The following is a 72,089-nucleotide window of genomic DNA, read 5'->3' on the forward strand; positions in this document are numbered from 1 at the left end:
AGCTAAAGCGTCCTCTTATTCAATCATTCCGGTTCTACCGGAAACCCACGAAACACAAAGCTGACTATATGGAAGCCCACGGCTGCAGTGGTGTACAAATAGGAAAATACAACGAAAGAAACCAAAGGGAAGCTTTGCGGGAGCCATTATCTCGGCCAGACATCTCACACGGAATGCCAACGAGCTGTCTGGCAAGGTGTCTAACAAAATCGTCGATTCATTGCCAGACGGGCAAGTAGCAGATAAGGCCGATACTTGAGCGCGCTCGTTTTCAAGTACCGAGGTAAAGCAACAGTCTCAGGGTGCGCTTCTTTTTATTATGTTTTCTTTTGTTGTGCGTCATGGCATACGTCACGGCGCGAATTTCAAATCATTAAGGTGGATACGCCACGTGGTGGCGAAAAAGGAAACCAAACGCTTGTCCAGAATTCCTGGGTACGTCCATCATCCGTTCAAAGGTCGCCGGGGCATTGCACAAGCCAAAAGGCATTACGCGGAACTGATATAGGCCGTCTGGTGTGACGAATGCGGTCTTTTCACGGTCCATTTCATCCACGGCAATTTGCCAATATCCAGATCGAAGGTCTATAGATGAAAAATAAGTGGCACCGTGGAGACAATCCAGAGCGTCGTCAATGCGGGGAAGTGGATATACATCTTTCTTGGTGATCGTGTTTAGATGACGATAGTCAACGCAGAATCGCCAGCTGTTATCCTTCTTTTTGACGAGGACGCCCACGGGCTGGAAGAGTGTTCAATAATCCCTTTGGCAAGCATCTTGTCAACCTCGCTCTGGATAACGTGTCGCTCAGAAGGCGACACCCGGTATGGGCGTCGGCGAACAGGTGCTGCATCGCCGGTATCTATACGATGCTTCACGACCGTTGTTTGACAGAAAGGGCGATCGTTCAGGTCAAAAATGTCGGAGTAGGACTCGAGGAGGCAACAGAGCTCTGCGGCTTGTTGGGTCGAAAGGTCCGGTGCAATCATCTTTGTAAAGTCGTCGCTCGGGGCTGATGTAGACGGCGGAAAATTAGCATTGGTCGAAGACGGCGCAACAGATAGAGCCCAAATGTGGCACTCGTGCGTCGGTGACAACGTGGCAAGAGCCATGCCTCGAGGAACTACTTGTGGGCACTGTCCGAAATTTTGGATGGGAATACATGTCTGATTGTTCGCAACAGAAACGATCGTGTGTGGGAAGGAGACATTGTGAGAAAGCAGGACTGAAGTCCCGGGAGTAAGGACGTAGTCTCCGTCAGGTACAGGTGGGCAGGCTAAGAGAGGGATGCAGGTTGCTGCAAGAGATGGCAGGCGTATAAAATCCGCGGAACACAGCTGAGTTGGAGCTTTAGCAGGAAGGTCAACGGGAACAGGTAGGGGTAGGTCAAGTTGGACAACGCCGGCGGAACAGTCAATCAGAGCAGAATGAGTGGCCAGAAAGTCGAGTCCGAGGATCACATTGCGAGGGCAACGTTCGAGCACACTAAACCAAACGGACGTGTGGCGACCGGTGACACTGACACGAGCAGCACACATTCCAAGCACAACCGGAGTTCCACCGTCGGCGACCTGGAGCAGTCGAGTCGGAGCAGGAGTCAGTACTTTCTTCAAGCGCGTTCGAAGCTCCGCACTCATAATGGAAATTTGGGCTCCAGTGTCGATGAGTGCTGTAACGGGCAAACCATCCCCACGTCCAGAAGGTTGCGATTAGTAGGCAGGGTCAGCAGAGGAATTTCAGGCCGGTGTTCTAGAGCAGCGTCACCTCCAGGAGCTGCCCCTGTTAGTTTCCCGTCGGAGAGCGGCGACGGTAAGCTGGGGATGGAGAGCGACGCAGCTGGGGCGAACGGGAGCGGCGAGTATGTGGTGATGGCGAGCGGCTAGTCGCGTGACTCGAGCGTTGTCAGATGCGTCTGCAACCTCGGTGGAGAGTGATGGCGGACGAGGATTCAGTGGGGAGCGGCGGTAGGCTGGAAAGCTTAGTCGAGAGTGGGCTGGCCAGGAACTTCGACAGTGGCGAGAGATGTGGCCCACACGTGCACAGTAAAATCAGATGGGTCTATCATCATGGGTGCGCCATTCGGCCGGGTTGCGATAGCCCGAATATGGACCGTATTGGCTACGGTGAACAGGGGCAGAGGCAGCAGACGAAGCAAAGTCAGAACGGCTGGCGGAGCAGATGGACGGAAGACCTACATTGGCAAGTTCTTGGCGAATGACCAACTGAATGAGTGACAAAAGCGGCCTGGAATCGTCAAAGCACTGCGTCACAGGCGTGGTAGGAGACGCTGCTTCGATTTCTCGCTGAACGATACGTACGACGCTCCCGGAGGAGGTGGGCTCACGCGGTGGACAAATGTCTTCGCACGTCGATGAAGCTGCGGTATTGGGTAGCCGCGTAAACTGTTTAACTATGCGGCGGCTCTTCGCGTCTTCAAAGCGGCGACATTCGTTAATGATCTCATTGACAGTTGTTACGTTCTTATAAACAAGCAGGTCAAACATGTAGTCCGCGATGCCTTTAAGACGTGGCTGACCCTGTCTGCCTCTGCCATATTGTTATCTACTTTGCGGCAAAGAGCGAGGACGTCCTGGATATACGCCACGTAAGATTCAGTGGACGTCTGTGCACGGGTCCCAAGGTCCTTCTCTGCAGCACGTTGGCGGCCGACGGGCTTGCCGAACAAATCTCTAATCTTCTGCTTGCACTGGTCCCAACTCGTAATCTCTTCTTCATGTGTTTCGAACCAGACCCGTGCCGTTTTCTTGAGGTAGAATATTATATTGGCCAGCATAAGCGTGTTGTCCCACCTGTTGCGTGCGCTGACCCGTTCGTAATTCTGCAACCAGTCATCGACGTCAACGTTGTCGATTCCGGAAAACATGCCAGGGTCGCGAGGCTGGGCCAGGATGACCGTCGGTGGCGACTACGGGGCCGTGGTTGAACTCTCTCCTTCTGATGACATGGTGGCCAGGTTACGTCCGCTGCGGAGCTCCGTCTTGCGCAAGTGATTACCCCGCACGTCCACCAATGATGTTACGGAAAGGAAAAGTGTGGGTCTATTTACAGATGGCTTTTAATGGCTGGGCCAACAAGCGTAGAGCAGCGATAAAAAGCTACCCTCTTCTTCGTCGTCTCTCAGGACACCATCATAGTCCTTCACACATTACCGACTGTGACAATATAGTGCTAGGCTTTCGTCTTTATGTAGGTGCGTCTGTTCGCGATTTCAATTGCTCGGAATCGTCACCCATCTGCCGTATTCCAAAAAGAGACCTCCGGCATGAAGAGCGTACGGCAAACCTTCATCGCTTCTGTGACAGCTTTGCCGATCGGCAGCTTAATAATCAATTTCTTCCTCATGGACGCAGCCGGTGCGAATGAGTGATGACTCGCATCACCTACCGCAGAACTTTTGCATTGCGGCACACAGCAAATACGGTTACTTCTATGTTTGCTCATGCTGAGCACGTTAAGTGCCCTTCAGGATCCTACGGGAGCTTTGAACGCGTTAAAACATCAACCAAATGTGTATCATCAACCCTTGAAATTTTTGGCTTTGATGGGGCTCTTTGCGTTATATGACTCCCGGTGCATGGGCGTTGCCGCGAAATGCAGCTCGAGTGCACAATGTTCGCGCTGAAATGTCTTTTCGAGCTCGAAAAAAGACGTTCTAGAAGAAATCCGGAATGATTTCCGGCGCCGAGGGTTCTTTTGGTCGGCGGTGCATGACAGCACAAAAAATTTCAGGGGGGGCTGAAGCCCCCTAGGCTCCCCCCCCCCTGGCTACGCCCCTGTTCAGGGGTGCTAGTTGGAATCGGTTGGCGCAGGACAGGGGTAATTGGAGATCGCAGGGAGAGACCTTCGTCCTGCAGTAGACATAAAATAGGTTTATGATGACGATGATGATGATGAGATGTTATGACATCAATGACGGATTTCCCCTATGTTGTCTTTGGCATCTGTTTGTTGGCTTCTAATGATACGATTGAATAACGTGTCGTGTGTCATGAATGGCAAGACACACATGCATCACATGCTTGTTGTGGCATGTATGTCATGACATAAATTATACAAATGGCATGATACCGTCGTGGCCTTTCTTTAACTGGACAGATATATCTGGATATAGATGACACGACGTGCGTACATGACCTGACATAAATGTCATCGCATGACTGACATAAGTGTCATAAGATCAGCGTCATGAATTGAATGACATGGCTTGTACGTCATGACATGGCAATACTGAGAAAACATCCATAACCATGTCATTTCATTCTTGTTGTGTCATGCACGCATGTTTCGTCACACATATCCTGATTAATATCCAGCTGAAGAAACGACCGCCACGCCATCACATAATGTCATTCATGACAATGATGTCATGGCATGCATGTCATGTCATTCATGTTTTGCAAGTAATTTCATTCATGTCATGTATATCCTGATACATAACTCGTTAAACAATGGATATCACACGAAGGACACTCATGTCATGACATGCATGAAGTTAATGTCACGACATGAATGTCATAAATATTAAAGCCGAAACATAACCTGATAGGATTGAATGCATATCATGACATGTCTCTATGCCAATCCACCACATGATTTCCCTGAATGTTATGACATGTATGATATGAATGACAAATTCATGACATGCATGCATGCATGCACATATTACTTTGACAAGAACGTATGCTGACCCAGTGAACTAGAGCGTACTAGAACACGGTCGAGTGGGACGAGGAGCGCGTGCTTTGCAGTGAGGCGCCCCACGGCGAAAAATACTGTGGCGGCGCTGCGATAGAAGTGAATTGGGACGCATCAAGTTCGCGCCGCAGGAAATTGCTGGTGATTCTGCTCGGCGGGGTCGTTCGTACTGCTTCGCGCACTGCTGCTTACGATGAGACCGTTGAAATTGTGTTCCTACTTAGACATGACGTGTATTTATGTGGTGAGAATAAATTCCTTTCTGTGGTTTTATGCCGCTCGGTGACTGCGCGTGCATCAGTGTAGGTTTTCATTCGGCTACGCTGTCGCTGGAGGGCCATCACTTCTTCTGCAAGCAGCATGTGTCTGTCGTGTGTCTTCTTGCGCATATAGTTTCCCATCATTATCTTTTCTGAAACGCAGATGAGAAAAATCGTCAGCCATTCCATTCTGTGAAGGTGGATAACCAGCGAAGCTGTTGATGTGCAACTCTATCTCTATGCTGATGACACTGAATTTTTATCCTCATCGCGGGATATCAATACGTTATACCAAATTTTGCCATCATATTTGTCTGGACTAGAGTCCTCGCTGGACGGACTGTCCTTTTCGCTTAACGTCAAGAAATGCTCGTTACTTGTGGTTCTATTGTCAAACCCCGTTTTTATTTCTCTTCATTACCGAAAGAAACCGATACCGCAAGTTCCAGCCTTGAAGTACGTAGGGATGAGTTATGATGGCAAGCTAAACTGGCAGCAACAAATCGAATCAAATGCTAGAAAAGGGGAACGTGCAATGGCATTGTTGCACCGGTTCAGCAATAAAAACACAGGGATACATAGACCTACGTCGCTTATAAATTATAAACTTTATGTCCGCCCTGTACTCAAATTTCGTTGTGTTCTTTTTCAGGATGTGCAGCATACAAAGTACGACCTTTAATATTACTAGAAAGGCAAGCGCCACGCCTCTGCCTCAGGCTGCCAAGTTTCGTGGATAGAAATGTACTTTATTTGGAGCCTGGAATCATTCCGCTTGAATCCACATTTAAGCAACTTACTGCCCTGATCATCCTGACGCACTATGATGCACCCCTCTTCCATTTGCAATCCGTTTTCATAAATTCTGGCGAATTATTTTTCATGACAGTTTGGCGGCGTTACCAACAACCACAAATTTTTTTTTTTTTGTTCAGGGGCTATTATCAAAACTTCCGCTTTGTCTGCCGAATTTGATTTCTCCGAAATCTAATTCGTTCAAGGTAAAACTGATCTTGGATAATGTTTTTTTCCAAAAGACACAAAACTTCTTCCAGCGTGCATACTTGAAGATCTCCTTCAAGATCATCTTAATCAATTTCCGTGTCACTTAATAATTTCAACGGACGCATCACAAAATTTAGATAAGGCCGGTGTTGGAATCTCTTTAATTCAGCCTAACTGGTCTTTTGCTCTCCATCTCGGCGATTACACTAAAATATTCCTTGTTGAATTCCTGGCGATAATTCTCGCCATCCGAAAATTGGGTCCACAGATATCTAAGGTAATAACGGTTACAGACGCGCTTTCGGCCTGTACACATTTAACTTCCACTAATTGGTCACACCTGTTCAGTATATGTTCGACACTTGTCCCAGACACTTTGTCTGAGGTCCGCTTTATCTGGGTCGCCGGACGTAGTGGAATCGTTATGAATCAGCTGACTCGCTCGCATCGATATCGCTAAATGGTCCGGTCTTAACTGTTCTTCCTGATTATTCTTTTATTAGAGGAGCCAGATCCAAACGCCTTTTATTGGTGGCTTGTAATGAATATTCCATACTTTGTGCACATGATTTTCAGCATCTAAAACTTCAGTGGAACACGAGCAAATGCCTCTGACGCCAATACGAGGTGACGTTAGCCAGTTTCCGCAGAAAATTTAGGTGGGCAGTCGAGCTGCCCACCTAAATTTTTATCTTCATAGATCTTGTCTATCCATAACTAACCTCTGGTCGTTTTGTAATGAACCAGAAACTATTGACCATTTCTACCTTTCCACCGCTTCTCCTTCTTTCGCAACCTGTTCCTCGTTTTTCAAACATGAAAACTATTTTAGCACTTACAACGCCAAACATTTTGGCTTTTGGTGCCTGTCAATTAGGCTTAAGCCATGGTTCGATGATTAGTGCTCTGCACATGTTCATTGAAGCTTCCAGAAGGTTAAGCTGCTAGGGTATCGGCCGTGGGACATTTCAATTTATTGTTATTTTTCTTTAGCTTCCCAGTAGAACTGTTTTTTAATTGGTTGATGTATAGGTACTCGCAAAATTGGTGTTATCTGCTAATAGCCAAATGATTCGTTCTAAATGTTCGTCGTTAACCCTTTTGGTTCGTCTCATTATATGCAGCATGGCCGATCCCCCTCGTGGGTACGAGCCATGCTTTAAGGCAACCACAACAACGAATAAATTAGTGTATTTTCACTCGTACTTTATATTTGCCGCAGCCGCCTATGTGGCTTGAAGTAATGTTGGTAAGAAAAACAGATGGATAGGTTACCGTAAAGACCTACAAGCTTGAGAGCGAAGACCCAGTGCTTATTCAGGAATCGGCGACCTCATCGGAAATGCTTCGCATCATCACTGAGAAGAGTAAACTAAACGAAGCGGCCCTGGTCGAGAAAGGTGCGGTACCTATACCTGAATTTTAGATTATGTTTCCGGTACATTCAGGGATAAATTCCAAGAACGAGACTGAGCACACGCATAACGCCTTTTCGCAAGCGCTGTTGCAGCAGCAGACTACGCTTTGTGAGCAGCACCGACTATTCTCGAAGCAGTTTGCGACTCAGTAAAAGCACAGAAACCACATCGAAATATAAGAGAGTTTTAGTATAGCGTAAAACGCTTGCGTTAGCGTTAGCGTGCGACGCAACGCTAACGCAAAGAAAGGCTGCACTGTGCGGCACAAAGTAGTGTTTTAGAATAGCGGAACGAAGAAAAGCGCTAACGTTAACGCAAGCAAATACAGCGCCATCTAGATGTAAAAGCACAAAGTACTGGAAAGCCAAATCCACACGAAATGTCGAGCTTATCCAATGCCGAATCCGCAAGTGTGTCCCTAAGTCAAGCTTATCGAAAGCTACAGTCGCTGCGTTAATTACGCATGTAGGTGTTTGGTTGGAGTGTTGTTTTGTCGAGAGTCGCGAAACACACCGATTATTCTTGGCATGCCGCGATCGAGTGTTCTGTGGGACCCATATTACGTGTCCTTTTTAAGTTGGGATGACATAGACGCCCTCATGCTTCGGGAACGAGAGCGACCGCGCAGGTTCTACGTGTCCTCAAGATCCACTCAACATCGAAGCTATTCCGGAGGGGACGTTTCGCCGGCAATTTCGCTTCCAGAAAGCGGATTTCCCACTTCTTTCCACTTTTTTGCAACGGGCGCCCATCTTGACGTCCGCCCGAATGGGTTCAAGGCGAAAACCTCCGTCAGGAGGTTCATATCGTCGTCGTGGATAAAACGCACACGCATTGTGATCACAGCACCGACCGCACTACTCTGTTTTGCCACGGAAAACGTGACATGCATCGGCTTGACATGCGGCTTTACGCCAAGCGAACGAGCGAAACACACTTGGGCGCCATCTCGAGGCGGATACAGCAAACACATTTAGCAAACCCATAGAGTTGTTCTACTAACTCTATGAGCAAACCCTCTCGTTAAGCCTACTGCGCCGCTAATCGAGAACGTATAGCGTAAACAACGCCCATTTGTCACCTGTGCGCCACTGTCGAAGCATCATCACACAAATCTAAAGCAAACACGAGCATTAGTGGGGAACGAATGAGCCTAGCAGTGCAGGCAGACGACTCGATAGATCCGAAGCGGGCTGCTCTCACTTCGACTGGCGCCGCCATCTTGCCGTACGTAAGGCTCCCCTTGCGTGCGTTAGCGTTCACCGCTAAATCTCGAAAATAGCGTACGTACGTAACAGCTCCAGCAGCGTTTACGTATAGCGCATGCGCAGTGTGGTGCACGCAACGCTAACGCTAACTCTTTGCGTTTGCTGCTTTACGCTATACTAAAACTCTCTAATAGCGTACGTACGTAATTAACAGCTCCAGCAGCGTTTACGTATAGCGCATGCGCAGTGTGGTGCACGCAACGCTAACGCTAACTCTTTGCGTTTGCTGCTTTACGCTATACTAAAACTCTCTATAGTTTCAATGGGGTGTCCGATGCAGCAAACTTGTGACTGAGATTTTATGAATACACATGTGCGCAAAACGACTAGACATCATTGGACGACAAAGTGTGTAATATACGCCGTTATTTGTCTGGTAATGCCAGAAAATGGTGTCACATGTGAATCGCAAGCCAACGCTGTGATCCATGGCATAAATGGAAAGATTTCTTTCCGCTTTTGAGCGAAATCTGGCTTACAGATGGTACGCGGCAATAGCTTTCAGACATGGAGAACGAAGTCATGGATTATTTTTTCGAGAGGAGGCGATTACTCTAAACTGCCGATCCTAGGCTACCAGACTCTGCAAGCCCTCCGTTGATGATTCAAGGCATGACTAATTAATCGCAAAGAGAGGTAGGTGTACACCGTCCAACCTCCACGGATTAACTACTTCCTTGCCTTAAGTATGTGTCCAGCGACTCTCTGATCGATGGTCCCATCAAAATGGACACCACTCCACCACTAAGCATTGACGCACTTAACGAAACGGTAGAATATAATAATACCGAGTCCGACCATTGTTAAACGATGGAAAATGTGTACCTCTCGAAATCAAATCTTTTATTTGTTAGAATGATGATAAATGGAAAAAGTGTGGACCCCCTAGTTGATACTGGAGCATCCGTAAGCCTGGTAAATCAGGAACTTGTCCGAACGAACAAAGTGTATGAAGGAAGAATAGTTACTGTTCAACGCTATGATGGAAAAAACTAGAAGGTTGCAACACTGGACAGAAGTAGAAATTGGATTTGGTGGACATCACCTGAAAGTAGATGCCCTTGTCATGCAGGATGTTGACTTTGTGTTTATTTTATCTAGACCGGACATTAAGCGATTGAAGATGAATGTTTCTTGGAGATACGAAGTGACCATTGACGGATCGTTTAAGCCTAATTTGTGGAGAATTGAAAAATCACATCGAAGAGTTAGAAATGCTCATGAGATACTGACAAATTTTCCCGAATTTATTTCTGTTGAGACGTACCCACCAGCAGCAGATGTACTTGAGGTTCCTTTAATTTAGGTGACGTCACAGTAGTGCGTAAAAGGCCGTACAGTCTCTCCCAAGAAAAAGATCTGGCTAAAGGCCGAACTTCAGAAATGCTAAATTCCGGTATTATAAGGCCTTCAGCATCACCCTTCGCATCACCAATCACCATAATACCGAAACAAGATGGCTCATTTCGCCTCTGCACAGATTACCGGCAGAGAAATGGGCAGACCGATTTGTTTCCTTTTACCATGCCCCGAATAGACGAGATCATCAATGAAACTGGTAGATAATTTTTTTTCTCTCGGATCGACCACCTCTGTAAAGGATTCTGCCCTGTGCCACTACAAGAATATTAGAAGCAGTACACTGCTTTTGTGACGCCTTTTGATGTGTACGAGTACAACCGCTTACCATTCGGTTGGAAGAATTCTGTAGCATGGTATCAGAAAATTATGAATGATATTCTTGATGAGTTCCTGGGAAAATTTTGTAACGTGCACATTAACAACATCATCATATACTCATGTACAAGAGAAGAACATTAGAGACACCTTTCTTGCGTGTTAGAAGCCCTCAGCACGTCAAAGTTAAAAATTCACAAGGACAAGAGTGAATTTTTTCAGACGAATATTGTCTTTCTGGGAAGAGTTTTTGACGGCAGAAGTAAAACAACAAAACAGGAGTTTGTGCAACGGATGAAGCAGCTTCTCAAGCCATATGACCTACACTAACTCCGTGTTTTCCTTGAACTCGCCGGTCATTTCTGTGCGTTCATTAAGGATTACGCTACAAAGACACGATGCCTCACTGAGCTGACGCAAAATGATGTGCCATATGTGGGGAGTGAAGAGTGCGAAAAACCATACCTGTATCTTGTTGAAGCTGTATCGTCGGATCCTGTGCGTGTGCTACCTGACATCAACAACCCTTTGAATTGTGCACGGACGCTTCACAATACGGTACAGCGGTCGTTCGATATCAACTAGACACAAAGGAGCAGCAAGGACGGCAACTCAAAGTGATTGGCTATTATTCTTCTACGTTCTCAAAAGCTAACAACATTATACGACCACAGAAAAAAAGGCTCTAGACCTTATAGGAATACTGCGCTTAGAGGCGAAACGTGCGAAAGTAGGGAATGGGCAGCATTATAAGCGAAAGCAATTAATTCGATTTTCAATACATCGCGTAGAAAATACCCCACTCACCCCAAAAAATACCATAAAACATGAAGAAAACATGTGATTTCCAAGCAATCCCTCATTCCCATGCCTTACTCCCTGCACTTCAAGAGCACGAATACACGTGCTACTGCGCATTTCCAAAAGGACTTGACTACAATCGGCGCAATAGTACGCTACGAATACAGAGAGGTGGCCACAACATAGGCCCTCAACCAGACCATGCTGAAAGCTCGCAGTATTCCATCTACTCGCACTCAAGACAAGTGCGTGTGTGCAAAGCATGTTTTCAGTCATTGAGAAGACAGCATTCCCGAGTTCCTGGTTTTGAGCTCCTCGGTGTTTTGCGCGTTCTGGCGGCGCGAGCAACACGCTCCCGTTTTATCACTTTGGCAATCGCTCGTCGCGTTTTGACAAGCGTGAGTACCGAAAGAAGGTATGTGTTGTTGCGGGGCCATAAAAAAAGCGCCAGAAGCTTGTGCCACTAAGATTCAGTTTGAATGTGCAAAGAGCAAGGCGCAGTAGACCAGGACAGAAGAAGATTCAGTACACGCCAAATTAACTTTGTCGCCGCGGCCGAGCTGCTTTTCGCTGTGTCACAACGCCGAGCGCCGCGAGCTTGCTTCAAAAGCACTCCAAAAAGTAACGACATTAATTAGAACAATGTTGCGGGTCAGAGAAAGCCTCATGATCTTGTCGCAGTAATATCCAGTAGACGCGAAACTACCTGCGTCACAGGCCGAGCTGCTTTTCGCTACCTGCGCTCCAGGTGCTCCGAGCCTACCTAAAAACTACCGAAATGAGCTGCAATAATATCGGGGCGCTCATAGAAAGTGTCGCAAGCATCTTCCAGTACGAGTTGCTACCTCAAATTAACTGCGCTATAGGACGGCTGTTTTCCGCTCAGTCTAGGTCCCGTGCAGTTAGCTTAAATTGCTTGACGTCCGTCGCAGACTGTCTAGCAAACTTTCTCACCTTGTCGTAGTCCAATAGTGGAGTGGTGCCGTGTCTAAATGCGAAAGGAACGCCAGAATGCGCCGAGAGCTCCCCAAATCAGGCTGCGAAAAAATCATGGTAGGCGCCCCTAATCTTTGTCTTAGGTGTGCCTTAGTGGCACTCGCACCTCGGCGTCGGTGTTCTTTAGGTTAACTTTGGGCGAACGCAATGCACGAACCCAACTCGGAGACAACTGATGTGCATAGCCGGTTATATGTCATGCCACCTTCTTGTGTGTGACGTCGTTAGTGACGTCATTACTTCAGCTTTGTACTTACGTGTTTCCTAGAATTTCGCCAGTGTCATGCTGACATGGCGGGTCTCTAAAGTCTACGATTCTGTGCTTTGGGGTGCGGTAATCAGTGACTTCTAATTAATTCTGCTCACGCCTCCTTCTAATTCTTCTGCTCACGCCACTGCCGCCACTTGGTGGCAGTGGTGTGAGCAGCACGACCGACACAGAGGCTAACCCGACTGTTTTGCTTTACTGCAGCTACGCCGGCACCTTGCGCGCACAGATAGCCGCCCATATCTTTCCGGAAGAAGTCGACACGGAGCATCATGCGCCGAAGATATCTGAAGATATCTGTGCGCCCACGATTGGACCAGGCGCGGTGATGTCGGCGGGCTTCGGCTACAAAAACTCGGGGACGGCGTGGTCCGCTCTTGGCGGCAGTGGCGTGAGCAGCACGACCGACGCAGAGGCTAACCCGACTATTTTGCTTTACTGCAGGTTGGTCATTTTGCATTGTATATTTCTGTAGGTTGCAGGCTGCCACGCCGCTGCTGCCATTTGTAAACTGCTGCTCTTCTGATTTCGTCGCAGCTTGCCTCACACTATCATGTCCAAAATGAGCAAGGAACTAGCGCTAGCACTAGAAGAAATGAAGAAAGAAATCAGGGCTGAATTTAAGGCCTTCAGGGAATCGCTTGAAAGCGACGTCCGCAATGAGCTCAGAGAAATAAAAACTAGTATGTCAGTCATCAGTGAGAAATATGATGAGATAAAGGATGGCCTCAAGAGCACAGTCGAGGAAAATAAGGTATTGCGTGAAGAAAACTCAATTTTAAGAAATAACTGATTCTCTTGCTGCCCAGGTCAAATTGTGAGGCACGGCTGGTACACTGTGAACAGCATTCGCGGAATGCAAACGTAGAAATAAAAGGGATACCCGTGAGCACAGGTGAAAACTTGCTCGATATCCTGGATAAATTTGGCAAAAAAGTGGGGGAAAGTCTTGCGTCTTCCGACATTGTCGTATGTCATAGGGTGGCCATTCATGGAAGCAAAACAGAGAAATACACAGTCGCACAATTTGTGCATCGAAATAAGCAAGACGCTTTTCTTGAAAAGGCGCGAAAAATGAGACTGTCACGTACAGACCTTGGGTTTGAGGAAACGAGTTCAGTGTATGTGAATGAGCACCTGTGCCCAGATCGCAAGCGCTTGCTGGGGATGGCTGTCCATAAGAAGCGCGAATCAAACTGGAAGTTTGTCTGGGTACGTGGAGGCCAGATCTATGCACGTAAATCTGAAAACAGCACGCTGCTAAAGATAACGAATAGCAGTGACGTGGCCAAGATGATCTAAGAAGTTATCCTTCATCATGGATTGCTATCACCTGCTTGCTCCAACACAGTTAAACAAGCTAGTCAGCACAAATACCGTAAAACTTTTTCACTTGAACTGCCGTTCAATAAAAAACAAATTTGATGAAATAGAAGCCCTTTTTTCTGTTTTCAAATTTTCTTTTGATGTAATTACGTTTACCGAGACCTGGTATCAAGATGATGCAAACTATTTAGTTCTAAGTAACTATGCACATTTTGTTCTTAATAGACCAGGGCGCCGAGGTGGCGGAGTGTCGTTACAGATATTGAACACACTAGCTGCAGTAGAACACAAATTATTCAGTTTCTACACCAGATATTGAAATACTGACAGTAGGAGGTGGAAATAACCTTTTCACCGTTCTATACCGTCCTCCTGATGGAAATTTGAGAGGCTGCCTAAACGTTCTCGAAAGCCCCCTTGATTATGTGACAGCAAACCAACAAGCAGTATATTGACACGTGTACTTATCTTTATCGGGCAATCACGTTTCGCCGGCTAACAAATGTAATCGCACAGCGTGGGACGCGCCTGCATGTATCCGAAGTTTCTGGAAAGTTATCGATGCTTCTATCCGCTGTCTGTTGTCGCCGAACCTTATGTTATCTGATTTCATCACCTGGCGCGAATGGTGTAGAACTTTGTGGAAGGTACGCGGGTCCCAACGATTAGTCTGGAACATTCGACAACTGCTCTATAAAAGACGACGCGCTTGACCCACTGATCAGATTTCAGACGATCGCCGACCGCGTTCAGTCTGCGGCAGTCTGCGGCCGCGTCTGACCGCCGACGTCGCTCGTTACGTCAAGACATGCCGAGACTGTCAGCGACGCAAGACCCCACCGACAAGGCCAGCGGGATTACTGCAGCCGATCAAGCCTCCTTACCGACCTTTTCAGCAGATCGGGATGGACTTCTTAAGACCACTTCCGACATCAACATCCGGAAATAAGTGGATCGCCGTGGCAATAGACTATCTCACCCGCTTCGCTGAAACTAAAGCTCTACCGAAAGGCAGCGCAGCCGAAGTGGCGAAATTTTTCGTCGAGAACATCCTGCTGCGACATGGTGCTCCAGAAGTCCTCATCACCGACAGAGGAACGGCTCACGCAAACCATTCTGCAATACAGCCAGACAAGACACAGGAGGACAACGGCCTACCATCCGCAGACGAATGGTCCCACGGAACGCCTGAGCAAGACCCTCGCCGACATGCTAACAATGTACGTCGACGTCGAGCACAAGACGTGGGATGCGGTCCTGCCGTACGTAACATTCGCTTACAACATGGCGGTGCAAGAACCAACACAGATCACGCCATTTAAGCTGGTTTACGGCAGGAACCCGACGACGACGCTCGACGCCACGCTGCCGCACGTCACTGACGAGGAAAATCTTGACGTCGCCACCGATCTGCAGCGCGCCGAAGAAGCCCGACAGCTCGCCCGCCTACGGATCAAGAACCAGCAGCGTACCGACAGCCGACACTACAACCTCCGACGACGCTTCGTCGAGTACCGGCCCGATGACCGTGTTTGGGTTTGGACCCCTATGCGCCGACGAGGACTGAGCGAGAAACTTTTGCGTCGCTATTTGGGACCGTAGAAGATCATCGGACGTATTGGCGCACTGGACTATGAGGTCGTGCCAGACGCCATTTCGCTATCACTGCGGCGCCGCTCACGACCTGAAATAGTCCACGTTGTGCGACTCAAGCCATACTACCAGCGTTAATGAACTTTGGGGCTTCGCGTAACTGACCTCTGGACTTTGTTTCTGTTCGTTGTTTTCTTACTCATGTTTAATAAGTGTCCTTTTGTGTTTCGCTCTCTTATATTTGTAGCATCGGGACGATACTTTTTAAGAGGGGGGTATTGACACGTGTACTTATCTTTATCGGGCAACCACGTTTCGCCGGCTAACAAATGTAATCGCACAGCGTGGGACGCGCCTGCATGTATCCGAAGTTTCTGGAAGGTTATCGATGCTTGTATCCGCTGTCTGTTGTCGCCGAACCTTATGTTATCTGATTTCATCACCTGGCGCGAATGGTGTAGAACTTTGTGGAAGGCATGCGGGTCCCAACGATTAGTCTGGAACATTCGACAACTGCTCTATAAAAGCCGACGCGCTTGACCCGCTGATCAGATTTCCGACGATCGCCGACCGTGCTCGCAGTTATCGTTGTGCTATAAGTGTAGCCTGTTTTTGTGGGCACAGGTTCGCCGAATAAAAGCTAGTTTTGTATTCCACCATATTGCTGCTCTCTTCACCGTTACTACGACGTGACAATATTTATCGGGTGATTTGAATATTGATACGAGATGTGATTCAGCACCACAACAAGAATTCATAAGCTTACTAGATGCCTATGGCTTTTTCATTCTTATGGAAGTACCTACACGCATCACGTGTTCCACATCTTCCTCCATTGATATTGTAATCACCAACGCATAAAAATGCGAGACAAAAAAAAGCTGCCACTGCACTGTCCGACTTAAGTTACCATCTCCCTGTTTTTGCCTTTGTCCCAGCTGAACGCCCTTATCGAGTTCCCGCAGCACCTTGTCCACATTTTCGACGCATTGATATCACCACACTTCACTGTTTTCGTTCGATGCTATATGAAACAACTTGGGACGATGTGCTATCTTTAAAAGACGTGAATGAGGCGTATAATGCATTTTTGTTCAAAATAAAAACTGTCTCTCACAAATGTTTTCCGCAAGTCCGTCCGCGCAAACGCAATCCTACGAAGCCGTGGGTTACGCAAGAGCTAAATAAAGACCAAAGAGAAAATGTTTGCGCAATTCATAAAATCGCGCCAGCCTACCAAGCTTGAGAAATATGAAAAATACCGAAACCAGCTAAATAGAGAATTAAGAACTGCCAAGTTAAGGTATTTTAGTAATGCATTTTCCGAGGGATCCAAAAGAAATGTTCACAACCAGTGGGACCAATTTAACAAATTACTAAATGGCACCTCAAAAACAGCTATTACGACAATAATGAAAGATAATATAGCAATAAGTGGGGAGGAACTGTGCAATGAATTTAATAATTTCTTTGTTAATATAACCAAAACATTATGCTGTCCCTCGGACACAACTGTGGGTTACGTGTATAACACGCCATGTATTCCAGAATCCCACTTCATGTGTCCTACACATGAAGACGAAATCGTGACAGTGTTTAGAAATCTAAAAAATAGCAGAGCTGAAGATAAAGATGACTTTCAGGTCAAACCCTTCAAGTTTGTAGTTGACATGCTAGACCCAATGCTAATGCATGTTTATAACTTAGCTTTAGCATCTGGCCTCTTTCCAAGCGAAATGCAGGTAGCAAAAGTCGCTGTCATTCACAAAGGTGGTGCTACCTCGGATATGGCTAATTACATGCCTATTTCAATTCTTCCGATATTATCCAAAGGTCAGGAAAAGATTATTTACGTGAGAATTCATCGTGAGGCTTATAGCGCGTTAAAAAAACAAGGACGAAAGAGAGACGTGACACACACAGGCGCTAGGCAACAATCTTTATTTCGAGCAAGGGACCCATACATATATACAACTTTTTCGCGTACATCGTACATGCGCTGTTTGCAAAAAACGCTTGCACACTATTGCGCAGGTACGATAACTCTTTGCGGGAAAGGGCAATTGATGGTTTAGACACACAGTTATCCCCAAACCTATCAATCATTTCTGCTTCTATAATTTCGCGAGTTATCCTACCTCGGGCTTTTCCCACAATGGTGCAGTCTCTGTATGCTGGAGCACACGTCTTGTGGTCACCATCATCCACCCCGGCAACACTGCAGCTGCAATGTGCTGCAGTGGGCGTCCAGGAACCCACCCCGCTTTTCTGCTACATTATTTCCTACAAAGTTATATATATGTATGGGTCCCTTGCTCGAAATAAAGATTGTTGCAATAAGCCTCACGATGTCTTACCAACAAGCCCAAATCACTGCTTTACAGTGAGAATTCATAGTTTTCTAGTTAAACATTCAGTTTTATCAGACAGTCAATTCGGTTTCAGTAAACAAAGGTCCACTGAAATGGCACTAGTTAAGCAAAAAGAGATAATAATAAATGCGTTTGATGAAAAGCTCCTTGCACTCGGAATATTTGTTCATTTTTCAAAATCATTTGACCTGCTTAATCATGATTTACTGATACATAAACTCAATTATTATGGCACTAGAGGAACGAGCTTATCTTTAATTCAATCATATTTGAAATATCGTAAACGAATGGTCTCCCTTAATAACGCTATATCAAACTCACAACCTATCCTCTCTGGTGTACCCCAAGGCAGCATTCTGGGGCCGCTATTATTTAATATCTACATTAATGATATATTTTCTGCTCCTCTTCCTGTACACATAATAGCGTATGCAGACGACCTCACAATACTTGCCTCAAGTAATACAGAAACTGACCTACTAGCACTCGGCAATCAGTTATTAGAATTCCTGCGTCAATGGTTCTTTAAGAATTTCCTAAAAGTAAACTATACCAAGACGAAAGCAATATTATTCCGAGCTAAAAACACAACGGTGCGTGTCAATCTCGACCTTTGGTTAGCAAACAAAAAAATTGAGGTCGTGCCAGTTGTGAAATGTCTTGGTGTTGCTTTGACCGAGTCTCTTAATTGGGATAAACAGATTGAGAGTATCTGTGCTAAAATAAACAGGATTAATCGCATCCTATGTCGCTAGAGACACACACTTCCCCCTAAAGTGAAAATATTAATTCACAATGCATTTATATTGCCACATATAACTTGTCTCATGGTCTGGGGGATAACAACCAAGCAGAACCAAATGAAAATTCTACTTGCTCAAAAACGAGCAATTAGATTAATAGCTAATGTAACGTGGTGTACTCATACGGTCCCCTACTTTGCAAGGTTTAATATCATGACAATATCTGAGTTATTCCCATTCATGTTGATCTCTATGTATAAAAACGCTGTTTCCACTAAGAATGAGTACTTTTTATCAAGTCTCAACCTGACTCGTTCGATTCTATCCTACAGTACACGGAATAAAATGCCTTGGAGTGTACCTTTCTGTCGCACAACATACGGTAAGCAGTAGCTGACATATAATTTATCCCATTATCTCAACATTCTGCAAAAGAACATCATACTTGAAGAGACTTCACGGCATAAATTAGCCAAACTTATTCCTATGTTTGAATTGATATAGTTCTTGATTAGAACATACATATAGCTTCATGTACCTTCATTTTACTTGCATTGTATCTCGGTTTACTGTAAATGAATTTTTTGTGCATAGAATATGTGGAGTAGTTTTTGTCTAATAAAGTCCATGTGATAGTAGAGGCGTAACTTCACGCAAATGTCAGATGTAGATGTTTTTGTAGCTGTATTTCTTTTGCGTTTGTGAGTGCGCTTTTCCACTGCAGTTGTGATCAGCTGCTGGGCTATGCACCCCGGCAGAGGGCGCAGAGGGCGCAAGCTGAAAGAACGCAGCTTTTTGCCTTGCGTCCTCTCTCCTTTGTTGCTGATGTAACCTTGAGAGAGTTAATAAAAGGTATTGTATATTGTATTGTAATTCTAAATACTCCAGACACTTCCATAACTCGACTTGCAACTTATGCTCTGATATCGTTTCTATAATGAAAACATGAATCTTGTACTGAACTATTTTACTTGTTTGTTTTTTTCTGATTTATTCTCAATTTCGTCCCCGGTCATCTCATTGATGTCTAATTAATTCTAATTATACCAGACACTTCAGTAACTGAACTTGTAAATAAAATTATGCTCTGATATGACATCTCTAATGGAACTCATGAATTTTGCACTGTACTATTTTTAAATATTTTTTCTGATTTATTTTGAATTGAAGTCGCGAATGACTACAGCAATATAAACATGGGGAAAAGCAGGCTGGTGAGCGAGCAGTTGGCAACTGCGGCTTCAATTCTACTAGATTCTGCGATTCTAGGAACACTCGACGGTAGCCGCTGGTAGAATTCGCGGAAAGGAATAAGCTGCGAATAATGAACTTCTCCTTCAGAAAGCATAGGAACAAAAAGTAGGCCTGGAAAAGCCCTAATGGTGAAACAATAAATGAAAGAGATATCATACTTTGTGCCGATCCCAGCATAGTGAGGATCTTTGATTAAATCGACTGTTATTCCATCTTCTCCTGCCGCTCTTCCTCGTTTCAGGTCTTACAAGGCCCTTCTGACCTTATCGCTAGTTATAGAAAGAGTTCCTGTATCCTGTTGATTACTATTTCTAACTGAGGTATCCTGGCTCCTCTGGGTGCTGTACAGGTCAGTATAGAATTCTTCCTCTGCTTTTACTATATCTTCGAGATGGCTGATGGTATTACCCTTGTTGAAAGTCGCAAGCGAGCACCATACATTGTTGCACCCGTGGTTGGGGGACCAACGACACAAGAGAGAGAGGGAGCCGGCGAACGGGCGAGGGGCGCCCCACTGCACCACGTACCGGTCGGCGCATCTACTGACAAGCTGATCCGTTCCACCGGCTTTTCGGCGAACTACCTACTTAGTACGAGGCGCGGGCGCCCCCGACAAGGACGAAGGCCTCGGTGCGGCCAAAAGTGAACGTGGACTTTGTGTAAATTCTCTCTTTCCCTTCTCTTTTCTTCGATCTATCTTTTGTAAATAAACCAGTCTCGAAACGGATCCCAACGAGTGAAGTTACTTCCTTCGAGGCTCCTGCGTGCACGGCCGACGCCGTTCACCTTAGTTAACACGCAGCAAAAGTTAGCGGAGTCGTCCAAGAGCGACAGCAATTAGAGTTAGCCCAATGGCGCGAGCATTCATTTACATTTTTGGTGCCGAAACCCGGGAATACTTCGCCTGCTGACATCGAAAGCGCCATGGAACGACTACAAAAGAAGCAGGCCGCCCTGCGACAAGCAATCGAGAAAGCCATCGCAGCGGCCAGTGACCTACTGCAATCGCCAACCATCCAAGTCGGTGAGCTTGAGGAACTCCTCGACCTTCTCCTTGAACAAGCAGATGAGTTGAAATCTGTTAACGAGAGCATCGAAAAGAAGATAGATCTTCAAGAATTAGATGCAGAATTAGAAGCTTGTGCTGCATACACCCAGAAAATCTGCTTCCTCAAAACAAAGATCAAGATAGCTCTCAGGAGTCAGACAGCCAACGAGAGCCGGTCGGCAACTCCGTCAGTGACAGGCAACGCGTCAGAGCAGGAAGCATACCACATTGGTTTCGTCCCACCTGCGGCATTCCAGCCACTATCAGCAACCACCGGAGTGATGCGGGTAGGTGTGACCACAGCACCCGACGAAATTTCTCGTCAACTAGAATCATTCTGGGAGATGGAGCACCTTGGGATCGTCGACGATGTACAGCTGACTGCCAAAGACGACAGCGTTCTGCGGGTCTTTGAAGAAACCATCACCCACAAGAACGGTAGATACCAACTAGCTCTCCCATGGAAAGAGAACGCGTCAGACTTGACGCACAATCAGAGCACATCATCGCACAGACTTCGCTCATTAACGGCGAAGCTGCTGCGACATGAAGAAGCCATTCTAGACTACGATCAGGCAATCAGGAACTACCTGCAAGCTGGAAACACCGAGGAAGCGAACGAACTGGGTGAGTCCCCGCTGGGGCCCATTTACTACATGCCACACCGAGGTGTGCTCTGGCCTGGTAGCAAAACAACCAAGTTGAGAGCCGTATTCGATGCCTCTGCCAAAGCGGCGGAAAAGCTGTCACTGAACGACGTCTTCTTCGCAGGACCTGATCTAAATTCAAACGCTAACCCAAGCCGAGACTGCCGTAAATTCTCGCCCACTGACTTTCGCGTCTTCGGACGCGGGGGAGCTTATGCCCTTGATTCCAGCCCATTTCCTCGTCGGTCGCCAGCTAACGAGATTGCCTCCCTTCCGAGAAACCACCGAAGTCGAATCGGCAGCAGAGACACACCAATGGAGGCGACGCGCCGGGCTTGTTCACTCATTCTGGCAACGGTGGAGACTCGAATACTTATTGCAACTTCATTTAGCGCTTATCACAAAGCCAGGCAGAGGGAGAGGCATCGGTGAAGGAGACATAGTTCTCCTCCGGATGATCGGGCTCCACACCAGATGTGGAAAATGTGTCGTGTTTTGGAGACCTTTCCTGGAAGAGATGGCAGAGTACGCGCTTTCAAGATCCTTCTCCCGAACCAAAGCGAACTGCGACGACCCGTACAAGCCTTGTACCCACTCGAGCTCAGCGAGGTGCCAGCCTGTGCGAACAATGGTGGCCGGGAATGAGCCGGCGCTCATTGCGGGGGAGGATGTTGAAAGTCGCAAGCGAGCACCGTACATTGTTGCACCCGTGGTTGGGGGACCAACGACACAAGAGAGAGCGGGAGCCGGCGAACGGGCGAGGGGCGCCCCACTGCACCACGTACCGGCCGGCGCATCTACTGACAAGCTGATCCGTTCCACCGGCTTTTCGGCGAACTGCCTACTCAGTACGAGGCGCGGGCGCCCCCGACAAGGACGAAGGCCTCGGTGCGGCCAAAAGTGAACGTGGACTTTGTGTAAATTCTCTCTTTCCCTTCTCCTTTCTTCAATCTATCTTTTGTAATTAAACCAGTCTCGAAACAGATCCCAACCAGTGAAGTTCCTTCCTTCGAGGCTCCTGCGTGCACGGCCGACGCCGTCCACCTTATGGCGAATTCCATAGGGAGAACAGGAGCACTCAAAAGCACGCTGAAAGTGCTCTTTCCAGGCGCGGCGTGTTTCATTGGTCGAACAGGAGCGGGAGCGCCGTCATCCAGTGGTAGAACAAGAGCAGTTTCGCTGCGCCGAGAGCAGCCGGGAGCAGTCCGCACTGCTCTCGCCTGAAAAGCGGAGTACCGAGGAAGTCACGTGATTCAACCGTCATATCCTCCTCATTTTGCTTCAGCCGGCGAGCGAGGCGGCAATGGCGGCAACCAAGCGTAGGCACTGTTTTGGCCCCAGTGACTTTGACGTCGTTAATATGAACGGGCTTAACGATTCAGCGAGAGATACCAACATTTCTAGTACACCTTGCTTCTCTTCGGATGCGCGGGAAACAGTGGCAGCAAAGCGTCTTCGCCTTGCTGAAGTGCTCGAGACGCTCGACGGTGACAGCAGCGACAGCATCTGGAGCTCAACTTCGGATTCGAGTTGTAGTTCTACGGACGACACTAGTAGCGATGACGACTACGAAATGCACGCGGCGATCTCTCAAGAGCTATTTTCGTTGCCGGAGGAAAGACTAAAAGTGGACTCGTACATTGGAAAGACTGTCTCTTCATACTCCGACGAGGAGGTGCGTTGTTCAGCTTCCGAGGGAAGTCAGATCGTTAAAGTGCCCGTTTTTCTTTCTAGTTCAAAAGAAATTTCCACATCACACGGCGACTTCCCCTGAATAATAGAAAGCAGGATGCGCTGAGCTTCAGAATCCATTTCGGATAATCTTGCAGGCGGAAACGTTGCGGGATGCGTCGGCGTTGCACAAATGCACGTTGTACGCTGCGGCGAAACGGTGAACGTCCGACGACCACAACACGGTTACACGTGTTTTGCCGCTCTCCCGCAGAGAATGCTGGGACGTCGATTGCTTGTGTCACGTGGTACATTTCTCCTCACACATCCCCCTCCCACCTGCTCTCCAGATCAACGCCGCATTCCAGTGGCGGGTCGAGTGTTCCTGCTCTCACTGCGCTGCCACCCGACTCCGCACTGCTCGGCTCTCTACTCCTGTTCTCCCAATGGAATTCACCATTAGTCAACACGCAGCAAAAGTTAGCGGAGTCGTCCAAGAGCGACAGCAATTAGAGTTAGCCCAAAGGCGCGAGCATTCATTTACAACCCTGCTTATCTTTCAGTACATACATCTTGGTTTGTCCTATATGCCAAGTTTCTTTCTCACCGATTTGAGGCTGTGCCCATTTTTTACGGCTTCGCCAGTCTTTCTCACGTTATAGTTTCGAATATCCCTTATTTTCGCCTTGTTGATCAGTTTTCACAGTTCCTCGAATTCTATCCTATCTCTTGAGTTGGACACTTTTATTTTTTTGTCGTTTCTTCATTAGATCCCTGTTTTCTTGGGAGAGCTTGCCTACTGGTTGCATTGATGCTTTGCCTGCCACTTTAATTGCTGCCTCTGAAGCCAATCTCGTTGCGGTTTCATTCATCAGCTCTATGTCATCATCGTCTTTCAGTTCTAAGGGTGCACATTTGTTTGCAAGTACCAGCATGAATTTATCTGCTTTTACCTTTACTGCCTTTTGGTTGACCTGTTTCTTCATCACTAATTTAGCTCTTTCTCTCTACAAATTGAGGTGAATCCTAGCCCTCACTAACCTATGATCACTGCACTTTACCCTACCTACCACTTCTACATCCTGCACTATGCTGGGATCAGTAGAAAGTATGAAGTCACTTTCATTTCTTGTTTCACCATTAGGGCTTTTCGAGGTCCACTTTCTGTTGCTACGCTTTTTGAAAAAGGTGTTCATTATTCGAAGCTAATTCCTTTCTGCGAATTCTACCAGCATCTATCCTTTAGCGTTCCCAGAATTGACGCCGTAGTTGCCAATTGCTTGTTCCGCAGCCTGCCTTTTAACCACTTTTGCATTGAAGTCGCCCATTACTATAGTATACTGAGTTTGAACTTTTCTCATCGCTAATTCAACATGCTCATAAAACTGATCTACTTCCTCATCGTGACTGGATGTTGGAGAGTACGCTTGTACTACCTTTAACCTATACCTCTTAAGTTTGATTACGACTACTGCTGCCCTCTCATTTATGCTGTAGAAATCGTTAATGTTGCCTGCTATGTCCTGCCCCGTTATGCTTCTTATCTAGGAGACCTGTATAGAAGAGGACAGGTCCATTATTCAACAATGTATAAGCCTCACCAGTTCTTCTAATCTCACTAAGGCCGATCATATTCCAAACAATGTCTGATAATTTCTCAGAGTCCCGCTAAGCTAGCCTTACTCGAGAGGGTTCGGATGTTAAACGTTGCAAGGGTCAGTTTGCATTGGCGGCCTGTCCGAAGCCAAAGATTCTTAGCATTCTCTGCGGCGTTACAGGTATGACCGCCGCCTTGGTCAGGTGCTCCACAGCTGCTGGGGACTGAGGGCCGTTGGGTAATTGAGTGAGCCATGTGGGAGGGGGTGGCTGAATACTGCACCAGGCAGGCCAATTCCTGTTCTCGTGAAGGAGTGTCTTGTTGAAGCTTAGTGGGCCTTCCTAACTTTGTTGCAGCTCGATTAGTATAGCCCTATTTGCTCTCGGAATTTTTTGCCGGTGACAGGCGCCACTCCAAGCCTGCAGATGTTATGCACTGGAGGAGTTGAATTTCAAGCTGACCATCGTAAAAAGAAAAAAAAACTCTTATAGCGGGATCCGAATTTCCGACTATGGCAACCGAGCATTCAACGTAGCTCAGTCAGCTAATCCCACATGCGGCGGGGCTACCCTATCGCCGAAAAGTACAGCCCCGAGGGCCCTATGGGCCTAAACATTTCCTTGATTTGCCCGCAATAGACGCCTTTAGCTGATCGCGATGGGTACCTCAATATAGAACGATTTCTAAACGGTGCTGGCATCATAGTTCCGGAATCGCAGGTGCGCAGCATGCCGAGAATCCGGCTATAGGTTTAAGGCGTCTCGGCCGCCTTTGACATCGCTTAGAACGTGGAGGGATCAGGTAACAGTGGAAAACTGGTCGCTTCTCTCACCGGAAAGGCGATTGGACACGGGGCACTTCCATCTTGCGCTCCTTTGAAGGTCGAGCCGAGGAGAACTTATAAGCTGCTCAGTCGTGTGCACACACACATATATTCACCTGTATACACGAAAACTTGCTCACGGGCGAATCGGAAGACAGCGATCCCGGATTTTTCTACGGCACGGAGCTCATAACACGCTACTCTCATGTAAATATTGTAATAACAGCAACGACTTCCGCTGTGTATTCGCTTTCACCACAAAAGGGGCGCATGCATCTCAGCTGGCACGTCTCGGCGGCGCGTCTCAAGAGTTTCTGCTGCCTATTTCGTGAACCTTACGTGCCTAAAATTTCCTTGATTATTCCGCGATAGATGCCTTTAGCTGATCGTGACGGGTAACTCAATGTAGAACGATTTCTAATCGGTTCTGGCCTCGTAGTTACGGAATCGCACGTGCGCAGCAGGCCGAGAGTCTGGCGTTATGAAACATCGTTCCAGCGCACAATTGAACCCGGACGAGAAGGACAACACGAACGCCATACTTCAACTAAATTTTATTCTCGCCTGTGGGAAATGCTATATTAGCCAAACCGGGCATTGTCTGAATGAATGCCTGCTAGAGTATCGCAGGAATGCTACTTCACTTAGTGGCGCTGGTCATTTAGCCGATAACATTTGCCGTTGCTAGCACAAGCCAGCATGCAAAGCGTTTTTCGAACGAACACGTGTGTTGCGCAAATTTTGCACTTAGAAAAACCGGGAAATTTTTGAAGCGTTTTCTATCTCTAATGACAACTATTACTTCGTCAGTGCCCGTTGTGTTGAGCGCGGGAAAAAAGAACTTGATTATCTAAGGGCAAACGTGTGTGTCGAATCAGCTAGGTAGAAGAAGAATTTTATTTATTCACTCACGAAAATAAAATCACAGTAACAAGATATACAGAAGGAGGTCCCAAAGCTCAAGGCTGTAGGGGGACCTCCTGTTCTAATTCGAAAGATCAAAACAAGTTAGGTTACATCAAATGCAGCAAATTTTAATGTTGTCTACAAATAATTACACATGACAGCAAAGGAACTGAAACATTATATGATAAAACGTAGAATTGAGTTTTGAAAAAATAAAAGTAACAAAACAATTCAGGTTAATGCAAATACAGCAAAGAGGTAGAATTGTTAACATGTATTAATGCAAGAAAACTAGTAAACTGATAACATGGCGTAAGGCTGTACAGAATTACATCATGTACAGAATTAAAGACAAAACAAATCATGGGAAGTGAAATGTAGCCTAGAGGCAGTGTTGTAGCAATAGTAGCGCGGGAGATGAGCAAGATTGTACTTGAGTGATGTGAAAAAAACGTTTTTTTCACCTTTTCCCCCTTTTCACTTTCATTTTTCATATTTTTATTCTTTTCATTCTTTCTTTTATTTCGACGCCTCTAATGATTATCGCCTGAACCAAGGAAATATTTTTGGGTGGTCCGCTGCACTAGCAGCGCCCCAGCATCTCCACCCTCCCCCTGTGTAGATAAAGGGGCGGGAGATGAGCAAGATTGTACTTGAGTGATGCGAAAATCTGCTCCTACCACAGCTGTGCTGGCACAACAGTTGGACCAGATGGAAGGTTCTGCTATGGTCGGTTGCAGCGTTACTCCCGGAGGACAATCCACTGCGGGCTATCTGCCTCCAGGCAGGTGGACTGCCAAACGCAAGTAGCCACCATGGCTAACACCATCAGAAACAGCCATCGCCGCCCCACTGTCCTCCAGTGGAATGCTTTTGCGCTGCGGCGGCGGCAAGGAGACCTATCAATGCACCTCCTGCAGAGAGATTACGATGTACTTGCTCTGCAGGAGGTCTACGTGACTGCTGGAGACTTGCGCCTGCCTGGATACATTGGGTACTCCAGCACCACATCCTGTACCCTGCCTACTTGCACGGCTGCCCCCTGCTTCGAGAACGACCATCCCCAGGGCTCTGCACGCTGCGCCATGTACGTACGTCGCGAGCTGCTGCAAGCCCAGGTGAACGAGGCTGACCTGACGGGAGGGCCCATGGAGTGCTGCGTGTGTGAGCATCAGACTCCGAGAGGTGGACACAACAGTGGCTTCCATCTACGTGCGCCCCTGAAAACAATGGCACCCGTCAACCCTCCTGCAGCTAGCCACACGACTCGGCCGCGTCTTCCTCCTTTGCGGGGACGTGAACGCACACCACACGTCTCGGGGAAGCCGTAGGTGCTGCAAACACGGAAATGACCTAGTGGAGGTGTTCCGCAATTTGGGAGTACAGGTGCTGAACACTGGATCTTTCACCTATAATCGAGGTATAGGTGCAAGTTTATAGCCGAGGAGAATGGATAGCTGCTCAGTCGTATGCACACACACATATATTCACCTGTATGCACGAAAACTTTCGGTCACGGACGAATCGGAAGAGTGCGATCACGGATTATTCTACGGCATGGAGCTCATAACGCGGTACTCTCATTTAAAGATGATAATAACAGCAATAGCGTGCACTATGTACTCGCTTTCACCACAAAAGGGGCGCATGCAACTCAGTTGGCACGCCTCGGCGGCGCGTTTCAAGAGTTTCTGCTGCCTATTTCGTGAACCTTGGGTGCCTAAAAATTGCCTTGATTTGTCCGCGACAGATGCCTTTAGCTGATCGCGATGGGTAACTCAATATAGAACTATTTCTAAACGGTTCTGGCCTCGTAGTTTCGGCATCAGATGTGCGCAGCAGGCCGACAACCCGGCTAGGTATAAGGTGTCTCGACCGCCTTTGCCAGCGCTTTGAACGTGGAGGGGTGGTGGAAAATTGGCCGCTCCTCTCATCGGAAAGGAAACTAGACACGGGGCACTTCCATCTTGCGCTCCTCTGAAGGCCGATCCGAGGAGAATGGATAGCTGCTCAGTATCCGTAGGATGCATCACCAAAGCTTGAAACACGTTCTTCGAAAGTTAGCAGGGAGTCAACCAATATTCCTAAGTCGTGCGTACAACTCCCTCTTTTCAAAACAATGTTATCAATTGAGTATTCGTATATTGAAGGGTTCATATTGTGATTGAAGGAAACATCAAGTGTCTTAGTTGGATTAATGCGCAAAAAGTTGAAAGAACACCACTGCGCCACAGAAGTCATATTCCTGTAATAATTCACGGTAAAGTTTAATATCGCCAGCGTATAAAAGGAGACACGAATAACGCAAACATTCTTCAATGTTATTAACAAAGATATTGAAAAATAATGGGCCTAAGACCGGCCCTTGCAGATCACCAGAAGTTTATACATAAGGCAAAGAGTACTTGGCACCAATGTGAACATAATTTAACCGAGTTGACAGGTAGTCTTTAATCAGCGTTCATTGGCTAATAATAATGCCACATCTCAATAGTTTATGGCTGACAAGGTCATGACAATCAACCTCAAAAGCTTTTGACAAGTCGAAGTATACGGTGTCTAACTGTCTTCGGTTAGCAACAGCGCGTCCTGCAGCATTAAGAAAAAAAAAACAAGGCTACAGACCTACCATGTACAAAGCCATGTTGGTATAGGCTAATCTTATGCTTAAAGCAAAATGGCAGATGCGTAAACATAGCTATTTCAAACGCTTTTGCGAATGGAGACAACTGTGACACGCGGCGATAACTGTTGATGCCGCTCATGCTGCCACTTTCATGAACTGGCACAGCCGTTGCATTCTTCCAACAAGATGGAAATGTACGCAAAACAAGATTCAAGATATGCGTAAGGGGAGGGGCAAAAATTGAAGAAGGGCCTTTGATAACAAAGCTTGGTGTACGGTCATAAGCAAGAGGATGTTTCGGTTTCAACTTAAGGCCTCCCCGATATCGTGTTCTGTAAAACCTGAAATGGTTAAATGATCACTTTAGCTGTTTTGCCAGTCACCAGAGCTAGGAGCATGCACTGTATTAACGAAAACCGAGGGAAAATGTTAAGCGAATGCATTGGCGATATTGCCGCAGTTTCTAAAGATGCCTCGAGATGGATGATTAGGACATTAATCTCAGCCCGCTCAGAACTGTAATCTTTTAGATAGGACCAGAAACGTTTTCTATCATAATTTGCGCGCTCTTTGACCCACTTAATGTATGCATTTCTGTCTCTACGCATTACGCCTTTAACCTGGCTTCGCAAGACAGTTAATTTTTCACACCACTCCAATGATTCTGTTTTGTTGAACTTCCTATGGCAGCTTAGCTTTTTACGGAGTAGACCACGTAATTCCTTAAAAAACCACGTAGGGTAGCGAGCAGGACGAAACTCTTTGCAGGGAATGAAGGCTTCCAAATCACATTTTACATTATCAGTAAGGATACTAACTACTTTGTTGATACCTGTAATGCGGTACAATTCAGAGCAGTCGGAATCATTTAAGTAGTGGTAAAGACCTAGATAGTCGCTGTTTGGAAAAAAAATGAGCGAACAGCTAGGCTCGCTCAATACATAAATCGCTTCTAGAAAAATGGCGAATTCGAGCGGAACATGCCAGTGGTCAAGAGGAACCAAACCGCTAACAGCAACTGAAAAATTGGCAGCGCAGAAATCACCCAGAATCGGACCTAAAGCATTGGCATCGGCATTTGGAACCGTGTTGAACTGCGTTAACACAAGAAATTCGATAAAGAAGAACGGCGCATCACAGCGAGGCGATGATAAAGGCACGGGTGTCATGTGTGAAGAATTACAAACAATAGATGGAACATTGAAATCGCCAGCTAGCAGGACATTATATTTTTCAACATCAATAACCTCCACTAAGTTACTCATATGCTCAGAAAACTGCACGTTATTCATCTTAAGAGGGAAGTAGAATGCGTAATGGAGGAGACATCATGCTAGAAAAGCTTGCGGCCCTTTATAGGAAATGTCTCAGGACTTCAAGGGTCCCAGAGAACTCGAAGAATGCCAACATTATACCAATCCACAAAAAGGGAGACGTTAAAGAATTGAAAAATTATAGACTCATTAGCTTACTTCCAGTATTACATAAAATATTCAGCAAGACAATTTCCAACAAAATAATGGCAACACTTCAGTTAACCAAGAGAACAGGCTGACTTCAGGAAAGGATACTCTACGATGGATCACATCCATGTCATCAATCAGGTAAACGAGAAATCTGCAGAGTATAATCAGCCTCTCTATATGGCTTTCATAGATTACGAGAAGGCATTTGATTATCTAGTGATACCAGTAGTCACAGAGGCATTACGTAATCAAGAAGTACAGGAGGCTTACGTAAATATCTTGGAAGATAGTTTTAGAATAGCGTTTGTCACCTTACGTACGTTAAACGTAATCACGGTTGCGGGAAGTCACGGTGGGCATCGTTTCAATACATTTAGTTCACCGTACGGGAAGGCAAACGTAAGGAAGACGTTATGAAACGGGGCGCCGTCTGATGCCTCGTGCCAAACGTATTCAGGCCAAGACAATCTATTAGCAACCATGCTGTTATTGCTATGCCGATGCGTCTCGTTAGGCGTACGGGCGTCGGAATCGCAGAACGGTCTGAGAAATTGGACGCGCTATTCGCTCCTAGCTAACGTTTCAGGCGAGTATCGAGAAAGCGAAAGCTCATTTCCATAGTTGCTGGTGATGAACGCGAGTCAGAGCGCAGCCATCACGAGAAGCGGGAGCCATGGGTGCCGCCACGTTCGACGGCGCTATTTCTTAGCGTATGTAAACATTCGAACATTAAACTGGCAAAATAAGGTACGTTGTCATAGCACACCTAAATCGCAGAAACCCAAAAACGTTCAGAGCATGCGCAGTGATGACAACGCAATTTTTTTGCGTACGTAATGCATTTACGTTTGGTCGCAAACGGTAAAGTAAAACTGTCTAATACCTACAAAGATTGAAGAGCTACCTTGATTCTCCTCATGAAAAGTAGAAAGATACCTATAAAGGAAGGGGTCAGGCAAGGAGGCGAAATCTCTCCAGTGCTATTCATTGCGTTCTTGGAAGAAGTATTCAAGCTATTAAACTTGGAAGACTCAGGAGTGAGAACCAACAGCGAATATCTCAGCAACCTTCGGTTTGCAGAAGCCATTGTCCTGTTCGCAACACTGGGGACAAGTTACAACAAATGACTGAGGACCTTAACAGCGAGAATGTAAGAGTGTGGTTGAAGATTAATATGCGGAAGACAAAGAAAATGATCAGTAGCCTGGCATGGAAACGAGAGTTCAGGATCGCCAGCGAGCCTCTAGATTCTGTGAAGGAGTACGTTTGCCTAGGTCAATTACTCACAGGGGACCCTGATCATGAGACGGAAATTTACAGAAGAATAAAATTGGCTTCCAGCGCATACGGGAGCCATACTCTGATCCTTACTGGAAGCTTACCGTTATCACTAAAAAGAAAGGTGTACAATCAGTGCATTCTACCGGTGCTAACATATGGGGCAGAAACTTGGAGACCAACAAAGAAGCTCGAAAACAAGGTAAGGACCGCCCAAAGAGCGATGGAACGAAGAATGATAAACGTAACGTCAAGAGACTGAAAGAGAGCGGTGGTGGATCAGGGAGCAAATGGGCATAGCCGATATTCTAGCTGACATTAGGAGAAAAAAATGAGCTCGGCAGGCCATGTAATGCGTAGGTTAGATAACCGGTGGACCATTAGGGTTACAGAATGCGTGCCAAGAGAAGGGAAGCGCAGTAGAGGACGACAGAAGACTGTAGGTGGGGTGTTGAAATTAGGAATTTCGCAGGCGCAAGCGGTTGGAATCGGTTGGCGCAGAACGGAGGCAATAGGAGATCGCAGGGAGAGGTTTTCGTCCTGCAGTTGACATAATATAGGATGATGATGATGATGATGGTGGTGATAATGATGATGATTTAGAATTTTCTCGCCAGTCATCTCAAGAGGTGAAGCAGAAGTGCTGCGGAAGTAACAAGAGTCTCACTTGATGCTCGTGCCACTAAAAAAGAAGAGGCGGGTCGCCGAACAGGTGAATTTCAAATGTGCAGCCGGCCTCCCTCACTTCGGTGGCGTGCCTGGCGTATGACACATGCATCTGGCGCGTCTGGCGTGCCGTTAGCTTGTTGCTAGGTAACGCAAGAAAAATAAATGCCCAACGTATAATTTCATTTATACGCAAAGCTCTTTAGTTTTAGAGGGAAATAGTAAAAAAAACAATGTCTGTTAACTTCGTTTCACATTCGTTTTTCCCGATGCTTGCGGCAGCTAACGGACGGCATTAATACTAGCGTGACGTATTTCCTGTTGCCAGTTTTAGCCGAGGGTCCCCTCTTATTGAATTTCTTTCTCTGCTTTGACGTTATACGGAACATTACGACGGCGGCGATGGCGGAAACACGTTTAGAGTGTCCATATAATTGTTATCTCAGTAATAGGTCTTTAAATTCGCTATTAAAGATAGACACACGTTTGTGAGAGCCTCCTAAAAAGGGTGCTTACGCTGCCACCAGTTGCAACTCCGAGTGGTGCGCTCGTCCTCCACCTTCACGTGTGGCGTTGTTTCACTTGTCAAGGCTGTCTGGGTTCGGGTGGGGTTGTGCTCGCAAGGTGTGTTCCATTGTGGGTAAGGTGTTCAGTCAGAAGACATGAGTTGCGATGCCGATATAATTTTTCGCTCAGCTGCCCTGCCTTAGCTTCCGAGGATGGGAGCAGCACCCAGAGTTCTTTACGTGGGTGCGATTGCGACACCGCGCGGCTATTCGCTGCGTCGCTTTCCGCGCTGAAAGCCGGAAACGGCCAACGTATCGAATTGCGGCATATCTGAAAATGCTGCTGCAGGCGACGAAAATAAATTTCGCGCCGTTCTCAACTAAAATGACGTCACTTCATTTTTAACAGCTATGGCAGCACTTTATTTTTTGTTCCGCCGGAAGTGTTCTCTGGTCATACAGATGGTTCTAAGAGAGAGAGAGAAGGGAAGAAGGAAAGGCAGGGAGGTTAACCAGACTGAGTCCAGTTTGCTACCCTACACGTAGGGAAGGGAATAGGGAGTGAAACAGAGAGAGCGAGAGAGAACTTAGGTGTAGGATGTCTATAGTCGGGCACTCAAGTCTGTTGCCCTGAGGTAGTGAAAAAGCGCTCGAACTGCTTTCTGGGCTAATGAACTGTGAGGCCAGGCTCCCAAGATCTTCCCTTCTGTAAATGGCCTGTCATCCAGTCTATTCAAGGCACACTGGAGAGTCTCACGTTGATTATCGAAGCGAGAACAGTGTCACAGAAGGTGACTGATGGTCTCTTCACACTTGCACTTATCGCACACTGGCGAATCCGCCATTCCAATACGATAGCTGTAGGAGTTGGTGAATGCTACTCCTACCCACAGCCGACACAGCAGTGTTGCGTACACAGCGTATACACAGCGCTGCGTATACCAGTATCCTAACGTGATGGTTCGAGCGAGACTGCGAAGCTCTCTTGCAGCGTCGACTCTCGATAAAGGTATAAGGAGTGTCGGTGAGCCAGCCTGGGCACGTCGGGCAGCGTCATCGGCGAGGTGATTACCAACGATGCCACAATGTCCCAGCAGCCACAGAAATATATCATGTCCTCGTTCAGAAGCGCAATGGCAGGTTTCGTTGATTTGTGACACCAGCTGTTCATAATTGCCACGTCGTAAACTTCGCAAGCTCTGGAGGGCTGCTTTCGAGTCAGAAAGTATTGCCCATTTTTGGGCGGTTCTTTTTCAATGTATTCGACAGCAGCGCGAAGAGCGGCCAGTTCGGAACCTGCAGATGTCGTCACGTGTGAAGTCTTAAACTTGATGACGACCGATTGAGATGGTAGAACAACGGCGCCCGCAGAATTTTCCGAGACGGAACCATCCGTGTAAACATGGGTTCGGTTAGCGTATGAACAATGCAGAAGTTCCAATGTGATCTGCTTGAGAGCCGCGGTGGTTAGGCTAGCTTTCCTCACTGTTCCTGGAACAGCAAGGTACACAGGAGGCTTTTTCAAGCACCACATAGGGGATGGCGTTCTTGTTGCGGGTGAGTGTCTCAAAGACAAAGAGTGCCGGTTAGCCGCAGTTGATCTGGAGGACGCTGCCTTGGGTCTTTTCTCATGGAAGTGAGCGAGTTGGTGGTCAGGGACTCTGGATATATGGCGAACATGCGCCCGGAGTGCGTCGATAGCTATATAGGTCATTATTGGGTGGTTACTCGCGGTGGCAATTGTTGCCACGGTTGAAGCATTTCGAGGTAGCTCCAGACATGTTCGAAGGGCTTGGCCTTGAATGCGCTGTAGGACATGGATGTTAGTTTTGTTAGCATTGGACAGCACTAGTGTGCTGTATCGCAAGTATCCTAGGATGAGCGTACTGTATAGTTGAAGCATAGATGCCACGGATGTGCCCCACGTTTTAGCGGCAAGAAACCTTAGCATGTGGGAGATAGAAGTAAGCCTCTTCTTCAAGTATGAGATGTGGCGGCTCCATGAAAGGTCTCTGTCTATACCCAGGCAGCACACCAGTAATGGTCCAACCATGGCCCTATGCCGGCAGAAAGTGGTAACAATATTGGACCAATGTTGGCATATTGGCAAAGTGCAACCCAATCTAATGCTGGCCCAGCGTTAAAGCCAAGATTAGACCAATGTTATGCCAATGCAGCAGCCATCGTGCTGCCAGCGTAGCACCAGTGTTCAGCCATATCGTTGCCATTATTAATGCCAGCTTTGAGGCAATACCCTTTGCATGACGAATATTTTAGATACGCGCGCTCTAGAGCACGCAGCCATTCTTACCGCAAACCTTTTGATAGCGGCATTTTTTATAGCAATTGTCCCCCTCCGCCCCCATACCGTCTTCCTCAATAGTAGCTAAGAAAGCTCGACAAAACGATGTCAAGAAGCAGAAGTCATCTATACTTGCAAATAATAAAAAAAGAATACTGAAATTGGCATTTATGACAGTTTATTTGCGAATAAATTTTCACAAACAGGCATTTTCCGTGGACCTAGATGGGTGGCGTTCTGTTATCTTGAAACAGATTATCTACAGGCACTGCCCTCAGGATAGGAATTGGGCAAGGTGTCGAGGACGGTGGGCTGGCCAGGGGTTTCAGGGCAGGGAGCTGACGTCGGTAGGCAGGTTGGGCAGTGGTTGGATGACGGCGGGCTGCTCCGGCCCCCGAGGAACACGATAACGCGGTGGTTTCGTTGAAATTGCTACCATTTCCCATAGCGACTTCACCATTACTTGGAGAAGATGCTTGCACTGTAAAATAAAAAAAGAGAAACATTATCAGAGATGTTAGTATGACAGATGTATGTGGAAGTGTTTTCATTTGAAAAATCGCCATACCGCAACAATATTATAATTCTGAGTAGAGAGTTCGAAGGGGTGAATCAAGAAACTTTCTTGCAAGAGATCGGTCAGGTAACACTTTTTAATATTTTGACATATATGGCATATTTCGTAAAAGGTGTAACATAATATTTAGAACAAACATAAAATGCGCAGGATCCGTCCGCCTTGTTGACACCCCACACCTAGTCAGCGTAGCACTTTATAATTAAAAAATTGCAGCAGAACCGGGTACAGCACAAAAAGCCTAGTTTCAGACTGTCTAGACACAATGGGGCCTTCGTGCGAAATTTTTACTGCGGAAACGGAGAAGTTCCGCCAGGAAACACTAGCAAAAGAGGCATTTATTTTACGAAAACAAAGAAATACTGCCGGCTTGAAGTGATGCTTGACCTAGAACAGTGAGAAGAAGCGCGGTTCCTCGGTATCACTAGCAGGATCAGGCCGCGCGCACGGCTTAATAAAATCATAGTCCTGGAATCTGGTTGAAATTCACAGAGAATTTCGCGTGTTCTACTCCGGGCACTATTCAAAGGCTGCGAAAAAAAAGCTATGTAGTTACAGGCATTCACATTAGCCAGACCTGTCTCAGTAATATATATATACCGCGTGATATTGCTCCTTATAAAACTTATAACATGCTCAAAACAAATGCACTCACCATTGTAAGATCCATGCTTCTGTGTATCCGAGTACGTCCCACATCGAAGACGGTGGCCACGAGCGCCGACTGTTTTCTAGTTGTTTCGCCTATATTAATTCCAACACAAAAATTAGTGGCCGCTTTGCTGCGTATTTCACGATGCAGGCTTCTCAGTAGGAATGACGACGGCAAGCGAGCATTTTTCACGATAGGAGTGCGCTGACAAGAACGGACAAGACGGCAAGCAGGCGGTGTGGCACCCAGTCGGCGTGCTAGCGATGCATAGAAGGAAAGAGTGAAAGGAAAGGGTGAATGAGTAAAGCGGCGTAAACGCCACTTTCCCCCGCTGGACCTAGTGCGACCGCGTTCTTTGGGTGGCAGCGATGGAGGGAGACGAAGACAATAGTGACCCCGCTGCTTTCCCCCGTGCTTCCGAGAGCAGCCAATTCGACACAGCAGCATATAGCTGTCTGAGCGCTTGACTGATAGCATTGACCAGTCTCACGTAGGGGCGTGGGGGAGAGGCAAGTGGCGGCTGAAGAACGGAAAGCTAGGCCAAAAAAAAAATCCGGAATGCGCCGTGCCATGTTGACACGGAAAAGCCAAAACGTGCAATTCTTTTTTTTTCTGTCAGGGGCATTCATACAAGGAGCTTACTACACATGCACGAACAAGCAAATATGTTGGAATAGGAGCATGATGATTATGTCACCACAACATGCCATGCATGCTAAACAAACAATCAAAAGTTTGACTAATACATATTCTCTCCATCTCGAGGCAATATAAAACGGTTCCATCAGCTCTGTGGCACTGTAATTCTCGATTCTCCTCAGAATCCTGATCCTCCAAAGCCGCGGAGCGTACATGCAAAATATACAATGCGCAGGCAAATTCGCAATACCGTTGCTTCTTATAGAAAGCTCATGTTCCCATGCACGATCAATAAAGCAGCGGCTAATTTTATGCGACTTCCACTGCTTGTTACGTGGTGCACTGGTTTTCTCTTTAGGGGGCGCATTTCGGTGAAGACGAATTGCAAAAATGGCGGTGTACCATGCATGAAGTTGACATGGGAGAACATACTTCTGGTTCCTGCGCAGTGGGCCTGTGATCAGTGCGTTAGTTTTCAAAACAGGTTGTTCAATCTCAGCAAGTCGTAGAGCACTAAAAACCGACAAGGCAAAATTGGCTTATTACGGGCCAATGTTCTCCAACGAAAGCCAACTAGTAACCCATATTGGCAAATCCGCACGAAAGTCGGTCCAATAATTCCCGCCTTGTTGAGCGGCAGTACCACTATTGTTTACTGACTGTGTAATGTGGGCCAACGTTGGATCTCTATCAGAATGGCACAGCCAATATTCGCGTCACGCTGTTAACCTTAGGCCATCATTGGACCAAGAAGTGCCAATATGTTTCTAACGTTGGCCCGACCTGACGTGCCGCCTGGGTAATAACGCCTAGGAACCAGTGAGTTTTAGCTTAGGAAATTGGTTGTTGGTCAATAGGAATGGGGTACCAGGTCATGGGCTTGTGGGTAAAAGCGACTAAGGCGCCCTTCTGGGTCGAAATGCTGAGGCCTTGAGCACGTTCTAAGCCCCATGAACCACCGATGAACTGTCATGTTTCGAACGTAGAAGCTTCGTTACCAGCTATATTAAACCTTGCAACTCACGTTCGTCGGTTGCGCTGTTTTCGGCCTGGTATGATAAAATGGTCTCTTGACACAAAAGAGAAAGAAATTACACAAGAGGGGACACTCGCCAAAGACTGGCAGCAGGAAACACGCCATGCCTAGTGTTCGCTCCCTCCGTTAGCTGACGGGAGCATCGGAAAAAAACGTATGTGAAATAAAGTTACAATGTTTTATTTTCTTTTATTCTTTCCCGCTAAAACTAAAAACATTTCTGTATAAGTGAACTTATTTCTAAAGCGAAGCGTTATATGGCTAGGCGAAACAAAAATCCGCCTGTCCGCGCCTGTGTACAGCAAGCTATCATCATCAATAATGGCTCGAACGTCGTCGTCTTCTTCCACCCCTGGCTCCCGTTGCCGCTGGTCATTCGAGCGTAGAATTTCACTTCCCTTCTGTCGTCGTAAATCCCGTTTACGGGGGTTGCTTAAGCGGGTGTGAGCCATTCATTGTCTAACGTGACGGACAAATATCATTTTGAAGCAATTTAATTTTGAACAATCGCAGGCCTCAATGGCGGGCGGTAACCACACCACCCAGCAAACTCGAGACATCGAACGCAAGCGACAACGGCGTACTGCCCGCATACCGTCAATGACGTCGTTTTCTCCGTTGCAGCCGAACGTTTGTGTAACCTCATTAGGAAACACAAAGACGTAACCGATAATTGAGAAGGACTTCAATGCACCGTTGGGATTAGCCCAGTGTTAAACACTAGGGCCGCGTGTTGCAGCTTCGCTGGTTAGTCATCTGTACGGAGTGCTTCGGCGGTGATTTTTATTTCATTTGTCACCTAGCCCCCGCCCCATACCAAGCTCTCCAGGCCTCAGTCTGCCACCGTTCGCATGCTGCAGACCAGGTCCTATCCCGGCCTCTCCAGGGTCAGCCGGTACGCGGACTCGTTCGAGCCAGATTGTCGGGATTGCGCACATGCCTTCTGCACTTGAGAACACACGCACTGGCGGTGGCCCTCGTTACGAAACCACGATCATCTCACCACGGAAGAAGAGCGCGAGGAGGCGCTCAAGAGCTCCAACCTCGCCGCTCAGCTACGGGCCGTGCATGCAGAGGGCCCTCGCGGCGCGGTCAGCCACGGCGTGGGAGCGGCCCCAAGCGGCTCCTCCCACGTAAGGGGGTTTCTGAGTCGCTCCTCAGGACCCAAATAAAGTTCATTGCCTGCCCACCTAGCAACAAGCTAACGGCACGCCAGGTGTGCCGGATGCATGCGTCATGCGCCAGACACGCCACTGAGGCGAGCGAGGCTCATCTGCGCATGTCAAGTTCCCCTGTTCGGCAACCCGTTTGTCTCCATATTTGTTTTATGTAACCTGCATGCTTTGCGGGGCTCCCGACGTATTCTTGCGTTCCTGCTGCACTTCAACATGGCACCACTTCACTATTGAACTACGGAAAGGTGCGAAATCTTCTTTGACAGTCTGCGACGCACATCAAGCCGTTTAGGATTACGGCACGGAGACTCGCGACGCACTTAGCGAAACTGATCTCGGCCGCCCTGGCACGGTTACTTTCAGTTAGTGACTAGTAATGCGAGACCTTTGCAATGTTTTCTGTGGGCCCTAACATCATTGTAACTTATTTCGGTAATTTTTCGGCGACCCACCGTGGTTGCTCAGTGACTTTGGTGCTGGGCTGCTGAGCACGAGGTCGCGGGATCGAATCCCGGCCATGGCGGCCGCATTTCGATGGGGGCGAAATGCGAAAACACCCGTGTACTTAGATTTACGTGCACGTTAAAGATCCCCAGGTGGTCGAAATTTCCGGAGCCCTCCACTACGGCGTGCCTCATAATCAGAAAGTGGTTTTGGCACGTAAAACTCCCTAATTTATTTTAGTTTTTCGGCTGACCCAACGCACCCGGCTTTGTGACGCAGCGAAAAGCTGATCGGCCGTGCGATGTAGTTTTGCGTGTACTGAATCTTACTGGACAAGCTCGTGACGCTTTCGCTGTCCCCCAACGTTATTAAGGCGAAGATTATATTGCCTCGCTCGTGTCGGCGTCGGTGTTGCCATACGAAAAACTCAAGCCACGCAAAAATAAACATTGCATGCCGGGCTGTGGATTCTAACCACCGACCTCCGGGCCGCAAGACCTCCACGCTAACCGGTTCAGCCACTGTCCGTGTTTTTCTTCTTTCTTTCATGGCATTTATTACATTAGCATTCAACCCGACATGCACCAGTCGGTTAGTCTTAGGCGCCCTCTAAAGCGGTGTTTTATATGCATCAAGAAGTAGACGCCGCGCAAGGCGCGAGCCAACCACAGGCGTCCTCTCGCTCCGGAGGAGGGTCTCATCGCTCGCCTCGGGAACGCCGTCAGGTCCGGTAGTCAGAGCGTATCCAGCTTTTCCGGAGACGAGTGTTTAGTTCGTGTGAGTGCCATCACGTCAAGTACTTACCATAAACTTTTCAAGCTTCCCGCGGTGACGCGTGATGACGTCAACAAAACAAAGATAAAACAATTAGAAGCTATCTCTGCGCATTGAACTTAGCCACAAGGCTTGTCCCACCGCCGGCGTTATCAGTGTTCTTGATAAAGCGCAACCGCTCGTCGCCTGGAAATGACTTATCATCCTAACAGCGTTTAGTCGTGACGAGTGACGATTGATTCGGGACTTTTGACAAGGTTTTATTTTAGAGCGCAGCTCTTTGGCGTCCGTTCCTGGGTTTCGCGTCGTCGTCGGCGTTGTCGTCGGCCTCGTAACCAGCTCCGCCCCCCTTTCATCCCCCCAGCGCTAGCAGCGACCGACTGATACCGCTGGATGCCGCTGACGCCGCTAGAGAGTCAAGATAACGTGACTGCATAGAACACCGTCGCCGCCATGCAGAAAGAGGAGGAAAGGGTCCACCCCCCCCCCCCTGTTCTTGTGTGGCGGATAGGGTGCTCTTCAGTTGCCGACGCGCCGGTTATTTCACGTAGGCCCCGGCACGTCGACGAATACGTGACCACCTTCCCACGGCTAGACCTGGTTCTTAGCGCTGCGGAAGCGAGGGTATCATATTGTTTGTGTCGGCATCGGCGGCGTTGTCCCTGAAACCAACTCCGCAGCTGGGGTTGACTCACTATCGGCGTCAGCGGCATCAGTCAGTCGCTGCTATCTCTTCCCTCTTCCCTTTATCGTGTTGTCCGCTTGCTGCGCGCGCTTCTGCCCCCATCGTTTGCCGCTGGGTGTACACGCCGCCCCCCTCCCCCCTCTTCCTGCGAGTCTCCGGTTGTCAAAGCGCCGGCTCGAACTTAATTCCTTTCTTCGCTCCTCCTCCAATGCAACCCCTGTGCGGTGGCAATCAGAGAGCCAGATCGGTGGCGGCGGATCTGTATATGTGCACCGCCCGAGCCGAAATTGCCGCTGCCGTTCGACCTGTGCGGTGGCAATCAGAGAGCCAGATCGGTGGCGGCGGATCTGTATATGTGCACCGCCCGAGCCGAAATTGCCGCTGCCGTTCGCCACTGCGAAATTATCTGCCAGTTCTTTCTGAGCCATGAGCGAGACGACCGATGGAAGTCCTCCGTCTGCTGCTGCTGCTGCTGCTGCTAAACGAGCTGCCAGAGCAGAGGCCCAGCGCCGTCGCCGTCAGAATCCAGAGGTGCGTGCCGCCGAAGCAGAAGCTTACCTAGTGGAGTCTTTGTTAAAGGAATACGTGTGAAAAATAAAAAAAAAATTCTGTGATAGCGCATACATGTGTTGCTCGATTTCTTTGCCTCAATCTATCGAAAAGGTGAAACAGCTTATTTTCTGCGCTCAAATTTCGCATTAGGAAGTAACGTAATCGTCGGTAATTTTTTTTCTTTTCCTTTTTTTGATACTAAGGAGCAAACAAGCTGGGGTATTTGTAGGAAGCACCCCGCAGCAGCCTTTCTTCAGTCGGCACACATTCTTAACGTCCGAACATTGCACAGCGTCTACGAGAGACGCCGTCATGGACGGCTTTTGATTTTGACTTATCGATTTCGTTAAGGTGCCCCCAATTATTTCTCTAGCGACTTTCCTATCCGCACTCATGGATAACCACAGCAGCTGGAAATCGAGGTGTGCATGACTATTTATATGGATACATGGATAAGTTGGTTCTGCACCTTGAGGCAAAAGGCACGGCACAAGAATTGTACAGACTGTCTCTGTGTGGTGGTCAGTTAACATGCTATGGCCGAAGCTGCTCACAATAATACGTCCCATTCACTGGCCACTGGGCCAGGTACACCTTTGGGCATTACATATACAGTACTTCTGGTTAGTTGTGAAAGTACCGTCCTGTCACGGTTATCCACGTGCGTGATAAAAGACCATTATTTAAGATTGTTGTGCAGTAATATATGCGGGATTTGTCTGTTCTATATAATATAGCCCCAATGTAGACTAGCAGATATCGAACGCCAAAATGGCTACCTACATACTCAAAGAGCTCACGCGCACCTCCTGACACTTACTTGTATTCAATAGTTGTGCGACTCTTAAAGACATCTTTAAGGAATGGTAAATAATAAATTATGGGATTTTACGAGCCAAAACCACCACCTGATTATGAGGCACATGGTAGTGGAGGATTCCGATATAATGTGGACCATCTGGGGTTCTTTACCGTCCACCTAAATCTAAGTACACGGGTGTTTTCGCATTTCGCCCCCATCAAAATATGGCCGCCGTGGCGAGGATTGGATTTCGCGGCCTCGTGCTTAGCAGCCCAACACTACATCCACTAAGCAGCTACGGCGGGTAAGGAATGTTGGCAGTTCGAGGAAGGTGACAGTGGGCACGTCAGACAATTTGTTTGCATCTTCATGGCGCGAGAATCGGTACGAGCCGTCGGAAAATGGCCGTAGAGTGCATTGTATTTAATGTGGTGGAGTCCGCGCCCAAAATTTTATACCGAATCACCCTGTAACGAGTGACCACCAGGCATCTCGATTATAAGTGCAGTCGCCTGACAGTTGCCGGGCGCTGGCGTCGGTCAAAGGCACTACTTGACCTCTCTACAACACAAGCCAGCATTCTCGCCTTATTTCGCACCATTGTGTTTCCGCTGAACTCCTTCAACAGCCAATTTATTTGTCCGGAATTTTGGCTACCAGCTTTATGGTTCTTTATCTTTATGTCATATTTTCATATTTTTTTAAATCATAAGTTTATATTTAAGCTAGTACTGTTCTGAGATTTCCAGTGGGTTCACCTTTCCCAAAATGCCTGCAGTTCTGTCGGCCTCTGTTCATGTTTTGGGGGACCTTAATAGACGTCGAAACCATAGCACTGCACCCTGACCATGCTGCCCAAAAAGTCATTTTATTTTCCTAAGGTATTGTGCAAGCTTCTGTCTTCTTGCCATTCATCAACTTCCTGATTTCCCTGTCACTAATATGCCATTTTGACGACTACGATACCACGGAAGTTGGCAATGATGCAATGGCCATGGGATTGAAGCCGTTCTACCGTGGACACTACAGCCGCTTTTCATTACTGCGTATGAAAATATTGTATTAATGAGCGCCAATCTTAAGCAAATAAATTCACAGCCTAAAACATTATGCGCATCCCACGCACTGTGGGAATCGATCTAAGCGAAGCTTTTGTGTTGTTTGCATTTATTGACGATAATTGGCGGTAATGCTGACTGCGAATGTGCAATTTCTTCAGCGTTTAGTGCAATACGAGAGTAGCAAGTTGATGGCAAATGTTACCTTGCGCGCACCACTGTTTTTTGTCTGCGTAGTACACAACACACAGCGAAACGTGTTTGCTTGAGGCGTTGTTGTGCTCCATTGTTTATAAATTACGAGAAGGTTGAGCATTGTCATTCCTTCACATGGCACATCACATCGCGGCAGACGTGTTGGCAGAACTATGGGGCTCTACGTCTTAAAACCATAATAACATTATGAGGCCCGCCGTAGTGGCGGACTCACGATTAATCTTCACACCCTGGTTTTCTTTAAGTGCAACTAAATCTAAGTGCACGACTGTTTTTGTATTTCGCTCCCGTCGAAATCTAGAGCCCGCGGTAGGGATCGAAACCACGACGTCGAGCGATGCCACAGCGGCACAGCTACCGCGGCGGGCAGAGAGACGTTGATTGGACGTGCGACCGCTTCCTCGGTGTTGCATAGACCTACGGTGATTTAACCTGGCTTTGCATCTGCACGCCCTGCGTCAGTGGTCCGTTTGACGAATTTGCATGGTGTTTTTTTTAAACAGCAGAAACGTACAGTACCGTACCTTCCATTTGGCCCGCAACTGTTGTCGGGGCTATAGTAGTAGCGTTTCCTCATCTGCGTTACCTTAACGTAACCTTTTCCCTGTCAAGACCTTCCCCCCTGTATGGGAACTGCGAGCGAAGAGTGGCAAGGCTGTTATCCACTCCTTTCGCGATTGCGCCGGTTTTACCCATTCTCTGCCTCATCTCCTTGCTCCCTCTCTACCATTCTTTTTACCTCTCCTGATAACTGGCACGTTAGTAGAACGGTAAGCGCTGAAGTTTCTGCAATGCTTTTGCGGGGCGTCACAGATAATTACAGCTGTAAAGAGGCTAGTGTAACGACGCCCAAGGAACTCCAGAGCGCACTGTGCACGTGTAGCCCGATGAAAAGCTAGAAACGAGTTTCTCGCGTCGCCATTCCTCACTGCTCCGTTCTTTCCGTGTGTATGCACCCCCCGCCCCCAACGTGGCTTGCAAGGCAGCAGCAGCAGCAGTGAAAAAGTCGAAAGAAGAGGCAAAGAAAGCTTTGCTTTAAAGAAGTGGCTTTATTTGTTGGCTTAATGTGGCGTGTCCTCGTGGCGTTATCGCGTCCTTTGCGGGATTTCATCACTGCGAGGGCCAGCTGCAGCACTCTAAAAACAGTTGCACCCTTTGGGGTGTTTTTTTTTGTCCCACAACGATAATCGTCATCTGTCTTGCCCGCGTTTCCTTTCTTTAACGCCGCGGGCCCGGTACTTCCCAGTCACGAACGGCATGCTCGTTATCAGTGTGACGCAGCATTCTCGACAGGAAAGTAGCGAGCGCCGAGTTTTCAAGAAAGGAAACGCAAGCGAGGCGGCTACTACAATGCGTAGACCATTATGAAACTTTACAAAAGTACGGCCAGGAAGAGATAATTGGGACGACGAATCGGGAAAACTAGCCAGTCGTGAAAGTTTATTCACGGAAGCGATCCATGGCTTATTGAAGGGGTCCTCAGTGCGACGAAAAGTTGCCGCTGACCGCGATGACTTGGCTTAGTCGCCTCGGCATCGAGAGCGCCGCCGCTATAGCTTCGGACGTCCGTGCGTGCGTGCAGCGCTTCCCACACTCTGTCACACCGATGTGACAGAGCGCGCGTTACCGTAGCCGCCGTTGCGGCTACTTGCGCGATGTTGCCTAAAATCGAGCAGTGGTTGACTCCGGCGACATGCACTAATATGAAAGACAAAGTGAATATAAGCAAAACAACAATCAGAACGGGTCTTCGTTCCTACTCAGTGCCGCGGTTGGATGCCCTGCGGCCACCCGCTACTGCACGACAGCGCCATGTGCTGGATTACTGGCGATGCACGGTCCCCTTCGTCGCGACCGTCAGCAGCAGATCAACCGAACGGTGCACTAGAAATTTATCAAGCGTGATGAGACCCCCCGTGAGAGTGAGGGCGACGTCTGGCGTCACTCGGAGCACTCTCGCCGTCAGAGCGCGGAGCGAGATAGCAGCGCCCCGCTGTAGCCCTGCAGCCGCTCCGGCCACCTAAGCCGCGGTCCGTTTACTTTTTTGGCCGATAGTACATTATTTTCGTCATGCACAGCTTTACTAGGGAGGCACTTGCTTTTCGCTACACTGTAATAGTAAGGGAACTTGTTTTCGAATTATATTCTCTTATAATGCTGCATTCTTGCTATCATTGTCGTACGTAATCTACACAGAGTACTCAGGCACCCTGTATGCTTTCCTCACGCCCGCCGTTGTAATGCATATAAGTATACCTTGAACTCATTTTCTCAGAGATAAACGCTGAATAAAACGTTGACGTCATGCTGAACAAAATCAACTAGGGACATAGTACTCGATTTTCTGATGTCCCTGTTCGCAAGCTCTTTCTTTTTTTTCAGGATGTGATCTTGTATGGTATAAACGTCCATCGGACGTCTCTGATGTGCGCGTTGTTATTCTCAACCACCCAGGGGAAACTGTCATCGCCGTAACTCCATGATGTCCTGGTGGCAGGCAACCATGCCGTGTCGCGCAAGTATGACGACGCTGATTCCTCTGGGTTCGCATATACTATTTAGCTTGAACCCTCCATCTAAACTCATTGTCTTGTTCAATCTCTTATACACCACACGAGTTCTCTCATATTTCTAATTTTCAACTCACTCAGCCATATTCCTCTTTTCGTTTCGCAAAGTGTGTGTCTATCGCTGTGGTTACCAAATACGCCCAATGGTATGCTACCACTCAAGCCTTTCTGGCGACCTGAGCAACTGAAGTCGCAGGCGCTCGTCAACAGGGCGCTGACAGCTATCCTCATGGCTATCCTGGCTATCGTGGCTATCCTCAACTACATTTCACGGATTTCGCCTCACCGCATTCTCATCAGTGCCATCTGTTACAATACTTGCTCGTGCTACACACAACACAAACACGCAACGACCTTGATGAAATATCAATTACACGCTAGTTGACACGCTGTCTATGTATATTTCCGCTGAGCACCGGGATTGGAGCGTGGTCTTGTCTATGGTGACATTATGCGCCTACAGCCTCGCTCAACAACACCGCTCGTTACTCATCACGTTTTTTTTCTTTTTTTTTGTCGACAAGAGCATAGTGTATTCCTCTGAATGTGCTTTCGGCTTTGTGTGACCTTGCAGGCCCGCTTATTCTATTACGTTGACGGCGACCGTTGTAGTCAGGCTGCCACCTCATTCAGAGCCTCGCAGTCACCAGAGAGCACAGAAAGCTGTCTTCACAAACAAACCACCGGGATTCGAGCCCATCTCCCAAATGCTCCATCTTGCATTTGGGAGAAGGGCACTCTAACCATTACGCTACCACCTGCCTCCACCAATTTGTTTATGTGCCTTCCCACTTCATGTTTTGGCGCAGACGCAGGCAGAACGGATGCAGAAACGAAAAGTAAAAATTGCTTGAGCCGCCAGATCACACATGACCTTAACTTTGGCAGGTTATTCTCATTGGAGCGCATGTAGGCTTGCGGCTGCGTGCAGATTCTGGGTCGCGTTAGCTTTATTGTAAATTTGCTTTCACCGACTCTTTTCAGCTAAAACTGAAATGCCGGACAAAAATGAGACCTACCGTTAAATATTTTTTCTTGTTTTCTAGGTTTAAACCAAAAACGCTCATTTACCCAAATAGTGATTTTTAAAGAAATGGCATCAGGATACTATATTTCGACGTCACGTGTCAATACGGGCCGGCACCACGTATCTATGAAAGGGCATCACAGTGCCGATGCCCACGGCAGGTTACTGAATGAAGAACACAGGAAACGACTATTTTTCATTTCTCCAAACATATTGTACACAGAACACAAGGCACCTACCACCATGACATTTTTTTTTGACAACAGCGACACACAATGGCGGACTGAGATACTTCCTAAAGGGGTTTCATTTTATTTGTTCATCGCAGAACCGCAAGCACAGGTTGCGTCGCGCGTATACAGCAGCCACGTACTATGGCCGCGCTCCTTTTATTTTATCAATGTGGCCCCCGGCGTCTTCACGCGCTCCCGTAGGTGGCGGATTGGACTGTCATTCCATAACCTATTTGCATAGATACGACGGGATGATGGTTAACATATTGTTGGCTTGGATATGTTTGGCACGAGGCCCAAGACCCAATCTGCTAAGGCGTTCTTATGTTTGCGTTCGCGTCTCTGTCTTGAAGGGACGCGCAGCGTAACATGCTGCAATGGTGCTTGCGTTGAGCGTATGTAAGGCGAAAAACGCGGTTCTAAAATGTCTGTTCACTAACTTGTGCAGTAAACCTATGTTTATAGAATTCGCGCAGTATAGTAGTAGTATAGCAAGAGTCACGAGTATGGCATCCGTAACCGCAAGCGTCACGTTATGGTCGTAACTTGTCGGGACAGCGTAGTTGTAATCCACAGAACCTGCCAGTAAGGAATACGTGGCTAGCCATGGCTGATGAATAAGTAATTGCGAAGATTGGTTTTCATTAAAGGTTTGTTACCAAGAACGGCGGGAGCTTATACTGCCGCAAAGGACGGATGCTGCGCGGTGACTCTACCATTTTCTCGGCACATCACACATATACACTAGAATTCAACTGGTTTCGCCAACTCTTGCTTATATTCTCTCGCCTCTAAGCTGCGACTTCGCCTATCACCCTGCCCCAACTTTTCCTCTTTGTTCCCCGCTTCCTTCCCAATCTGCTGAGACGGGCTTCCACTGATGCTTGCTCTTCCTTTTTCTCAATAAATGAAGGCATTCAGTCATGCATTCCTAAGTTACTGCAGAAAATAGCGTGTCTTTATCTCCATAACCACCCTGTCTCTTACCTGGACTCTCCCATCGCAAAACAAAGTTGCTGTGTTCCAAATGGCTGGGCGTCACATATACAATTTTCTAGGAATGGCCAGTAGCACGGCGGGCAATTTTCGGTGGGTGAGGAGACAGTATATAGAAAACCTTCTCTGTGATATCCACACTCAGTGATCTGCTTCGTGAGCTACTATTAGCCGCTACGACGAAGTACGAAATGAAAGAAACCTAGCTGGGCTGGTCGCGGGCAGCTCTTTTTGGATTCGTGATGCGTCGATTTAAAATGTATGTATTTCTTATCTAAGCCTAAATGACAGCGATATAGGCGAGGTGAGTTACGGTAGCTCGTTGGCTTGGACTAACGACGCTCTTCACGCAGCACTTTCATCGTATGCGTGTTTGCGAACGGGGATGAAATACAGGAGGGTAGGTAACAAGCGTTCCTGAAATGAAACATTCGGAATAACCCTTTGTTTGGCGGTTGGACATATGTCGAGGGTCCCCGATACGAACCACCTGCAAGTCTGTATCGCTTTGCAAAGGGGAACTCAGATGAAACGTTGTCAAACGGATAGGCTTTTATCATAAGTATATCTGTATTGAAATTCCCTACCATGAGGTGAAAGCCGACTAATAAGCATCTAAATTTCTTGTGTTATTAAAAAATCCTGTTAATAAAACGTTGCTGTGCTTTACAGCCCCCTAAATTAAAGAGTAAGTCATGAAAAATAAATTGGTGAGGTAAATGTGTAAACGCAGACGTAAGAAAAGGCCTAGCCCGTTTCCCAGTATTCACTCAATGAAGATGGAGCACCCCTATATTCTCACGTTGTAGTAATGTCAAGAACAAAACACTTCCAAAAGAGTCAGTCACGAATGTTACTCGTTATAAGGTGAGCTTGCGCTGGAAAAGAAAATAACGCTCAAACATAATGACGGCTGCGCGCAAAGTGCATCCTCTGATTCCGATCTACGGATCAAGGCGTTGGTTCGTCAGATTGGAATGCTCGTACATTGCAGCGCAATCTCGGGTCGTCAAATGGGATGGAGAATGTACGCCTGTATTCGCTTCACGCGCGCAATGTGATAAGATAACGCGCTTTCGCTATTGAATCCGTGACAATATACTGGATATTAGAAACACATGCAGGCGCATACTGAGCTGATAACTTTGGAACTGTGGTTAGACGCTAGAAAAAGCCCCTCCCCCTCACCCCTATAAATATAATACAGTTGCTTTCAATATTAGATTAAACATAGTGCTTGTGGTTTAAAAAGGGCCCCCAACTCTGCACAGCGGCCCCGACATACAGAAAATTCAAGAGCGAACCGCTTTCCAATTACTGGTATTTATCAAACCAGCATATCATGGTTCAATGTAGCCCTGTAGTCCAGGGGCCGGTCCCACCACGGGTACTGTGTCGGAGCTCATATATCATGTCAGCATTAATTGTCACAAAATCACAGTATTTTTTTCTTAAGATCTTATCATCACACAGCTAAAATACATCCAGCGAAACCCTCACCTTAATATCTCAGTACTTTTCGTTCTAACGTACATATCCATGCGGATCCAAATGTTACAAAGTACTGAAAATGTACCCAATGGTTTCCTCCAGGAAGCTGGTTTTATTCCTTATGATGTCAGGAAACCGAGGCTGATGCCACCAATACTCCGAAACCTAATCGGGAGGGCGCACAATGTTCTCGCACACCTTGTGGGATGTACCGTAGCGCTGAGGTGCTTCTTGTATAATGTATGAGAATAGGTTGTAAAGACAGACGTGCAAGGTTGGGCCACGTGCTTAAGCTCATGAAGTTGATTTGTGCCAAGATAACCTGTACAAGCTTTCACACTCACATATAAGAAGTCTATAGCACCATCAATATGCCGGCTGCTTTTATCTTCACGAAACAAATCTATTGAAACGATACAAACAATCTTAACATCATTTTGTCATTCAAGTGTTCAGATTGGTAACCTCTAGATGCGGAGTAAGTTGAAAGGTTGTTTGCGTAATGAACAAAGCTACGTTGATTAAATTTTCAGTAATGGTTCTTACGTGTCTAAAGAAAATAGCAGTTTGGAGCCCGTACTCGAGATTATGCAGCCAAGCGAAAAACATTCCACTAAACATGTAAGAGCCATGCGAACAAAAATTTTCAAAGTAAACACTCTTCGAAGACGTAACTGACGTAGAAAAAGAACATCTGTCAAGTCACAGAAAGAACAGCACTTCACGACGGGACACAAAGGAGGAACCACACACAAACTGCGCTAACTTTAAGTGCTATTCATTATCTGATAATGAAGCAACTAGCCCGTCAGTCATTCCTTCCAAACCTGTAAAGTCAACCTGGCCACATCTAGCATTTTGTGATGCTGTCATCAATAAATTGGCTCCGTGAACATGTTCCCCATGGCTACAGTCGCGTTCCATTTATATTCATCCTGCTTTCTAGAAGACAAGCATTTTAAAGTGTTAGTGTCAATACGGCAGTTAACGTGTGCCGCCGAAAGCTTGCTTGGTCGCAGAGGCGATGCATGACGGAATGATGGTGTAGATTCAGCGCGTCGCTGGCATCAAGACAATGCGCTGCCGCCGAGGGAAGGAAGATAACGAAAGTGAACAGCTTGGTAGCTGCGCACGGAGCCGTGCCGATGGTGCCGGTGCCATCATGACGAAATCTGAGGCGGCGATATTGACGGCTGAGGCGTTTTTTTATTTTGTTCTTTTATTCCTTTTTTTTTTACACCGAAGTCGTTAAGAGAAAGCTTTAGCTCGGGCCCAACTCCGACGCGGCCTATTCAAATACATGTAAAACGCAAAAACGTTTTTATGAGATAACCCCTGGGCCGATTTTGATGAAATTTGTTGCATTTGAAAGAGAAAGTTAAATTCTAGTGACTGTTGGAAGCGGAATTTCGATTTAGGGCTTCAATTTTCCTAAAACTATTTTCAAATATTTGACCGTTTGAAAAAAATAGAAGCACGAAGTTTACAAATTGATAGCTATGCATCAAGAACTGATATCGCGGTTCTGTAAACGGCATCCATTAGATCATTCAAAGCGGACAAATTCAATATGTCATTTTACATCTTACATGAATTTGTTACGTTGGTTACAACGGTTTTACAAAAGTTGTATTTCCCTATGATTAAATTTTTTTATATTCATGTGTAACATATCAATTTTGTCCGCTATGGATGTACTTTTAGATGCAATTCACAGAATTGTATTATAATCTTTAGTGGTTGAGTTACAGAGTTGTAAACTTGATAGTTTCGTTTTTTGAAAATTTTCGATTTTCGCCAATTTTTAATAAAAGATTGACGACCTAACTCAAAAATTTGAAACCAACAGTCACTAGATTTTAAGTTTTTCTTTTAAATCCAACAAACCTCGTCAAATTTGCTGCAGTGGTTGCCGAGAAAAACGAATTCTCCTTTTACATGTATTTAGATAGGAGCACTCGAGCTAAAGCTTCCTCTTAAGAGTATGCTTTAACTCGGGCCCAACTCCGACGCGGCCTATTCACATAGATGTAAAACGCCGAAACGCTTTTCTGAGATAACCCCTGGGTCGATATTAATGAAATTTGCTGGATTCGGGAGAGAAAGGTAAATTCTAGTGACTATTGGAAACGGAATTTCCATTTAGGGCTTGAATTTCGGTAACAGATTTTCAAAAATTCGAAAGTGCGAAAAATACAGAAGCACGAAATTTAAAAATTAATAACTCCGCATCAAGAACTGATATCGCGGTTCTTTAAACAGCATCCTTTAGACAATTCAGAGCGGACAAATCAAATATGCCGATTTATATCTTACGTGAAGTCGTTACGTTGCGAACAAGGGTTGTGCAAAAGCTGTAGTTCCAAATTACTAAACTTTTTTAGATTCATGCGTAATATATCAATTTTGTCCGCTTTAGATGTGCTGTTAGATGCAATGTACAGAGTTGTGATATCAGTTTTCATTGCCGAAAGACAGAGTTGTAAACTTGATGGTCTCGTTTTCTGAAAATTTGCGATTTTTACCAATTTTGAATAAACAAATGATCACCTAAATCAAAAATTCTAAACCAACAGTCACTAGATATTAAGTTTTTCTTTAATGTGCAACAAACCTTGTAAAATTTGATGTAGTGATTGTGGAGAAAAGCGAATTCTCCTTTTACATGCATTTAGATAGGACCACCAGAGCTAAAGGTTCCTCTTAAGGGCTACCTTCCCCACTATCGCGTCCGCGTGTAGGGCAAAATCCCGAAGATAGCGTAATACCGGCCTGACCCGCAGCGGAGGTGAAGCAAGCGTTCAGCTCTCCCCATACGTGGGCTGATACCGAATGTAAAGCCACGCCAGGCCGACCTGCGGTGGAGGTGAAGCAGGCACTAAGCACTCTCCATGCGTGGGCTGATCCCCAAGACAGTGCAATGCGGGGCCGACATACTTTGCTGGTCATCTTTCTTCACAGAGTGTGAGGGCACTGAGATTTTTTACTTATCAAACATCAGGTCATCGACGGCGAAACCAGAGACACCAAAGCCGTCCTCGGGCTCGACCTAGAAAGCGCCTTCGACAAAGTGACGCAATCTGCCGTCCTCGTGCAGGTATCCCATCTAAACCTAGGCGAGAGGTCGTACGAATATTTCAAAGACTTCCCCACCGGCCGAACGGCGGAGCTCAGAGCCGGCGGCCTGAAGACGGACGAGAACACATTAGGGAGCCAGGGCACTCCCCAAGGCTCCGTCATCTCACCCATGCTATTTAACCTTGTTACGATTCAAGTTACGCTGTGGGTGGACGACATTACGCTGTGGGTGGACGGGGGCAGTGATGCCCGCATAAAATCCACACTACAGATGGCCGTCGACACGATCGAAAAAAGCCTGGAAGGTACGGGACTGCGTTGCTCCCCAAGTAAGTCGGCGCTCCTGCTTTACCAACTGATCACAACGCACAGAATCAAGAAGCAAATGAAACACGAAAAGATCAAGATCCGCACCCGGATGGTAACACAGTACCGACGGTCAGCAAGATCCGAGTCCTAGGCATGACGATCGAAGCGCTCGGCAGGAAAGGAGACACCGTCACCCGCGTCATGGGTAAGACGGCCAATGCCACCAGACTGCTCAAGCGCGTTACCACCAAGAAGGGAGTCATGAAGGCGAAAAACTTCGTCAGACTTATACACTCCTTCGTACTCTGCCGCATAGTGTACGTGGCAGCCTTCCACAAGTTGGTGAAAAGCGAAAACAACAAGCTAGACATCCTAATCCCGAAGGCTTACAAGACACCCCTCGCTCTACCCGAAACTACCAACACGAAATGTCTCCTCCAGCTGGGCACACACAACACGCTCGACGAGATCGCCGAAGCGCAAAGAGCCGCTCAGTTGGAAAGACTGTCATCAACAAAGGCCGGCAGAAAGATCCTGTGCAGTCTAGGCATCGGTTATCAAGAACAGCAGGGACCAAAATGCCCCGTCCCCGACCACTTATGACGGAACGTGCGGGTTGACCCCTTGCCGAGGAACATGCACCCGGAATTCAACGAAGGCAGAAGACGCGCTAGAGCAAACGCACTGACGGACCTGCACGCGGAAGACACCGTTGCCACATACGTGGATGCAGCCGAATATGCCCGCCGCAACTGCTTCGCGATCCGGTGGTCGACTCCGGAGGCAACGTGCGGGCGACCGCCAGCACATCGAGCAAGCAAGCGGAGGAAGCAGAAGAAATAGCCATCGCCCTGGCCTTCGTAGACCGAGAATGCTACATGATCCTCAGTGACTCCAGACAGGCGGTGAGGAACTACGCCAAAGGAAGAATTGCCCAAACGGAAGCACGCGTCCTGCTCCGACAGGCAGACCGCAACAAGAGGACTCGAATCAAGTGGTTCCCGTGGCGCACGCAGGACAAGCGTCGGAAAAGCATGCCAATCGCAACGAAACGGCACACGCCCGAGCGCGAGGACTAACCGACCGCGCTCAAGGCAACGGCTGCCCGCTGTGGTTCAGCGCCAAAGACCGGATGACCAGCTATAACGAACTAACCAAGCCTTTCGGCTAGCCCGCAGATTTCTCCCGCCACCCTGCCAAAGGCTGAGCAGGTCGCAAGCCGTGCTGTTCAGGCAACTACAAAAGAGAACGCTTCAAAGCCCGGCGCTATTGCTTAGGATGTACCCAGAATCGCACCCCCATGACAAATGCATAGCGTGCTGCAGGGAGACGGCCACATTCGAGCACATGCTATGGGATTGCTCCAAACATCCAAGCGAAGCAAACTCAGGATGTATACCGCCGCAGCTTGAGGAAGCAACGCGGAGCAACGACCAAGAAAAACAACTCCAGGCCGTCCAGCAGGTCATCGAGGCGCTGGCTAGGCAGGAGCCTGGCGAGCCGGCAATGGCGAGCGGGGAGCCTCGCAGAGCCCCCGCCACGATGAAGACGTAGGCCACGTCCGAAGCGCGCCTTTGCGCCTTCGCGCTTTACTGTAGGCTCAATAAACGTTTTCCCAATCCAATCCAATTACTTATCCGCGTTTGTCCTGCCTGCGTCTGCGATGAAAACAAAGAAGCAGGTATGCATAGAAAATCTGAGGTGGCGGCGGCAGGTGGTAGCTCAGACGTTAGCATGCCCAGCCCCTGCACGTACTTATATCTGCATTGCCATGGGTTAGTGGTAGTGATAGCGACCAAAGCTCTACTTCTGCGTGCATTGTGAAACTAGGAATGTAGTTAGCATGCCCAGCCACTGAATGCAAATTGCAGCAGTTTCGACAGATGGAAACCCGCTGGGGCTGATTGTGAAGAAAGCTTCCTTTCTCTGTCCACTCTCGCGATGGTGAAGCTAAAATGAGAAGGAGGCCTGACGGACACAACGTTGATGGTCACCATAACAGAATGGATGGACGACCTGCGGAAAGGACAAAGCACACCAAGTTTTTAGCACTTGTCCTAGACTAAAGCGCTAAAATGGCTAGTATGCCCTCATGGGGATGGTAGATCGAACTGCTTCTTACTGCTAAAACTGGACTGATACTAAGAAAATACTGCGTTCGCAGACACCACGCTACACTGAAATTAGCAAAACAATATCAGTTTTTAAACTGATAGTGTCAATTATCTGGTGCCCTTCTTGTGTGTGTGGAGGGCATAAAGGTCCTGGCAATGAAACGGTAGTATCTTTGTTTTTGCTGCAGTTGCACACAAACAAAATTTGTTGAAGTGATCGGACAGCGATCTACCAGCGGAGAAGACCAGGGCCCGCAAATTGAAAATAATTGCTGGTTTCAGATCTTCCAATGTTTTTTGCGCTGAGCTACTATCTGTAATATTTTCTTTTTCTCTTTGTGCTCTTATGAAGAGGAAAACTCCACATTAACACAATATCAACAACAGTTCACAGTACTGGGGCAACAGTAGTAGTACTACAATACTACACAGTAGTATTGGGCAACATGTTTGAGCAAAATGATTAGGTTTTCGGTCAAAGCACTGTGACAGGCGGAAAGAAATCGTTGTCATGCCCGGTCGAAACAATACCATCTGAAATCTTACTTATACATATTTTTTTTGAAAAATCCCTATAACCCTTTATACATTTGCTTTGTATGAGTAATATACTAGCTTGCCTCGTCAATCTCAAAAATGCATTCTCTTTGTGGGAGAAGGCTTTCGTGAAAAACGACGCAACATAACAGTAAAACATCCAGCAAGGTTCCTATCCCGATGGTTGACGAAATTGTGCACTAAGAACGTGTCGACTAGCGAGCAATTGAAAGTTGAATTACGATCGTTCTAAGCTTGTGTTGCGTCTAGCACGAGCGCGTAGTGTTAGCGATGACATTGGTGTGAAAATGGTCAGCTTGGTCTGCGATTTGTTCTTGTGGATCTCCACATTGAACGTCGCAGTCTTCTCGATAAGAGCACTCCTGTGACTTTATTAGCTCAGTGGGCTGGGAAGGCTCGAGTGGTAGCTCACCTTGAGGGGTACTGGGTAACAATTATTAATATACGTACTTTGCGATGATGAAAAATATGCAGAAACACCACTGATGTTGTCTAACTATTCGTAAACAGGCCCCCAAATTTCAATTGGCTTACCTCAAACATTAAGTAGGCCCACCCCCAAATTTCAACTTGGCACACACTCAAATTTAAATTGGCCCACCCTCAAATTTAAAGTCGGCGACGCCCAATTTTCTTTTCGCCCAGCCTTAAACTTCAAGTTGGCCCAATCCCAAATTTCAATTGGGCCACCCCTATTTTTCGAGTTGGTCCACGCACGAATTTCCATAAATCGTCCTCCAAATTTCGAGTCGAGGCATCCCAAAATCGAGGTTGGCCCACCACCATATTGTCACGTGGTGGTGACATTAAGAACACAGTAGCAATACTGTGAAAGGCAAAACTAGATTTTATTGGGCGAACCTGTGCCCACAAAACAGGCTGCACTTATAGCACAACGAAAGCGGCGAACAGAGTCGGCGATCGTCGGAAATCTGATCAGCGGGTCAAGCGCGTCGGCGTTTATAGAGCAGTCGTCGAATGTTCCAGACTAATCGTTTGGACCCGCGTGCCTTCCACAAAGTTCTACGTCATTCGCGTTACGCGATGAAATCAGATAACACAAGGTTCGGCGACAACAGACAGCCGGGTAGAAGCATCGATAACTTTCCAGAAACGTCGGATACATGCAGGCGCGTCCGTCGCTGTGCGATTACAGTTGTTAAGCGGCGAAACGTGGTCGCCCGATAAAGATAAGCGCACGTGTCAATACCCCCCTCTTAAAAAGCATCGACCCGATGCTGCATACAAACGAAAGTAATAAAGAAAAACACCCGTAGCAAAGAAAACAATAAAATAAGGAAGTTCGTCAGCGTCCGTAAAAGGGTTTCAGACGCACCACGTGGACCACTTCAGATCGTGCGCGGCGCCGCTGTGAATGCGAAATTCCGTCTGGCACGACCTCATAGTCCAGTGCGCCAATACGTCGAATGACCTTGTAGGGTCCGAAATAGCGGCGCAATAGTTTCTCACTCAGACCTCGTCGGCGTATCGGTGTCCAAACCCAAACACGGTCGCCGGGCTGGTACTCGACGAAGCGTCGTCGGAGGTTGTAGTGTCGGCTGTCGGTCCTCTGTTGGTTCTTGATCCGTAGGCGGGCGAGCTGTCGGGCTTCTTCGGCGCGCTGCAGATAGCTAGCGACGTCAACATTCTCTTCGTCAGTGACGTGGGGCAGCATGGCGTCGAGCGTCGTTGTCGGTATCCTGCCGTAAACCAGCTTAAACGGCGTGATCTGTGTTGCTTCTTGCACTGCCGTGTTGTAAGCGAAGGTTACATACGGCAGGACCGCGTCCCACGTCTTGTGCTCGACGTCGACGTACATTGCTAGCATGTCGGCGAGGGTCTTGTTCAGGCGCTCCGTGAGACCATTCGTCTGCGGATGGTAGGCAGTTGTCCTCCTGTGGCTTGTCTGGCTATACTGCAGAATGGCCTGGGTGAGCTCTGCTGTAAAAGCCGTTCCTCTGTCGGTGATGAGGACTTCTGGAGCACCATGTCGCAGCAGGATGTTCTCGACGAAAAATTTCGCCACTTCGGCTGCGCTACCTTTTGGTAGAGCTTTAGTTTCAGCAAAGCGGGTGAGATAGTCCGTCGCCACGACGATCCACTTATTCCCGGATGTTGACATCGGAAACGGCCCCAGCAAATCCATCCCAATCTGCTGGAATGGTCGGCGAGGAGGTTCGATCGGCTGTAGTAATCCTGCTGGCCTTGTCGGTGGTGTCTTGCGTCGTTGACAGTCTCGGCATGTCTTGACGTAACGGGCGACGTCGGCGGTCAGACGCGGCCAGTAATACCTTTCCTGTATTCTCGACAGCGTCCGGGAGAACCCCAGGTGCACAGAGGTTGGATCGTCGTGTAGGGCGTGCAGTATTTCTGGACGCAGCGCTGAGGGTACAACAAGAAGGTAGCTGGCGCGGACTGGTGAGAAGTTCTTCTTCACGAGCAGATTGTTTTATAGCGTGAACGAAGAAAACCCGCGCTTAAATGCCCTAGGGACAACGTCGGTGTTCCCTTCCAAATACTCGACGAGGCCTTTTAGCTCCGGGTCTGCTCGTTGCTGTTTAGTGAAGTCTTCCGCGCTTATTATCCCAAGGAAGGCGTCGTCGTCCTCGTCGTCTTACGGCGGGGGATCGATGGGGGCGCGTGATAAGCAGTCGGCGTCGGAGTGTTTTCTTCCGGACTTGTATATTACCGTGACGTCATATTCTTGTAGTCTGCGGCTCCACCGCGCCAGCCGTCCTGAAGGGTCCTTTAAGTTAGCTAGCCAACACAACGCGTGGTGGTCGCTGACGACTTTGAATGGCCTGCCATAGAGGTAAGGGCGGAATTTAGCTGTAGCCCAAATGATGGCGAGGCATTCCTTTTCAGTCATAGAATAATTGCTTTCCGCTTTTGACAGCGACCGGCTAGCATACGATATCACCCGTTCAAGTCCTTCTTTCCTCTGAACTAGGACGGCACCGAGGCCTAGGCTACTGGCGTCAGTGTGGATTTCGGTATCGGCGTCCTCGTCGAAGTGTGCAAGTACCGGCGGCGACTGCATGCGTCGTTTGAGTTCTTGAAATGCCTTGGCCTGCGGCGTTTCCCACTTGAACTCGACATCACATTTGGTTAGATGTGTTAGCGGCTCCGCGATACCTGAAAAGTCCTTGACAAAGCGCCTATAGTAGGCACACATGCCAAGGAATCTGCGCACTGCCTTCTTGTCGGTTGGCTGCGGGAACTTTGCGATGGCAGCTGTCTTCTGTGGGTCGGGGCGTACTCCTGATTTGCTGATGACGTGGCCTAGAAACAAAAGCTCATCGTAAGCGAATCGGCACTTTTGCGCCTTCAGAGTGAGCCCTGATGACTTGATGGCCTCTAGTACTGTCGCAAGCCGCCTCAGGTGATCGTCGAAATTTCCGGCGAAGACGACGACGTCATCCAAGTAAACGAGACAGGTCTGCCACTTCAATCCTGCTAAAACCGTGTCCATCACGCGCAGGAACGTTGCAGGCGCCGAGCACAGTCCGAATGGCATAACCTTGAACTCGTAGAGGCCGTCTGGGGTGATGAAGGCCGTCTTTTCGCGATCTCTTTCGTCGCCTTCTATTTGCCAATAGCCAGACTTGAGGTCCATTGACGAGAAGTATTTAGCGTTGCAGAGCCGATCCAGTGCGTCGTCTATCCGTGGGAGGGGGTATACGTCCTTCTTCGTGATCTTGTTCAGACGACGATAATCGACGCAGAAACGCAGGGTTCCGTCCTTTTTTTTTCACCAAGACTACAGGAGATGGCCACGGGCTTTTGGACGGCTGGATGATGTCGTCGCGCAGCATTTCGTCGACTTGGTGCCTTATAGCTTCACGTTCTCGCGTCGAAACTCGGTATGGGCTCTGGCGGAGAGGTCGTCTAGCGCCCTCTTCGGTTATTATGCGATGCTTTGCGACTGGGGTTCGTCGAATCCTTGATGACGTCGAAAAGCACTCTTTGTATCGTCGAAGTAGACTTCTGAGCTGTTGTTGCTTAATCGTGGGGAGACTTGGATTTATGTCGAAGTCTGGCTCGGGAACTACGGTCGTCGGGGTAGATGCGGCAGAATCCGAGAGGACAAACGCATTGCTGTTTTCCAGAATTTCCTCAATGTATGCGATCGTCGTGCCCTTGTTGATGTGCTTGAACTCCTGGCTGAAGTTTGTCAGCAACACTTTCGTGTTTCCTCCGTGCAGTCGAGCGATCCCTCTTACGACGCAAATTTCACGGTCTAGCAGTAGACGTTGGTCACCTTCGATGACGCCTTCTACGTCAGCGAGTGTTTCGGTGCCGACCGAAATGACAATGCTGGAGCGAGGCGGGATGCTCACTTGATGTTCGAGCACACTCAAGGCGTGGTGACTACGAGGGCTCTCCGGCGGTGTCGCATGATCTTCCGACAGCGTTATGGACTTCGACTTCAGGTCGATGACTGCGCCGTGTTGGTTGAGGAAGTCCATGCCGAGAATGACGTCTCGTGAACACTGTTGGAGGATAACGAAGGTGACAGGGTAAGTGCGGTCGTGAATGGCAATTCTTGCCGTGCACATTCCTGTCGGTGTAATCAGGTGTCCTCCAGTGGTCCGAATTTGAGGGCCTTCCCATGCAGTCTTAACCTTCTTTAACTGGACGGCGTGTCCACTCATGACTGAGTAATCGGCGCCTGTGTCGACTAAGGCGGTGACTGCGTGGCCGTCTAGAAGCACGTCGAGGTCGGTGGTTCTTTGTCTTGCATTGCAGTTGGGTCTTGGCGTCGGATCACGGCTGCGTCGTGTTGAACTGAAGCTGGTACGTCGCATCGTCAAGTCGTCTTTCGTCGGTGTAGTCTTGGCTTCCTGACTTCCTCGGGACGGCGGCGTGTCGTTATTATGTCGTCGAGATGGTTTCTTCGGCGTCTTCGTCGGCGGCGGAGGATCTTCGTCAGTTCGACGAACAGCAACCGCACCTCCATCGGTTGCTGCCTTTAGTTTTCCGGATATGGGCTCGCTGACCGGCCCCGGGCTAGGCCAGTGTATGGTCGGCGCTGCGGCGACAGGTAGCGGCCTGGTGATGGCGAACGCGACGGTCGTCGAGAGCTCCACTGAGTAGCGGCGAGGTAGTCGGCGATATCCCGGGGGCGTTCACCTCGCTGCGGGCGCGGAGCGTTCACGGCGAAACCTCGCAGTCCCATCTCCCAGTATGGACATCGTCGGTAGACGTGACCCGCTTCTCCGCAGTGGTAGCAGAGCGGGCGGTGGTCAGGAGCGCGCCAAATGTCCGTCTTCCTCGCGTAGGTGCGCTGGACGACGGGTGGTCGTGCTGGCTGCGGCGGCGGCGGACGATGGAACTGCGGCGTGACAGGGCCCTGGCGCGGTCGCGGAGGGGGACCTTGACGGCGCGCGACGGCGGCGTAGGTCATCGCTTGCGGCTCAGGCTCCGGCGATTCAGGGGCTACTCCAAGCTGTTGTTGGAGCTCCTCACGCACGGCGTCGGCAATCGAAGCCACTTGAGGCTGTGATGATGGGAACAGCTTTTGTAGCTCCTCCCGCACGACAGCTCGGATAGTCTCGCGTAGGTCGTCGGTGGCCAGTGATTGAACCCCGGCGTAGTGTGTATAGTTCGTGCGGCGATCGAATTGCCGATTCCGGATCTCGAGTGTCTTCTCAATGTTAGTCGCCTCACGAAGAAACTCTTCGACGGTCTTCGGTGGGCTTCTTACCATCCCGGCGAAAAGTTCCTCCTTTACACCACGCATCAGTAAGCGGACTTTCTTCTCCTCGGCCATATCCGGGTCGGCGTGGCGGAACAAATGGCTCATTTCTTCCGTAAAGATGGCGACGTTCTCGTTTGGCAGCTGCACTCGGGCGTCCAGCATAGCTTCAGCCCTTTCCTTGCGCACGACGCTTGTAAAGGTGCGTAGGAAGACGGTACGGAACAGATCCCACGTTGTCAAGGTCGATTCCCTGTTCTCAAACCAAGTTCTGGCGGTGTCTTCTAAGGCGAAGTAGACATGCCGCAGCTTCTCGTCGGAGTCCCAGTTGTTGAATGTTGCGATTCGTTCGTAGGTCTCCAGCCATGATTCCGGGTCTTCAGTCGCTGCTCCATGGAAGGTTGGTGGGTCCCGAGGTTGTTGTAGGATAACGGGGGACGCTGGGGCAGCCATTGGGGTTGTCTTGACCACGATCTTCTTTGTCGTCTCAGGTAGAAGTCCGTGCTCTGGGGGCAGTCCTTGCAGTCTGCGGCTAGCACGCTGGTCTTGGGCGATGTTGGTTCTGTCCTCGGGCTTCGGGCTTGGATCGCGGCTTTGCGGGGGCGTTCGGTACATGAACGCACAAGCACCTCCACCAGATGTCACGTGGTGGTGACGTTAAGAACACAGTAGCAATACTGTGAAAGGCAAAACTAGATTTTATTGGGCGAACCTGTGCCCACAAAACAGGCTACACTTATAGCACAACGAAAGCGGCGAACAGAGTCGGCGATCGTCGGAAATCTGATCAGCGGGTCAAGCGCGTCGGCGTTTATAGAGCAGTCGTCGAATGTTCCAGACTAATCGTTTGGACCCGCGTGCCTTCCACAAAGTTCTACGTCATTCGCGTTACGCGATGAAATCAGATAACACAAGGTTCGGCGACAACAGACAGCCGGGTAGAAGCATCGATAACTTTCCAGAAACGTCGGATACATGCAGGCGCGTCCGTCGCTGTGTGATTACCGTTGTTAAGCGGCGAAACGCGGTCGCCCGATAAAGATAAGCACACGTGTCAATATCAGCCCCAAACTTAGCCTGGCCCACCCTTCTATCGCCTCAAATTTAGGATGGCCCACCGCAAATCACTCTCACATTAAAGTTACCCCGTCCCCATTTAACACCCGAATCAGCTTCGCCCAGAACCATATCATCCCCATAGTTAGGATGGCCCACCCCCCATATCCCCCCAAATTTAGGTTCTCCCACCCCCGTATCATCCCCAAATCCAGGCTGGCCCACCCCCCATAGTCCCCCAAACTTAGGCTTATCCACCCCTATATCACCTCAAATTTAGGTTGGGCCACCCCCATATCAGCCTAAAATTCAGCTTGGCTCATTGTCATTTCACCCCAAATTTAGGTTGGACCACTCCCATATCACTACCAAATTCAACTTGGCCCATCCCTGTATCACGCCCAAATTTATGCTGATGCCACTTTCAATTTCAAGTTGGCCACCCCAACCCTTCTTATAAAGACCTATGTATTCATGTGGGAAATGCGTTAAGTTTTTTGGCGTTACAGACACGCTTTTGCACGACTTTGCTACCATATTGCTGGGGTGCTCGCCAAAGAATGCTGCGCATTAAAAGAAACTGCACCGAATGAGCGACGCCATATGTTGATCCTAAATACTGACGGCTAGCCAAGTTAGCTTCTCTGTAGAGCGACCAGGAACGACACATCACGGGGCATTTATTCAAGTGGTTTTTTTTACGGCCGCACCTACAGATTCATATCACTTGGCTGTAGGGAACACATTAACAGTAGCTATTAATCCACACACTGCACATCTTTTCCTAGTTGGTGAATTTCTTATTTGGATGAATCTTTAGAAATAATTAACGTTTGGGCAGCGACTCAGCTTAGCAGACTCTTTGTTCCGCACGAATGTTGCATAGGAATGGCACTGGCCACCGAGTGGCATTGTGGCCCAGGTGGACCTGATTCGCTCGGAGTACGTGCCGTTAAGGACAGGCGAAAGTGGAAGAAAACGGACCTTCCAGAAGAACGCAATAAGAATAGGCATTTTGTTGTCCCAGGTTCCACGCTACAAAGCACGAAAGTTTTTTTTGCATAACACAAAGCTATGCGCAAGCTTCTAGTTGTGATGTCCAATGAAGAACATCTTCATAAATGCGATGACTTAACAAATGAACACGACACTGCTGTTTTAGGAAGGAAAAATAGAAAACATAATATTTGAAGAGAACCACTGAAAAACCAGAACCGAAAGCAAATCATGAGTTTTGTGTTTCTGCCATCTAGTGGAAGACTATAAAACTAAGTCCTATGTGGTTTAAAAAAAACTGCGCCGCTGAAAAACCAGAACCGAAAGCAAATGCTGGGTATTGTGTTTCTGCCATCTAGTGAAAGACTACAAAACTAGGTCCTATGCGGATTTAGAAAAAGTGGGAAGCGGGAACCGAACCGCGGCCACCGCGACGCGGGACTAAACGTGCGCGCAATTCTACCACTCCGCCACAGCTTCCAATACTTCGCCTTGTGGTACGCTCATCACTTTAAAGATATCAGGTGAATTTTCACGACAGTGTTACGCCATGTGTGGAGGGTTGGGATAGGCATCAATCGAAAGCTGAGTCTCCGGACTACATACGCTGCACTGGGTATTACGATAGACGCCGTGGTTTAATAACAGGCACAGTTCTCGTCTCGAAAATCGAGTAGAAATTTCCGTCATTTCCATAGGCCTCCATTGCAAAATCTTTAACCACTGTGGGAACAAAATTCTTACGTGCCATTGAACATGATCTCAGGAACGGAGGAAGCCTAAAAGCAGTGAAGAAAAAACTAGGAATTGGCAAGAATCAGATGTATGCGTTAAGAGACAAAGCCGGCAATATCATTACTAATATGGATGAGATAGTTCAAATGGCTGAGGAGTTCTATAGAGATTTATAGAGTACCAGTGACACCCACGACGATAATGGAAGAGAGAATAGTCTAGAGGAATTCGAAATCCCACAGGTAACGCCGGAAGAAGTAAAGAAAGCCTTGGGAGCTATGCAAAGGGGGAAGGCAGCTGGGGAGGATCAGCTAACAGCAGATTTGCTGAAGGATGGTGGGCAGATTGTTCTAGAGAAACTGGCCACCCTGTATACGCAATGCCTCATGACTTCGAGGGTACCGGAATCTTGGAAAAACGCTAACATAATTCTAATCTATAAGAAAGGGGACGTCAAAGACGTGAAAAATTATAGACCGATCAGCGTACTGTCCGTTGTCTACAAAGTATTTACTAATGCTATCTTCGGCTGGTCGTTTCTGAGCACTCTGGAGCGCTCTCGCGAGCGGCGTTGTCTTCGGCTGGTTGAAAGAGGGTGCGCGCCCTGCGTTCGGCTGGTTCTTCTCGATTGCTCTCCTCTATCTTGGAGCGCTCTGAAGCGCTCAGAGCCCTGTCGTCGGAGCATTCATCGAGACTGAAACGTCATCGCAGCGCCGCGTCGCTGCTGTTGGTGACGGCCCTACGTAACCTTGGCAACCTAGCCCACTGCATGCTGGCGTCTCGACGAACGCTCGCCATCCAACGAACGCTCGCTATCCAAAGCTCCCGGCAGCGCCGCGAGCTTTGGATAGGCGAAACATCGGACGTTGGCAGTAGTCACGTGGTTTCGCATCAGCAATTTCCTCCTCCGAGAACGAGTCGCACGTTCGGCTTGCGCGCTTGCCCCCTACCTTTGAGCTCGGGAAACGACCGATCTACCCGACTCTGCTTCGGGGTATACAGGCGACCAGTCGAAGATACCATAAGGTAATAGCAAATAGAATCAGGAACACCTTAGACTTCCGTCAACCAAAGGACCAGGCAGGATTCCGTAAAGGCTACTCAACAATAGACCATATTCACACTATCAATCAGGTAACCTTTATAATAATAACCAACCTTTATATATAGCTTTCATTGATTACGAGAAAGCGTTTGATTCAGTCGAAACCTCAGCAGTCATGGAGGCACTGCGGAATCAACGTGTAGACGAGCCGTATGTAAAAATACTGAAAGATGTCTATAGCGGCTCCACAGCCACCGTAGTCCTCCATAAAGAAAGCAACAAAATCCCAATAAAGAAAGGCGTCAGGCAGGGAGATACGATCTCTCCAATGCTATTCACAGCGTGTTTACAGGAGGTATTCAAAGACCTGAATTGGGAAGAATTGGGATAAGAGTTAATGGAGAATACCTTAGTAACTCAGGGGACCAGCTGCAATGCATGCTTACTGACCTGGAGAGGGAAAGCCGAAGGGTGGGTATAAAAATTAATTTGCAGAAAAATAAATAATGTTTAACAGTCTCGGAAGAGAACAGCAGTTTACGATAGGTAGTAAGGCGCTAGAAGTGGTAAGGGAATACATCTACCTAGGACAGGTAGTGACTGCGGATCCGGATCATGAGACGGAAATAATCAGAAGAATTAGAATGGGCTGGGGCGCGTTTGACAGGCATTCTCAGATCGTGAACAGCAGGTTGCCATTATTCCTTAAGAGAAAAGTTTATAACAGCTGTGTCTTACCAGTACTCACGTACGGGCAGAAACCTGGAGGCATACGAAAAGGGTTCTACTTAAATTGAGGACGACGCAACGAGCTATGGAAAGAAGAATGATAGGTGTAACGTTAAGGGATAAGAAAAGAGCTGATTAGGTGAGGGAACAAACGCGGGTTAATGATATCTTAGTCGAAATCAAGAAAAAGAATTGGCCATGGGCAGGACACGTAATCAGGAGGGAAGATAACCGATGGTCATTAAGAGTTACGGAATGGATTCCAAGGGAAGGGAAGCGTAGCAGAGGGCGGCAGAAATTTAGGTGGGCGCATGAGATTAAGAAGTTTGCAGGGACAACATGGCCACAATTAGTACATGACCGGGGTAGTTGCAGAAGTATGAGAGAGGCCTTTGCCCTGCAGTGGGCGTAACCAGGCTGATGATGATGATAGAGTGATCGCTGCATTTGGCTCGTGTGGATTGTCTTCCAGAACATGTCTGTCATCTGCCTTTTTCGAAAATCGACCTGCAGCTTTTGTTATTCGCGAAAAACCCGCTCGTTCCATTGAAAACGCGCTAGTTTTGCGCCGGGGCCGCTTGGGGCGCTAGTTGGTACGTGTCCACTAAAGCTGGATATGCACTCGAACTCGACAAGGGGCATTGTCCCCTGGGCTCCTGCTTTTTCCGCACGGCGGCGTGGAGGTAGCTGGCGCTTTTTCCAGCTAACCCTTCATCACACTGCACGAATTCCACGTACCCTGGTGACACTCCCTCGCTTGTTGCGTCGGAGGTTTGCGTTCCACTGTCACGCACATTCTCGTTCAGAATGGCGGCCCTGTTCAGCTTTTCCTCGGTTGCTTGAAGTCTTTTTTCAACTATCTGCCGTGCACCACACTCCCTGTTTACCTCATTTTTGAGCTCTTGCACCTGTTTGACAAGCTCTTCCTGGAAAGCCTCCATTTTATGCAGCCTAGTATCGACATCACATTGTCTGCCGGTTCTTTTGATGCCCTCTCCATTCTCATGCGTATCCTGATCTGCCTTGAGCGACCCCGGCGCACTTCCTGTTTTCCCGGCTTTCTTGCCATGTATTGCACGGCTTCTTGCAAATGCTATAATACTATAATAATGCTACTACTGATGCAAATACTACAATACTATACCACTATATCAATGCAGAGTACGTGCCTTTTAGCAAGAACCGATATGCACAGGACCCAAATCCTCAAAATGTCGCAAAGCAATTCTCAGCACTGCTTCAAAAGCAATCAATGCCGCGGAGACCAAAGGCATGACACGCTTTCGCACGCGCTCAACCACGTGGCCACGCTCTCACTTTCCTACTAAAAACACGCACAGTAAAACCACCTAATAGCTATTAATCTTGACGCCTCCAAGCTACAATTTAATGACTAGAAACACTCAGCATCCCAACCGGCTGCACGTGTTGAAGCACGTTGTGCGAAAGGACGCTCTAACAATCCTGCAAAAGGAAATGTGCACGAAACACACCCGCGCACCCGAAATACGAGAGACAAAAAAAGAAAGAAAAAGAAAAACCACCCAAATACCATTTAAAGGCAAAAAATCAGCAAATCAAAAACAGAAGCAAGCTCAAACCATGCAGAAAAACTTATTATTTCGTTGCCACTACGGAGCCCCGAAAACACGTCCATTCGCCACAATATGCAAACCAACCTGGATCCCCTTAAATATTCCAAACCAACACCCTTAACTGCGAATTCGCCTGCCACCTGGACTCTTTTTTTTTCTCTTCTTGTACCTCGCTCCTTTCACAATGAACGGAGACGTTCTTCCACCGACGTTCGATTCTCCTTCTTTTAATGAATTCATTCACTCATTTATTTAATCCTATATTGCTGTAGAAGATAGCGTCTCTTCGTCTCCATAATCATCCTCTCTCACCTGGAATCTGCCATCGCAAAACAGTGCTGCTGTGTTGCAAATGGATTGGCGTCGCATATACAGTTTTCCAGGAATGTCCAGCAGCGCGCATGCAATTTTCGGTGGGTGACGAGGCAGTATAGAGCACCTTCTCTGCCACTTTCACACTCAACACTCTGCTCGGTGAGCAACTATTACCCGGTTCGAGGGCAGGCCACTATCGGAGAAAAATATCCTGCGCACTTGGTCGAACCATTATTCTTTTCACGAGGCCACAAGAGACCAACTGTGCTTCTTGAAAGTACCGGCACTGTGTTTACTGCAGGGTTCACTCTAGCTGCCTCTTCATTCTTATTCCTTATCTCTCTGTTTATATTTTAATACGTAGCATTAGGATTGCTACAGTGGAAAAAAGTGTAAGCGTGTGAAACTTTGCAAGCTTGGCACGTGGGATAGGTAGAGAGGAGATGGGACCGCTTAAAGAAGTATATATATATATATATATATATATATATATATATATATATATATATATATATATATATATATATATATATATATATATACTCCAGACTTCACCGTCGGTTACACTTCGCTCCTAGAAGACACAGGACGTGTGTCGAGTGAGGTACTGAACAACACTGCAATTCAATAAACTTGGCATAAATCATGGATCCGGGACCTCACAGAGCTGCGACGTAATGCTTACCTCATTTCTCTCGAATCTACCACTAAATTACCATAATCTTTCCCTCCCCATATGTACGGTATCCAATACACATATTTCGACATATGTGTATGACATGCCTTGCTAGATCGACAGCGCGTACCTTTTATGTGAAATCTTCTAAAACGGAGAAAACGGGCTATGTTCTCCTACTCAAAACCGGCATACAGTGCACTCAGTCAGTTCTAGATGCGGTTGTCATAAATAGCTGACATACAAAATCGTGAAGCTTCACCATCACGTCCAACAAAAAGGTCACGAGGTTGTCTATCAGTGGGTATCTGACCATTGTGGAATCAGTGGCAATGATTCCGCCGATAACGTTGCTCGCACATCACTTCAAGAAGAGCATAGCGTTTCGATTCCGCTTTCGAGGACAGACGCCGCAAGGCAGCTTCCACTCGCCAAACTTAAGACTTACACGACTGAATCGATTAAACCCCTCACTGCAACTCCGACCTCCATTCGGACTTCCCTGACGTGAAGCTACACTTCTCTGTCGCCTTTGGTTAGAAGTTGCCTTCACAAGGGCATACCCTCCATTAATATAAACTCGCCGTGGTTGCTCAGTGGCTATGGTGCTAGGCTGCTGAGCATGAGTTCGCAAAATCAAATCACGGCCACGGCGGCCGCATTTCGATGGGGGTGAATTGCGAAAACACCCATGTAATTAGATTTAGGTGCAGGTTAAAGAGCCCCGGGTGGTCGAAATATCCGGAGTCCCCCACTACGGCGTGCCTCATAATCAAAAAGTGCTTTTGTCACGTAAAACCCCATAATTGAATCTACATTAATAGGAGTGGCCGACAGTACAGCATACAAGGTCTGCCGCACTGAAAAAAAATATCGACCACCTGCTGTGCTACTATCCACGATATGCCCCAGAAAGACAAGAACTTGCTAACGCTCTTAAAGAACTGGACAATCGGCCGCTTTCCGTGCAGCTGCTGCTGGAACACCGCCCCCATCGCTCATCGGCCCATAACGCGGTGAAGGCGCTTTTGTGCTTCTTGAGGACGACGGGCTTGTATGAACGTCTGTGACTATTACTGTAATTACTATTAGACCTGTAAGGATTGGGAGGTCAATCCCATCGCTCATAACCCGTTGTCAAGATTGGAGTCGGGCATGAATTACATGGTAGGTAGCCCATGCCGTCGTCCAACTTAACCATGCTGAGGACGTTCTTGAAGGGAAGGACTGCTTCTAATCGAGACCGGGGAATATGGGTTTATTTACAATATCTACACAAGGACGTTTCAGTTGATCAGTGTAGCATGACTGCGAAAGAAAGTCCACTAAGCAGCCGCACAACAGTTGCTTATAAACACTCTGTCCTCCCTAGATCCCTAGGTGAGGGAAACGTTCGACTAGTCATCGTAGCCGAGCCGCCTTTTAGCGGGAGGGCTTACACACACACACACACACACTTACGAACAGGTTTCACGGTCCCCACCGAGGTCAGACGGTCTACGCAGAACTCGGGGCTTACGTCTGGAAAGGTGCTTGTGACGGTGCCACCAAATACGTTCCCTCGGGAACTCCCCCGCGCCCCGTGCGCTCGGGAACTCCCCCACGGCAGACCAGATCGGCGGTGGCGTGTTCCGTAACAAAGCCTGGTTCGTCAAACTCATTTCGGCAATCCCGCAACGAAGAGTCGCGGACGCGGCGTATTGCCCTCCGCACACAGTGGACTTAGTGGCGCTGTTTGGCTGGACGATGACGGTGGCTTTCCAGAAAATATCGACGTCGCTGTCGCACCTGACTGGCAAAATTTTGCATGTTGGCACTTCAGCATGCCGTTCTTAACAGCGCATCCATGATCCGGAAAATCTCGACTGTCCAGCGCTGACAACCGCTGGGCAGGAAGAGAACCGCTCGTGGCCAGGGGGTGATGCCTTGGCTCGCAGCGACCACTTGTGTAATGATGTCACCGACCCAAAACATCCAACAAGGGCAGGCAACTGAAAAATGAACTCCACAACACGGCTCTGCGCTGAGATGACGTACCTTAGATCCCACTTTAGACCCGCAAGGCTTCACAGAAAACATAAGTGCAGACACAAAAAATGCTGCATTTCGCTATGCCAATTTTTGAAGCAATTTCGAGCTGACAAATTCAGCAATCATGGAGGGAATCCTGCTGAATGAGAGGGGACGTTCTTGGCTTAACAAAATTAACAATAATAACTCTAAAATTTGGGCGGGACCCTTAAACGCAGAATTCAAATTAGCCTGCTCAAAGCATCCGCATTGCTATGCAACTTTCCCTTCTTATATCTAACGGAGAAGTCGTACTATTGGAGGGTGAGGCTCCATCGGATAAAGCGGCCATTTTTGTGTGAGATTTGATTGAGCCACGTCAGAGGACAGTGGTCGGTCTCGAAGATGAACCTCGTTCCGTACAAGTAAACTACAACTTCTGGGAGGCCCAAACTAAACAAGCGCATTCCTTCTCTGAAGCTCTGTAGGCTTTCTCTCTTACAGTTAGTTTACGGCTGGCATAGAGGATAGGATGCTCCTCGTTATGGTCGCCGACCTAAGTACCACGCCCATACCTTTGTCGCTTGCGTCGCAGTGAACTATGAATTCCTTTGTGTAGTCTGGCGCGCGAAGCACAGAACGAGAAACCAATAGCGTTTTCAAACATTGGAAAGCGATCTCTTTGTCCGTATCCCAGTGCACACTACTCGGTGCTCCCTTTCGGAGGGCGTCCGTTAATGGACATGCCATTTGCGAGTAATTCGGAATGTACCGTTGATAATACCCCAATAGTCCCAAAAACGAACGAAGGTCTGTTTTCGTGCGCGATTGTGAAAATTCTCCAATCGTACCTATTTTCAGGTCGGCCGGCCGTCTCGTGCCCTGGCCGACAACATGGCCCAGATAAGAGACCTGCGAATAACCAAATCTACACTTTTCCGCTTTCATCATTAGGCCGGCTTCCCTCAACCATGAAAACACCTGTTTAAGGTGCGATACGTGTTTTCCCCAGCT

This window comes from Dermacentor variabilis, unplaced genomic scaffold, assembly GCF_050947875.1.
Source record: "Dermacentor variabilis isolate Ectoservices unplaced genomic scaffold, ASM5094787v1 scaffold_12, whole genome shotgun sequence".
Taxonomy (NCBI): domain Eukaryota; kingdom Metazoa; phylum Arthropoda; class Arachnida; order Ixodida; family Ixodidae; genus Dermacentor; species Dermacentor variabilis.